General features: G+C 39.1%; 3 protein-coding genes across 8 annotated transcripts in view; 2 read left to right on the plus strand and 1 right to left on the minus strand.

Annotated features, from left to right (window-relative positions):
• Window positions 1-2703, plus strand: part of FUCA2 (alpha-L-fucosidase 2) — a 17141-nt gene extending 14438 nt beyond the window's left edge. The window contains 2 exon segments of the mRNA XM_014451962.1: window positions 769-877; window positions 1645-2703. Of these exon segments, the coding sequence (XP_014307448.1) occupies window positions 769-877; window positions 1645-1785 (250 nt within the window). The 3' untranslated portion in view covers window positions 1786-2703.
• Window positions 2704-5273: 2570 nt separating this feature from the next.
• PEX3 (peroxisomal biogenesis factor 3) lies at window positions 5274-35869 on the minus strand. Of its 2 annotated transcripts, XM_006084403.3 has the most exons (12): window positions 35604-35869; window positions 29898-30029; window positions 22468-22549; window positions 18910-18953; window positions 17334-17458; window positions 16985-17051; window positions 16825-16879; window positions 16100-16268; window positions 14338-14408; window positions 12318-12440; window positions 7068-7164; window positions 5876-6098 (listed from the first exon to the last, which is right to left on the minus strand). In XM_006084403.3, exons 1-12 carry the CDS (start codon window positions 35674-35676, stop codon window positions 6015-6017), a joined length of 1122 nt encoding a protein of 373 aa, XP_006084465.1. In that variant the 5' UTR covers window positions 35677-35869; the 3' UTR covers window positions 5876-6014. The 2 variants fall into 2 exon arrangements, with proteins under 2 accessions (XP_014307345.1, XP_006084465.1); XM_014451859.2 differs by lacking the exon at window positions 29898-30029 and having other exon boundaries at window positions 5274-6098; window positions 35604-35825.
• A 64-nt stretch (window positions 35870-35933) lies between these two features.
• ADAT2 (adenosine deaminase, tRNA specific 2) lies at window positions 35934-53356 on the plus strand. Of its 5 annotated transcripts, none has more exons than XR_002828127.1 (7): window positions 35934-36167; window positions 44931-45035; window positions 47667-47817; window positions 49224-49330; window positions 50755-50797; window positions 51424-51496; window positions 51610-51672. XR_002828127.1 is itself a non-coding variant. In XM_006084404.3 (6 exons), exons 1-6 carry the CDS (start codon window positions 35994-35996, stop codon window positions 51651-51653), a joined length of 654 nt encoding a protein of 217 aa, XP_006084466.2. In that variant the 5' UTR covers window positions 35935-35993; the 3' UTR covers window positions 51654-53356. The 5 variants fall into 5 exon arrangements, 1 of the variants encoding a protein (XP_006084466.2); XR_002828126.1 differs by lacking the exon at window positions 50755-50797 and adding an exon at window positions 49509-49630 and having other exon boundaries at window positions 51610-51668; XR_002828125.1 differs by lacking the exons at window positions 51424-51496; window positions 51610-51672 and adding an exon at window positions 49509-49630 and having other exon boundaries at window positions 50755-50781.
• Window positions 53357-72089: the final 18733 nt, after the last annotated feature.

The following is a 72089-nucleotide window of genomic DNA, read 5'->3' on the forward strand; positions in this document are numbered from 1 at the left end:
AGCTGATCAAGTATAATTCAAAAGATTAGACTAACTGTTCTTTGATTTCACTTGAATTGTGACTTAAAAAATTGTTAGCACATTGAAGAAAATAAACTAAGGCAATGCAGACAGAAGCAACCTGTTGTAGAATTTTAGAACTTTGGGTCTGTGAGAAGCCATAATGAGAACTCAGTACTGAGCCTTCATTTCACAGAGCCCAGTTTAAATCTGGTTGTGGAATTTTTTTCTGTACTTATATTTGACTATGAGAGTGTCTGATCTGGGACTTCACAATCATTAAGTTATTCCATCGAGTTTTCTTTATTATAATATGTAAAGATAAGCCTGGCCAGTGTGGCTCGGTGTTTGAGTGGCAAACCATGAACCAGGAGGTCATGGTTCGATTGCCGGTCAGGGCACATGCCTGGGTTGCAGGCTCAATCCCCAATAGGGGGTATGCAGGAGGCAGCTGATCAATGATTCTCTCTCATCATTGATGTTTCCATCTCTCTCCCTCTCCCTTCCTCTCTCTAAAATCAATAAAAACATATCTTTAAAAAAATAAATAAAGATAAAAAGTCAAGGCATTCGACAAGGCCTATAAAGCCCCATGTCTGGCTCCTACCAATGTCACCTACCTGAGGTGGCCCTGCTCTCCCCCTCCTCACTGTGAGAGCTCTTTCCCTCTTGGTAAATATTTACCAAATGGAAGTATCTCTATAAATAACTCAGACCTGACCTATAAATAATGAGAAATATTACTATGCTTCCTCCCCTTTTAACCAGGTACACATCAAAAGCTAAAGAAAATTTGGTCTATGCCATGTTTCTCAAATGGCCCACATCAGGACAGCTGTTTCTTGGCCAACCCAAAGCTACTCTGGGGTCAACAGAGGTAAGAGGGAATTTTATCTTTATTGTTCCTTTAAATTGTTAACTAGAATATCCTGATAAAAACATAACTTTTAACTTTAAGGAGATCCTTATATGTGTTCTTCTTATTTACCCATAAGAGTAATTTTAAAATGAGCTTCATTAATGGCAATATTTGGCCAGAACCTTTGAAAATTTTTTTTCATTTCCCAGAAAACTAAACTTATAAAGCAGATAAGTCATCTCCTTTCACATCAATGTAAAATATTCTTCCTCACAGTTGTTTTATGTTGTTCGAGTTCACTGTATGCATCCGAAATGATTCTTCATAAAACTGGAATTTGTATTCTTCCCCTGACATCCCACCCAGAACACATTAGAATAAAAGGAAGAAGTCTTAGCCCTACTATGTTAAGTTCATAAAATACTTTCGAGAAAGTTAAAGGTTAATCTAATAGTTATAACCACTAAGTCTGGTATTGAATTCATTTTGATATATTTTATAGCTTATTTTAAAGAAATCAACAATTTTCTTGGAGGTGAATTGTCCACATGCTTCTCCTTGCATCATATTTTCATACTTCATTTCTAACGCTTATGGTTGATCAGGCCAAAAAGAAGATGGAGTTGAAATCTAATGTTTAATTATAGCTTGTGAACTACTAAATAAAAGTAAAAAATGAATCTTCTGTCTACAATGCTTTTAAGGAATATCAACCACCCCTTCTCAATAAAGTGGGCGAGTCACAGATATACCTGGAGACATTTGTGTGTGTGTTTTAATTTCAGGTTAAGCTACTGGGACATGGACAGCCACTTAAATGGATCTCTTTGGAGAAAAATGGCATTATGGTGGAACTGCCACATCTCACCTTTCATCAGATGCCTTGTAAATGGGGCTGGGCTCTAGCACTAACCAACGTGATCTAATGTGCAGCGGAGTGGTTCATGCTGCAGTTACATCTAAGACTAGAAAATATCAGGTTTCTATAATTATAGCACATGGAGAAAGCAAATGTAAAATGGGTCAAGAAAAGTCAAGTACTTATTTAGGCAATACAGTCCCTTTCCCCTCTTACTCCTTAAATTACCCATGTAACTGTTGTAACTCTCCAGTGACCTTGTGTTCAGAACAGGCCTCGCCAAGATGCGCCACTTTGGAATGTATTCTTTTGAGCTGAAGGCAATTGAGACTCTGAGGCTCATGAGAAACTTTTATTTCTCCCTTAAGGAATTTAAATTTGGGGCCTTGCCCATAGTAAGAGTTATCACCAGAGATACATTTTTGGTGTTTTTTTTTTAAAAATATATTTCTCACCATTTTAATGTTTCAAGTAAACTGACAGATCTACAAAGTAAACAAAGAATATCTTAAAAATCTTTGACAGGATATTTAATTTTGTTAGAATTAATATAGAAATTAATATTAAAAACAAAGGAGAAAACACATAATTCCAAGAATAGTGTTGTTACAAGCCTTCTTGGGTCAGTTAACAATCTTTACCATCTCCACTTAATTCTGCAATCACAAACCTTGCACATGTTCTCCCACTTTATTTAAGACATTTTTGACAAATGTCAGTCATCGCTGTACACATCGTGGAAAGAAATAACTTCTTATGACCTTTCTATAATAGGGCAGGACAAACTTCAAAGTACTGAGCATCTGATTTTCTCTTCATCCTGCAAAGACCTCCCTCCCTCTGAAGCCTCCATGGGACTTCCCTTACTCCTCAACCTTAGCTCAGAATGTCATAAATGCCTCATTTTAACTTCCTGTTTCTGAACCATCATGTGTGTGGAGTTCTCATATGCACGCATGTGATTAAATTTGATTATCTTCTCTTATCTGTTTCATGTTGATTTGATTAAACCAGCTGGAAGAACCTAGAAGGGTGGAGGAAATTTTCTCTCCCCCCCATATTTGCTGTTAAAGTCTCTCCACAGTGAATTTAATTTCATGTGCAATTCAGAGTTGGAAATTTTTGTTTTAGAGTAGCTAGCAGTTGGTGTTAAGGACTGAATTGTGTCTGCTTCCAAATGTTGAAGCCTTAATCACCGGTGCGACTATATTTGGAGGTGTGGCATTTAAGGAGATAATTAAGTTTAAATAAAATCAGGGGTGGGGGCCCTAATCCAATATGACTGGTGTCCTTATAAAAGGAAGAGTCACCAGGGTTGCACAAGCAGAGAGGAAAGACCATGTAAGGATACAGTGAGAAGGCGGGCCCTCTGTAGGCCAAGGGGAGGCCTCAAGAGAAACCAAACCAGATGACACCTAGAATTGTCCGCCTTCAGAACTGTGAGAAAATAAATTATTGTTGTTTAAGCTGCCCAGTGGGTGGCATTTTGTTATGGCAATCCTAGAAGACTAATACAACTGGAAGGTATATAATAAATTTGGCCTAATATATATATATCCAATGCTTATAGTAATTGTATTTTTATTTTAAAAATTATTTTTTCCTTGTGGTAATAAAACTAATAAATGTTCACTGTAGATATTTTAAAACACAGAAATGCTCAAAGGTAAAGTCACTGTTCAGATCACTACTATTAACAGTTTAGTACATACTCTTCCAGGAATCAAACCTGTGACCATTCAGGCATAGGATGACATTCCAACTAACTGAGCCACACCAGCCAGGGCTATTTATTTATTTTTTATGATCCCTGCTTTAGTGACTTTTTGGATTAACCAAACAACTAAGGGTCCCAGACAAGAGGGTTCCTACTGTACTGAGAGAAGACAAGTTTGTAATGTCTAAGGTCAATTAACTTCAAATATATGTGGTTTTTACCTTGTCATCTCTTCAATTGCCATAACTACAGATGCAGATGATGGTAGGTGATAATTTTCAGCTGATCACTTTGTATCTTTAGAAGGCCACATCTGTTCAGCCTCAAATTTTCTTTGGACGAAATCCTGGGTTAATACTGCTGGAAGAGACACCCTATTATACACACATTCACTAGTTTCCCAAAATGCAGTTGTTATATCTCCCTATTAGAAATAACATCATATTCTGTCACATTTTGAAAAGAAGCATTTGCCCTCCTCCCACATTTAAATCTTTTTTTTTTAAAAACATTTTAGACATAGACTCTCTAGCTGTTGGCGTCAGGCCTAGCCAGAACTTAGAAGACTTCATAATTCATTTTCTGCCTTCCACTATTGAGCTACATTTATGTTGGAGGAACATGAAATGATGTTACTGAAAATATTCTTATATTACTGAAAATACTAGAACTAGTATATCTAATATACTAATGATACATGATTTATTTCTGTCCTAATTTCCTACATAAATATAGCACTATAGATTTACTAAAGAAAATGAATTATTTATTTTCAGAAGGAAATGCTACTTATTTTTTTTCTAAACAAATTAAAAGACATCAATTATATTACCAGTTAAAGCGAAACTTGAAAACTAGTGTCTCCCCAACATAACAGCAAAAATGCTATGGATATTGTACCAACCCTGCATCCCTGGAATAAATCCCAATTGATCATGGTGTATGATCTTTTCAACGTATTGCTGGGTCCAGTTTGCTAATATTTTGTTGAGGACTTCAGCATCTATGTTCATCAGGGATATTGGCCTATAATTTTCTTTCTTTGTAGTCATCATCTGGTTTTGGTAAAATTCACCTGTGAAGCCACCTGGTCCAGGGCTTTAGTTTGTAGGGAGGTGTTTTTTTTCCCATATAATTTTATTGATTTCAGAGAGGAAAGGCGAGGGAAAGATAGAAACATCAATGATGAGAATCATTGATCAGTTGTCTCCTGCATGCCCCCTACTAGAGATTGAGCCCGAAGTCTGGGCATGTGCCCTGACGAAGAATGTAACTGTGACCTCCTGGTTCATTGATTGACGCTTAACCACTGAACCACACTGGCTGGGCTCAATACAATTTTTTTTTAAATGGGCAAGGACTTGTATAGATATTACGCCAAAGATGATTTACATATGGCCAACAAGAATATGAAGATCACTAATCACTGAAATGCAAATCAAAATCACAAGATGTCACCTCACACCCATTAGAATGGCTACTGTCAAAAAGCAAAACAAAACAACTAGTATTAGCAAGGATGTAGAGAAACTAGAACCCATGTGCACTGTTGGATTGTAAAATGGTGTAACCACTATGAAAATCAGTATGGAAGGTCCTCTAAAACTTAATAACAGAACTACTACATGAGCCAGAAATCCCACTTCTGGGTAAATATCCAAAATAATTGAGAGTAGGGTCTTGAAGAGATATTTGCACATTCATGCTTATAGGAGCATCATTCATAATAGCCAAGAGGCGGAAGCAACCCAAATGTCCATCAACAGATGAATGGATAAACAAAATATAGTTTGCTATGGAATAAATAAATTAATGGCTATAAAGTATTAACAAAACCATATTTTACTAAAATATTTTATTGCAATATCCACTGTGCTGAAAATCAATACAAAGTAAGTTATTAAAGTTATTTACATACAAATGAATGACAGTATGTAGTTAAAATAATATGTGAGTAAACGGCATCAACACAATTTAGCCTCTAAATCACTATGTAATTTTCTAAGGATTGTTAACAACAGTGAAGAAAAAGGAATGCTGGTCATGGTTGTTAAATTCACTGATTTCCATAAAAAGCAAAGTCCTCTATCAAATATATTTAAGACACATAATTTATTCCTTTGAGGAGTAACTGGAGGAAAGTCTGATCTACTACTGTATGCTGCAGTTCAGTGAACTTTGATTCGTTAAATAGCATATTTTCCGAACTTCACACCTACTTCCCAAAGAGATTTTACCTCAGTATCAATGTCAAAGTATACTGAGTTTCATATTATACAAAACAAGTATCTACATTTAGTTTTCAGTCCACTTGGAACTAATATCCATGGTATAACAAATTCTGATCTGTGTGCTGTGTACATTCAGATATGCCCACAAAAACTAGTTAGTCTGTTGATGACTTTAAAAAATAAATTAAGATGACAAATAAATCTGTTTTATTATGAATGAAGACTTTCAGAATATTTTTTATTAGGCATTTTGGTAACAAATCATTACCCTATATTTATATAGTTGACTTATTCAGTGTATATTTAAAAGTAAATTAATTCCACTGAAGGTTTTTTGAAAGGAAAAAGTCATTTCTCCAGTTGTTGAGAGGTACTAAAAGCTTCGTAGACATTAGCTGCAAAGTCTTTCACTTGCTCCATCATCAACAGATCCTACAAAGATGACAACAAAATGTTACAGTTTGAAAATGTGTAGATAATCTGAATTCACTTCTGCAATCAAGAAAGGAATTTAGTGCTAAGTTTAGTGGTGTTAAAGCGAAAAAGAAAAACCACTTAATGAAAGAAGTATTTTTTTCTTATAATAAATTCTAGAAGATATTTATTCGTTAGGTTCTTATATGAGGGATGCCATCTTTACCCTTACGCCTAGGGACTCTTCTCACTGCACATTATTGAGGTAGTTTGGAATTGAGGTATACTGCAAGTAATTCTTTACTTATAATACAGTTTCCAAGTTTGCAAATGACTCAGATAAAAAACACAACACAGATTTAAAGTTATCCATTTAATAATATCAGTCTTAACCAATGCATTCTAAAATGCTTTCCTAAGAAAGAAGATGGAGAAATAGGTAGTCTAGGGAAAAATTAAACAGCCCACTGTCTATGTAGCTTTAGTGAGCAAATTATTGGTGTATTATTAATAGTTATATTAATTATTAAAATGCTTTACTTCTCCATAAAAGTTTTTTTATTCTCAAAATTTGAGGACTTGTATACTGATCTGCCTTAAGGCTCAATATGCTAACACAGCTTAATGCAAAACATTAACACTGTAAATTCAACCGACAGCTAGATTTTATCACAAACATCCAAGAAACAAAAACAAAACCCAAATACAACCTATATATCTGACAATGGACTTTTATGAGCATTTATAAAGAACTTCTACACCTCATTAATAAAGAGAAAACTACATCAATAAAAGAATGGGAAATAGCTTGAGTAGATCATTAAAAAAGTATAAACAAATGGCCAACAAGCAATGAAAGATGCTCAATTGACCACAGAAGATAACACTTCATATTTTTCCAGATTGTTAAAATTTAAAGACTGACAAAAACAAATGTTAATGCAATCTAGTTTTAATACCCCAAATACCCCAAAGTTTTCTTCTTACCTGAACAAAATGACTAGGTGTTTCACTGCAAACTGAATGGATCTGTCCATTTACTATCGGAATTATCTTAGCTAAAGGCAGGCTGACACTGGAAAGACTGAAACATCATCACAGTAATTAGTATTGTCTAAACTTTATCTTATATGTATTTAACATTTTAATTATAAATTCATAAGCAGCTATTGAAAAATACTTACAGAAATGTGTTAAGAAAATAAAAATCACACATAATCCTACCACCTAGAAATAACAACTGTAACTCACATCATGGTTAATTTCCTTCAGTAATTTTTACACATATCTGGTTTTTTTTTGTTTTTAACATACAATTATAACTTCCCAAGTAACACTGTTTTGAATTTTTATTCATATATGCATGTTTTCATCTTATTAAATGTTCTTCCAAATTTTTTGTCTGTTTTTAATGATTATACAGTAATCAAACTAGCTGTGATAATTTATATTATCAATTCCCTAGAATTAGGCATTTAAGTTTCTGCCTAATTTTTCTTAATATAAATAACTCTTTGTATTAACATGGAATTACTGGATCAAAGGGTAGGAATGTTTTCAAGGTTTCAAATGTGTATTGCAAATGCCCTCTGCTTCTCCAGCAGTGTGTGAGAATACTGGTCTTTCATGCCTTCTTTCTGTGTCAAGCATTATCTTTTCTTTAATCTTTGTATTCTGATAGCTGAAAATGGTATCTCACAGTTGTGGTCTGTATTTTCCTCAATAACTAGCAATGTTGAATGTTTCTTCCCTCTATTCCAGTGAATTGTGCCATGATCTATCTGAATGTGTAAACAGGAAGCCTGAGCATTATCCTTGGCACTTCCTTCTCCTGTGTATATCCAGTCTCTCCACAATCTTAAATATTTCTTAAATGGGTCTACTTCTCCCCACTGCCAAACTTAGTCCAAGTTAAGCATTATCTCCTGTCCAAAATACAGCAATTATCTTCTAACTTGTGTTCAGTAAGCATTTGTGAGATGAATAAATTATTGTGTGATTATATATGATATAATTACTGTTAAATGATAAAATGAATTTTTGTGTGTTGGTTACAGACTTAGGTTTATTATATTAAATATCATACTTTATACATTTAAACCTAAGGCTAGACTAGAAATTTTCTTTTAAATATAATGAAAATGCCGAAGCAATGGTGTCTAATGAGTATGCTATTGCTGAGATTTGAGGCAATGCTTAAAAAGAAAAAAGCAGGGAGGTTTTATGAACTCCTGAAGAAATTAGGCATTCTCTTTTCATAGTACCTATGTAGCCATTTTTCAAAATCTGTCATGATTTGTTTACTTGTTTCTTTTTTTATTTGTGAATTTGTCTTCAATAGGAATCGAAGACACCACTATCATACAAAATATTAGTACAAGGTCCATGATGTTAGGTACCATGTGTGCTCAATACATACTCGTTGAATTGATTAATAAAAGTCTTCATTCATCCATTGCTATGTCCCACCCCAACTTCCCCTTTCCCAATTCCTTTTCCACAAAGCAATCAAAATATTCCCATCATGTCACTCTTTTCTCACTTCTCTAGTAGCTCCCCAGCATTTCAAGCCAACACCCATAATCTGCATGTGCTGACTTCTCCAACTTCATCTCACACCATTCTTTCCCTAGTTCCATCTGTTCAGGTGCCACATCAGCCTTCTTCCAGGTCCTCAAATTGAACCTTGGTCCTCCTGTTTCAAAGTCTTTGCCTTGTGGCTTCTGCCCTGAATGTCAATTGCCTCTTTCCAGTTCAACACTATATTAAAGAGTTATAGTTCTTAGTTCAAATAATTTCCTCTCCCCCTCCCGGCAGCACTAAGGATGTCTGACAGCAGTCAGTAGGACATCCTCTGAGGGCTCCTGGACTGCAAGAGGGCGCAGGCCGGGCTGAGGGACTCCCCTCCCCCCCACCCCACAATGCACAAATGTCGTGTACTGGGCCTCTAGTTAAATTATAAACTTGTTTGATTTATAAGTTTTAAATTCTACATTTGTAAAACCTATCATTTTATTTATCTAAAGTTCTTTCAATCTTAGAATTATTTTTTCTCCATTTTGATATCAGACAAATATTCACCTATTTTCTATCAGTTCATTTATGTTTTTATTGTTTAAACCTCATATATATATATATATATATATATATATATATATATATATATATATGGTACAGAAGGGCTCTTTATTGTTTTACAACTAGTCATTATAAAATGTCAAGTTGTCTTACTATCATTTACTAAATAATACATCTGCATCTCTTACTCATCTTCATCATATAATAATATCCTATATATTTTAGAGTCCTATTCCACTGATTTATCTATTATTTTTAAAAGAATAATATATTATTCTAATAACTGCACCTTATATGTTCTATAGGGAAAGTACATTCATTTCTCTACTTTTTCAATAATTTCTTGAGTATTCTTATCCCTTTACTCCTCTGATCACTTTTATATCAAATTTTCAGGTTCAAAAACAAAGCAACCACCTTTTTAATCCCTAATGGGATTTTGATACTTTGACTATATTAATAAATAAATTTGGGGAGGCCAACTTTATAATTTTTAGTTGATTCTCTTGGATTTCTAAGTATAAAATCAGGTCACCTTCATAATTTTTTCCGCTCCCTTTCCAAAACTGATATATCATTTTACGAAGAATTGAACTTAGGAAATCAAGAGTCAACTAATAGTTTGTGATATAGTAATAAACATTCAGTAAAAGTTGTCTATTTTCAAGTTAATTTATAAAAAGTTAACGGAGTCTCTATATTTGGTTCTCAAAATTGGTCTTTTCCTAGCCTTACAACATTGGTTAGAATACTAGAATGATACTGTTAAATTTTTTTTTTGTTTAACTTATTGTGATGGCTAGAACTTCCATGATGTTAAACAATACATATGACAGTAAGCAAAATGGGAATGTTTCTACCATTGAATCATGAAGTATAAATTTGGTTATTGACATGAAAGAGAAAAACTCAGGAAATTTCTACTGAATGCCTACTGTATATAATGAAATATGAAAGGGCATCAGTCTGACTTTGAGAGGAGGCTTAAAATATAACTAAGGAATAAGATTCCAGTTCATGGTGAAACATGTATGTTGTATGTGAAACTACAGATTAGTAATACAGGGGTTCAAAAAAAAGAAGACTATCAATAACTGTTGTGGTTGTAGCAAAATATTAAAATTCTTCAATGTATAAGATCAAGTATTTGTTCTTGTTAAAACACTATTCTAATTCTTTATCAGCACACCTTGCTAGGTAGAGATTATAGTGAAATTTTATGAATCAGAGCACCTTGATTTAGGGAACATACAGGGGGTCCAATTTATTTTTGTATAATTTTAAACTGCCAAAAAAAGACCTTAGTGTGATATTTAAATTATTTTAGAAGATAAATTTTATGGCTTAATGAAGTTTAATCCTCAATGTTAATTGCAAGTTATTCTTTTTTTGTACAATAAAGAAAGGTCACAGAGCATTGGGCAAATAATCAATTTCTTGCCTTATATATTTAAGGATTAATTAGGATATTGCACATACATAAATACATACATACACACAGCATATCATTTACTGTTTCCCTTATTTTTAATGAATGAGTTTATAGTCAGTTACATATATATATATATATATATATATATATATATATATATATATATATATAAAACTCTAATATGCAAATAGACCAAACAAACAACCGAACAACTGGTCGCTATGACGTGCACTGAACACCAGAGGGCATGTGTGGAACATGGCGGGCGTTGGCCGTGGCAGGATGATGAGCAGAGGTGCCAGACCAAGGCAGGGCACTGGTTGCTGTCATCGGGGTGAGCCTCTGGTGGTTACTAAAAATTCTTTGCTCCCGTGTGCTGCGGTCCTGCCCGGCGCCCGCACCTGCTGCCAGCGCCGGCCCTGCTCACACCCGCTGCTGGCGCCAGAGCCACCTCTCAAACCTGCTGCTGGCGCTGGGCACTGGCCCCGATCGCTTGGCACTGTAAGCAGGTGGGAGCGGCAGCTGCTGGCCCCAATTGCCCCTCAGGGCTTCTCCACCTCCCCATGCTCCTGAGGGGTGATCGGGGCCGGCAGCTGCCTCTTGCACTTGTAGCTGGTGCCCGAGCCGCTGCTTGCACATGCTGCAGGCACTCAGCGCTGGTCCCAGTCGCTCAGCGCCGTCAGTGAGTACAAGCGGCGGCTGCCAGCCTCTATCACCCCTGAGGGCTTTTCCACCTCCCCCAGTTCCTGAGGGATGATCAGGGCAGCAGCCACCACTGCACCCACTGACAGTGCCAGCCTGCTCGCACTGCTGCTGGCGCTGGCCCCAATCGCTCTGTGACATAAGTGGGTGCGAGCGGGGCTGGCGCCATCAGTGCATGGGAGCGGTGGGAGCAGGGCTGCTGGCAGAGAGGGGACCAGGGGCTGTGGCAGGAGGTGCTGGGAGGGGGCGTGGAGGATGGGCCGAGACCTGCCCCTGTGCCCACTGCAGCCTCTCGGCCCACAGTTCCTTTCAAGGTGCATGAATTCATGCACTGGGCCCCTAGTTGATTTAATACCTATTTTCTGAGTTTAATATAAAGGACAGAGGTTCTTAAAGAGTGTAAGGTTTAATAAGAGATCCAAACTGCTATGCTAAGATGATAAAGATATAATAAAATCATAAAATACCTTTGGCAGCATAAATCCATGACTTAATAATAGTTATAATTAAAATTACTAACAATGGAACTAACTAAATATTCTCAATTCTACAAAATGAATATACTGACGTAGTTATAGAACTAGGAGATAATTCATCAAAAGGAAACCTATTACAGGAATGCCTGGTTATTACAATGCCCAAAAGTATTGAATTATATAGGCCAATTATGGCTTGCAGAACTGGAATAAAATTAGAGAATGCATTAAAACATTTTCAGTTTTGTATTCTAAAGAGTTAAAAACACATACCAATAATTGGAATTTGGCCGATAGAAGGGTAGTTTCACAACTTAAGTACATATCTATATTGGGAAAATTTTTACAAGGAATTAAAGTTTTAATACTGAGTCTAGAAATAGTTCTAACTCATGAAGGTGTAATTGGGTTAATGAAGTTTAACTTGTTGAAAAATGAGCATTCAAATTTACCCTCTAAGATTTTTTTGTTACAGAAAATAAACAGAACCAAAGCTCTACTTTATTAGAGTATTCATTAGACTGGTAACATTTTTACATGTTATCTTACCTATTCATGGAGTTCCCATGCTGCAGGTCCTGTTCCGTAGGTCGAAAGAACTCAGCCATATTGTCTAGCAGTCTACTAAAACCTCGGTTTAAACAGGTATTCAAAACTGTACTAAAATCTGGACTACACAAAATAAGAAGGATAAGTTACTTTTTAGAGTCTCAATGGAAAAGGAAATAAATTCATGAACTGTGGCTACCACTGAGAGCCACCATTTCTAGTCACAATCTAGGTTTTACAGCCTAAAACACTATAAAAATATATCAAGGAGTCAATCCTTAAAAATTAGTATAAAAAGAGAGCTTATTATTTAACACAACACAATGAGACTATTCATCCACTTCTTTAAATTTTCTTACATTGGTCAGCATTTTGTACAATTTATTTTTAAAATTTCAGTAATAGTGTTTCTTCTCTTGAAGAAACTCTTAAAGAGAAATCCTCTTATAGCCATAGATTATTGGTTTGCTTTACATATTCCATCATGAAATACCAGTAATTTAGAACATTTTATTATCCTGTACAGATGAGGAACTGGATACTTGAGGGATAAAGAAATTTGTCCAGTGGTTTGAAATTAGTAAATGAGGGAGCTAGAATTTGAACCCAAGCCTTTTTAAATTTAAAGTTCAAGATCTTTCTGTTATGACATATTAACACTTTACAAAAAATCGTATATAATAAAAGCCAATATGCTAAGTGTCCAGTTGGCCGGTTGGCCGTTCAACCAATCAAAGCGTAATATGCTAATTTTATGCTAAGGCCGCTCAACTGCTTGCTATGATGTGCACTGACCACAAGGGGGCAGACAGTCGACCAGTCACTATGATGTGCACTGACCACCAGGGGGCAGATGCTCCGACTGGTAGGTTAGCTTGCTGCTGGGGTCTGGCTGATCGGGACTGAGCGAGATGGGCCGGACACACCCTGGAGCCGCCCGTGGTCCCTCCCCAGCTGGCCAACCTCCCAAGTCCCTCCCCAGCCCTGATTGTGCACCAGTGGGGTCCCTTGGCCTGGCCCGTGCCCTCTCACAGTCTGGGACCCTTGGGGGATGTCGGAGAGCTGGTTTTGGCCCAATGGTGGAACAACCGGCCGCTATGACACGCACTGACCACCAAGGGGCAGACGCTCAATGCAGGAGCTGCTCCCTGGTGGTTAGTGGGCTCCGACAGGGGGAGTGTTGCTCAGACAGAAGCTGGGCTCATGGCTGGCAAGCACAGCAGCGGTGGCGGGAGCCTCTCCCACCTCTGCGGCAGCGCTAAGTAATACCCAATTTAGGGAAGATGTGAAAAAAAAATTTTTTTAAAATATATTTTATTGATTTTTTACAGAGAGGAAGGGAGAGGGATAGAGAGTTAGAAACATCGATGAGAGAGAAACATCGATCAGCTGCCTCCTGCACACTCCCCACTGGGGATGTGCCCGCAACCAAGGTATATGCCCTTGACCGGAATCGAACCTGGGACCCTTGAGTCTGCAGGCCGACACTCTATCCGCTGAGCCAAACCGGTTAGGGCAAGATGTGAAATTTTTATCACTCAAAATTTTAGAAACATTATATTCTATTCTAAGATAGAGAGAGAGAGAGAGAGAGAGAGAGAGGAAGAGAGGGAGAAAGGAGGGGGGGAGAGAGAGAGAGAGAGAGAGAAAGAGAGAGAGAGAGAGAGAGAGAGAGAGAAAAGACACTAGTATACACTGGGTATATCAGAATCATCCCTGAAAGCTTTATTCAAAATATAAACACTATCTTCCAGTCCCTCAACTAGTATATAGACTCTTTAGGCTAGGGAAGAAAGTGAGCCAGGCATGAGTATGCTGAAAAAAATCTCTGCTTCCCTCCCCACCCTAATAAGAGAACCACTAGTTTCAGTAGGAAATCCTACCTAAAGGCAGGGCAACAGATTCAAAATTTAATTTTGACAAGAGATTATGTTGAATATGTTTTTCAAGAAGGACTAAAAATGGTAAGAGTACAATCAAAACAGAAACACATGTTCTCTGTTACATACAGTATACATACCTTTCCAACATGTCTCTAGTTTCATTGAGTAATTTAATAGTGGTAACATCTCTAGGAGAAAGCCCACAGGCCTATGAAAATAAAATGCCATACATCAGGTTTCAAATATTAGCACAGGGTTATGATGAAACTAGTCATATTAATAAACTCCAGAATTGATGAAATTCTAAAGTCTATGTTCTACCAACAAGCAAAAAATGTTAAACTATAAAAGAACTGTAAAGACTCATGTGTTTTTAAAGATAAATCAAAGAAAATCATAATACTTTGTAAGATCTTTGTTTATCTGGGCCCTCTTAGACACATTTCTAGCATATATTTGCAAAGAACAAAACAGTCCTTGTGGTTGCAGAGGCCTGCGATTTTTTTTCCCCTTTATTGGAAAGACATTTTATCAGGATATATATGTGTCTTTTGGACCAATCTACGCTAGTCTGGGGCTCTGTGTGTCCTTTCAATCTGAAGTTTCAGGTTTTAACTCAATTCAGGTAATATTTGGCTCACTATTCCTCTCTACATCTGTTCTTTTGAATCATTTTTTTTTAGTTCCACAGCTGAATTTTAAAATTCCAGAATGCTTTTTAAATACTCTTATCACGTCTCCTTAAGATTCTGGCTTGTAAGTTTTCTCCTATTTCTTTTATTAATTCTGTCCCATCTGTTCTGTTGGTTCATTTTAGCCTCCATCCATCCTGCAGGGATGCCTTAAACGGGTTGCAATTTATTTTTGGCCTCCTCATGAATACAAAATATCTCAACACCCAACAGGTCTATCTTTGGGGTCTTTAGGGAACCTGCAGGCAATGAAATATATGGCATTCTTTGTTCTAATGCTAAGGTATGGCATAGGGACCTTTCTGGTCTAAGCCTTCTCTAGTTGTCAAGTGAGAGATGCATGGGTGCAATCCACTTACATATGAAAAAGCCAATAACTATTTTAAAATGAGATACAGAACCTGCACTCTTTGGCATTTTTATTATTCTTAATCAATGAATAACGTAAATCACAACTGCCTGAAACACACAGGTGCAGCAACACCATGGTGGATAACTGCTAGATTAGGCCTCCTTTGTTTCTCAACTAGATGACAACTTCCTTCAGTCCACTTAGATATTGCCATCATTGATTTATTTTTAAAAACAAATGTGATAGTGGTAACTGGCCTGATTAAAATTTACCTTTTTTTTAAAAAAATATATTTTTATTGATTTCAGAGAGGAAGGGGGAGGCAGAGAGAGACAGAAACATCAATGATGAGAGAGAATCATTGATCGGCTGCCTCCTGCAGGCCCCCTACTGGGAACGAGCCAGAAATCCAGGCATGTGCCCTGACTGGGAATTGAACTATGACCTCCTGGTCTATAGGTTGATGCTCAACCACACCGGCTGGGCTAGCTCTATCTTCTGCTACTTGATCTCATAGAAATACAATATTCTCTAGCCACATGAACTGAATTTGTCTCCTGAGCTTCTCACATGTAATGAGCATGTCCTACTCATTTTATGTCCTAATCATACATCATAGTACTTGTCACATAACTAATACTCAATAAAAATTTGCTGAATATCTAAAATTATAAATGTTTCTAACTAGAAATCATATGAAATTTGTTTTCTAAATGAGTTTTATTTAAATTATTGAAATATATATTTTTCAAATATTTACCTTTTAAGAGGCTCAGAAATCTACATTTTAAGAGACAGTAAAAAATTTAAATATATAGAGTAAGAGCTTTTGTTAAATGGTCATGAATTAAGCACCTGAACTGCTAATGGAGTTTCTTCATCTGGCATCATATAATGGCATAATAAAGATTTATATCCATTGTTATTAGTCCAAGAGGAAGAATTATGCTCCTCAACGAGATTTCTGATTTCTTTCAGATTTTGCTCCAAGTCCAAAAGGGACAAAGAATGTTTAAGAGAAACACTAGAAACAGAGAAAAGGAAATTGGAATTAATTGAAACTATACCATACATCCTACACACACTTTTTCCCTATCAGGTTACTATCTGAGATCCTGTTTCATCCAGTCAAACCTGAAACTGCTGACTGTGAAATCCCTTGAGTAGATTAAGAAATCAGCCATCAGTTAAGGGGCATTATTACAGAGCCAAGAAAAATCTTGCTGCAGATTTCACAAGAAAATTCCCACTGTAATTATAGACATTACCAGTATAAGTGGGAGATAAAAGCCTCAGAGGCAAATTTTAAAGTAGGTTTTTACCCCACAATCCAAATATTTCTGGTTTGGAAATCAATAAAAAATAATGAAACATTAAGAGTTTATCCTCAGTATCAAAAGGTCGATACTAACGAAGAAAATGGATTCCACAATGCAATATCCAAGGGCTATGTCTCTTACTAGCTTACAAAGAATTTCATGAACAACCTTTGTCAAGTTACTAGCTTCGCTAGAACAATTCTAAATTTTCTTTTATTCATTAGAATCAGAAGTCAGAAAAGCCAAAGCAAAATGCCTCACCTTCCTAGAGTCTTATGCACAGCTTGTTTAATGACAGTGATCAGCTCTGTCAGGCCTATTAAAAGAAAACAAACATAAAGCCTTGTTTATTTTTCAAATTCCTCAATAATACAAATGAATGAATTACAATTAGTTTACAGGTCACAAATAAGAATCTTACCATCTCCAAGGAGGTGTTGAATACTTGATAAATATTGCTGTTGGACATCTGGGGGAGCAAGGACTGTCTGTACAAAATAGGTTAAATTACACAATATTATTAGTAAATAATATTTTCAATGTAACTTGAGCTGAGATTTTCAGGACCTGGATGAATGGGCAATATAAAATTCTTTAACATAACAAAGAGTCTAGTTTCAAAATATAAAAAATAATAATGCTAAAAGTTTAAAATCATATGAAATATAAAGATATTTAATTTAGAGAAATTATCAAAAGTAGTAATATTCGGTTAAAATTAGAACCTCTTGAAACAAAGGGCACTATCTATTTAACTTTATTCCACTTACAGTGCCATTTTTGCCAACTGCTGCATTATCCAGGTAAATATATCCACCAATAATGTTTAATTGGACTCGCAAAAGAACCACCAGCATACATGTACTATATACAGCTACAATACTTCTTGTAAAACCTTCATAGAGGAAAAAAACAACCATTGGTACTATTATTAAAACATAAATAAATGTGTAAAGACATGAATCATTGCTATGGTTATTTTTTCATAAGATGACTTAAAAATACATTTGTAACTGTTTCAAATACAAAAATATATCAATTCAAAATATTTCAAAGTCTATCTTATAACTTTTTAATGTACATTAGGTATGATCTCTTAATTAAAACAATAACCAATATATTGAATGAAGGATTATATATTATTAACTTTAAAAAGTTAAATAAGAGCCGAAACCGGTTTGGCTCAGTGGATAGAGCGTCAGCCTGCGGACTGAAAGGTCCCGGGTTCGATTCCAGTCAAGGGCATGTACCTGGGTTGCGGGCACATCCCCAATAGGAGATGTGCAGGAGACAGCTGGTCGATGTTTCTCTCTCATCGATGTTTCTAACTCTCTATCTCTCTCCCTTCCTCTCTGTAAAAAATCAATAAAATATATTTAAAAAAAAAAAAAGTTAAATAAGAAAGGACTGGGAAGCACTAAGAGTTGCAGCCTCAGAACTCTGGTTTTCCCAGGGAGCTAATTCAGAGTAAAAGAATTTTACTAAGCTTGGAAGAACTCCAGTTTTCAAAGGCAGGCAAAGGAGGATGAGCCCATTAAAGGATTAGGGGAAGGCACAGAAACACAGGGAGACATCTGGAGATGAGGTGTCACAGTAGCATAGCACAGTGTTCAAAACAGAGGAGAGTGCAAAGGTGTTGACTGCTGCCATGAGGTCTACAGTAGAAAAATGTCCAGTGGATTTAGCAACATAAAAGTTACTACTAATGTTGCAAGATCTGCATGGGTGGAGACATGGGAGTAGAATCCAGGCTGTAGTGTGTCAAAGAGTGAGTGGGAGTGAGGAGAAGGGAATGTAGAAATATTTGGTATTATATAGGGGTGTGAGACTGCATAATAGATCAAAGGAAAAAGAGGGTACTACAAAGATTTAATTTATTTTCAAACAGGAAGGCTTAAGCATGATTCAGTTGATAAAGATTAGTTGAATGGATGGGAAAATGTAGGAATGATAGTATGAAGTTATAAGACATGGATATATATATGTGTTAGGACAGTTCTTTGCTTCAAACTTTTATCACTAATGAAAGTTTGCACACAATACAAAGTAAAGTTACTATCTGGGTTGGAATAAAAACTTTAAAGTATAATATTGCAGATATCAGTACCTAGTATAAGCATATGTAGTCTAGGACAGGTGTACATATTATCATAACAATAACAATAATACCACCTACACTATTAATACTCAGTACTTTCTATGACCAGACACTGAACTACTTGTTTTATGAGAATTATCTAATCCTGACAACTCTATGAGATAAAGAAGTCATCCACATAGAGTACAAAATTTTCCCTTTAGAAATATTTTAAGGATGTGCTGCTGTCATAGAGTATGTAAGCTTACTTATTATCTTCAGATCTTCCCATATTTCTAACTTGTTTGAAGGCCTAAAGAAAAAAATCAGAATATATGAAAATAATATTCAGATCATCTAACAGAAAACTTTGCATTTTGTAGCTGTATATTTAATTATAGTTTATACAGGGTAACTGCAAAAACAAAACCCACAAAATATAGTAAAAAACAACTATAATTTCAGTAACCAGTGATAATAACTATTTGCACTAGCATATTGGTATATATCCTTCTAGTCTTTTTTCCTCTTTCAGAGCATATGCATATCCTATATAATAAAAGGCTAATATGCAAGTCAACCAAACGGCAGAACAACCAGTTGCTATGACGTGCCCTGACCACCAGGGGGCAGACACTCAATACAAAAGCTCATGGCTGGCGAGCACAGCAGCAGTGGTGGGAGCCTCTCCTGACTCCGTGGCAGCACTAAGGATGTCCTACTGATGGCTTAGGCCCACTCCCCAGGGCTCCCGGACTGTGAGAGGGTGCAAGCCGGGCTGAGGGACCCCCCTCAAGTGCACAAATTTCATGCACTGGGCCTCTAGTATGTATTATAAAATCATGTAGGAAAAACAGAAACAATGTTTATTTTTTCCCACATTTACCATTTTACATATAATGAAGTAGATTCTATAATCATTCAAAGGTAAATAATGAAGTATTTTTTTGTTTTAAAGTATCATTACAGACACATGAATTTAAATATATATTTGATGTATTTCAACTCACTTTACTTATTCTTATTAATGTTCAAATTGTCCATCTTTGACCAAGTGGGGGTGAACTATTCAGGTTAGTTCCTGAATCCTTTTGACATGACCCCATTTAGTTTTTGATAGCTTCCTTGCTTACTGACATAAAAAACTGTGTTTATCTTGTTCATTTCTTGCTGCAGATCTGAAATCAGCTATTTCTCCAAGAGTCCTAGTTCCTGGTTGCAGGAAAAGGTAGTCTGAGATGGCAACCTTCGATTAAAGATATTCATCACTACTGGGTAGCAATTCTAAGCTTCTTCAGCAGACTAAGATAGTACATATATGTGTATTTATATACTTATATGAACATACGTTCAAAGAGATAAAATACATCATGAATTCATACTTTGAATTATTTAGTGTCACTAAAATGTCTTAAGAATTAAACTAATCCTTTCAAAGTGTTCTATTTCTCTTATGATAGAAGATGTTAACGATTCTTTGTCACCAAAACATCATTGTCATTATCGATCTTCAATAAGAATGCCAAGTACTAAAAACATGACAGAAGCCTATTTGCTAAACTTACAAAATCTTTTCTTTATTTCTCATCAGCTATTATCATAATTAGTTTAAAGAGAAAAGTAACTTGATTGACAGACTTATAAGAGACCTTAGTTGACTGAAAACTAATACAAAAACAATCATTAGGTTGGAGGCCTATTTAATTATACTTTGTAAGGGTTCAAGTCCCTCTTTATGCAAATGTCTTTCAAATGGACATTTTTTTTTCTTCAAACTGCAAACAGTAATTTCAAATCAAAAGGAAGGTAAGGAAAAATAACACTGAGATATAAGAAGGAAACAGCGAATTAGAACTGTTGCCCATTTTAAACTCTTAGGAACTTAAGAAATTCTCCTCTCTGCAATGGATTAAGAAAAGAGGAATGACACCTTTTCTTTAAAGCTGTCCAAGATTAGCCTTCAAAACTAATCCCTGTTTTCTCTAGCCCAACACATCTTCACCCCACATTTTGTTTTTGCATTTTTTTAAACCACAGATCAAACATACTATGTCTTGAATTATAATTTATTTCATCTACTTCCTTCCTAGGATGGCAATGTCTTAAAGGGAAAGAGACCCTTTGTTAATTATCACAGGGAACCTAGGGCCTTGCAGGAAAGAGTCACCAAGAAGGAAGAATGCCACTGTTTTTATGTTGCTATTATAAAAGTGCTACTCACTTATTTCATTTGTCATGTCTCCCTAATAAACCTAAAACTTAAGATAATTAAAATACATTTTTATTCCCTACTTATATACATATTTATTTATCCCCTATTTATGGACATATATGTGATAATTAAAGATTTACTTGGGAGTAATCTGCTCATGTTTCTTCTTTATATAATTATATGAACTAAGATAAACTGAACTTACATCTGTAAGTAATGGTGAAATTATGTCAACCTCTAATAAAGATGAAATTTAGAAGGAAAACCCCTTATCATAGAATTACATTTTAATCAGATAAAAAAATTTCCAAGTACACAAATCTATTGTTACTTTGGGAGGTATTCTCTGAATACAGAAAATGTTTCAAAGACATTTTCCAGCTTGCTATTGAAGCTATCTGAGCAGTAAATTCCTATGTGCAAAATGAATGAAAATATCTGCCTCACAAGGATATTGTGAAAATTAAATGGAACAAGTGTGAAAATTAATTCAATGTGAAAATTAAATGGGAGCATGTATGTAAGGTGTCTGCACTGGGCCTGGCACAGAGAGAGTTCAGAAATAGCACTTTCACCCTGACTGGTTTGGCTCAGTGGATGGAGTGTCCGCCTGCGGACTGAGGGGTCCCGGGTTCAATTCCGGTCAAGGGCATGTGCCTTGGTTGCGGGCACATCCCCAGTGGGAGGTGTGCAGGAGGCAGCTGATCGATGTTTCTGGCTCTCTATCTCTCTCCCTTCCTCTCTGTAAAAAATCAATAAAATATATTTTAAAAAAAAGAAAAGAAATAGCACTTTCTTCCCCTGGGTATTGAAGGATGATTACTAGGAAAGTGAATATTTCAGTAAGGCCACAATGATTAAAATTTATTTATTGAGACCATTTCCCTTCATCTTGTCCATTAAAATAAGAAGCCATTTCTTTCTAGAGCTCTTCTCAAATGTACACAGCACCACCAAATTAGAATACCCAACACATACTGCACTCCATATACAAGGTCCTATGTGTGAAAGTGCTGTGTAGCCAGTAAACTGTCAAGGTAAGGTAAATTATCATTACTGTTGCTCATGTTGTATTTGTACTTCACTTTGTAAATAATATAAAATGTAAGTTCAGGGGGGTGGGGGGAACAATGGGGTGATAAGGACACATATGTAATACCTTAATCAATAAAGAAAAAAATAAAATAAAATATAAGTTCATATGCCTTATTTACCTAAAATGCATGTTCACATGATTTACCTCTTAAATTGTAAACTCTCTAAGAAGCCCACTATTCAACATAACTTAGTATTTGGTTCAGAAACACATTCCATAAGGACTCAATAATTACATTTCTGAGTAATGTCAGTGATATAAGATCTATTTATATAAAAACCAGAATGTATATAAATATTTGTTCACCCAAATATTTTGTGCATCAAGGTAGAGTATAAATAAATGGACAAAATAAAATATGAATTCAAAGATATAGTTAGTAAGTATTTCTTTCCAAATAAGCCTATATATTGTAAGCTTTAATTAGAAAGAAAAAAACAAGGAAACAAAGCATTTCAGTGAATTGTACACACTTTAAGTGCAGTATATAAGTAAAAAAATACTGTACCTTGCATTTACCTGTTTTTTAGCAGAGCTGTGAGGCTCTCAGAATTGAGTTGCTGCATTAAGGCCTCTCTCAGTGTTGGAAGCATGGACAGCACTGTAACACAAACAGAAAATAAAAGGTCACAAGTGCTATGACTGCCTTCCCTGAGAAATGCACATTGTTTTAGGCCATATGACAGGAGTAGCAACAAACAAGGGCTGGGAGGAAGGCCAGGATTAGAGTTTTCAAATAATTATTATTAATGTTAATAAAAATGGATTATATACTAATAAATCATTTATCTGCTTAAGTGAACAAAATTTTATACATACTATGATTATAGCAATGTAAACAAGTATACATAGGAAAAAGTATGGGAAGAATTATTCCCAGATGCCAACAGTGATGGCATCTGGGCTATGGATTATGGGTGATTCTTTTTTTTTCTATTTTCTGTACTCTCCAAATTTTCTTTACAAAAAAAGTCTATTTCTGATATAATAAAATGATTTAAAATAACATTTTTATCTTTAGCTATACTTTTTGCTTCACATTTTACTTCTAATTTTAGAAAAACACTTATATATTAAACACTACAAAGTAATAAGCATTTATTATAGGCTCGGCAAAAGTCACCAGGAATGAAGAGTTGCTAAGCCGTAGTTCTAGTTTTGCCAATGGTTACTGCCTGTAACTCCCAAGAGTAACATGAAGATAAAATAAAATACAGTACTCTATGGAAGAAAGATTACATGTAATTTATAGGAGTTGTTTCATTTATGGCTCTATGCATGGTATAAGAAATATTGGGAAAATGTACACATAAATTTAAAATGAGTTTATAACACTAAATAAGTAATAATAATTTTTAAAAAGTCGATTATAAATCTCACATTCTAAAAGGGAAAACTTTAGTGTATGTTTTTTACTTCCTGTAGGCAAGGCTTATTAATTACAAAATCCACATTATTTTTTTCTATAGAACATTCAGCTTTTAACCGGCTCTAGATATATATTTCAGTACTGTACTATGCAGCTTTAGCATACTTCCTCAAGCTGTATGATTAAATCACTCGAGGTATTTATTTGTTTTTGTTAATCCTTACCTAGGATATTTTTTCCTTTGACTTTTTAGAGTGGAAGAGAGGGATGGAGAGAAAGAAAAACATCACTGTGAGAGAGAGACATTGTTGGTTGCCTCCTGCACACACCCCAACAGGGGCCTGCAACCCATGTACTGGCCCTTGACTGGGAATTGAACCTGTGACCCTTCGGTGCACCGGACAACACTCCAACCACTGGGCAATATCTGCCAGGGCTCACCTGAGGTATTTAGAATATTAACTCAAGTAGTAGCTCAGAGCCAACTGAGTAAAAGGTGGCTTACCTCTTAGTGTACTTGTCTATCTATATTTGGCCAAACATGATATGTTAACTTTCCCAGAACAAGCAAGGCTAGAGTCCTACATTCAGCAAATGGAGTTAGTAGGGAACTAGTTTAAAGATTGTTTAGTAAAACATGATTTGAGGAGAATCTCTTCAATAATTCTCCTGAGAGGTAGGAGCTTTTTACTTTCCACTTTAGCCTATTGAACCAAAGACAAGTCTACTCTTCTCTTCTGTATGAACACTGTATGAACACTGAACAAATATAATACTGTATCTGGTTCAATACAGCATTCATGTCTTTTTTAGCCATTTGGTCTCCATGATAAACATATCCAGTACAACCACAAATCAGAAGACAACCCTTCGCCAGCCATGTATGTGTATGACCCTAAGCAAGTAACTTAACCTCTCTGTGCCTCAGTATCCTCATCTGTAAACCAAGAATGACACTAGCTGTACCTCACAGGATCGTTGTAAGGATTGAGACATATAAAGCATTTAAAACACTGCTTCTCTGCACATGGAAATGCTCAATAAGTGTTTATGCTTATTATTACCCTTACTTAGTGTCTTCTGACACATTCTAGTTTGTATCTTCTTAACATGTGTGTGAGAGGCAGAAATGGACCCGTACGTACTCTGACTACTGCAGAGCATGCTGTAACTACTTTTGATCTGAACCACAGACTTTCTTACTAAAGTCTCAGATTAAATTAGTATCCCTAAATAAGTAACAGCATACTATTTGTTCAGAACAAGCCTATGCTCATTTAGAATTCCCAACCGTTACTCATACACCCTGCTTCCAAGCAAGCTTAGATAATTCTATATCTGTACCACTGACTTTTAATGCAGACAATTCACTTATTCCAATCTAGCACTTATATGAGACAAGACTATTTTGCATCCTAAAACTTCATTTACAGTGTCAGCTATGCACCCAAGCACTGTGTCATTTGTAAATTTGATAAGCATTCCTTCCAAATCTTTAGTAAAATCATGAAGAAGATAAAGCCAATAGTCAGGGCACAGAAGCACAGTCATTAGATGCTATCTTTCAAGTTGGAGATAATTTCTTGGGCAGAAAAACTAGCTACACTTACCTAAAAGTACTAAATTTGTTATAGTATATCCATTACATCTTATTCAAAATGATAGAAATTTAATCACATGATTTGTAACCCCATTATCAATGCATACCAGAAAGCTAATTTGGAAAGTTTTTCAGAACCTATATTTTGGCTTATATTGATTACCATATTTTATTCTGAATTGCCTGTGGTCAGCTATTTATTCATCTGAGGGCTGAGATGGTCATGGAAATGTGCCACCACATCTTCTTCTGGGAGGAGATTGTTAGCTGATAGCCACAGCTGCCACCCCTCTACATGGACCATTACCATGCCTGCACTGCTCCCAGCCAATGAGAATGCTCAGTGGGGATACCGAAGCAGGCCCATTCCAGTGGGACTCCTCTAACAGGGAACTTTGAGTCTGGTGCCTTACACCATTCAGCCATCCTGACACACATCTACCAGGGGACTTTGGCTTGAGAACTCCACACTAGCCTGCTGAAACCTTTGAGAACTGCACTGTACATAGAGACTCTTCTTACCTAATCTTCCTTCCTTCTCCCTTTCCATTCACTGGTCAGACCTGCATTGTGGTCTAAAGGATTTCCTTGTCTACTTCTGCTCCCTCCCCTTTATTCTTCATAGGTGCTTCCTCCAATTAATTTCTCCCACATCTAATCCCATCTTATTATCTGCTCTCCAGAGGACAGACTGACACAAGGATCCATGCCAAACGGAGATATATTTTGAGACTCCAGGACCTACCTTTTTCAATTTTCTGAAGCAAAACTGGATTGTTCTTAGTCTTTAAAAATTCATTAAAATCTCCTTGGTAGCACCACTATATTGAATGCTAAATATCAATTTAAATGATTATGCCATTTTAAAAAAAGTTCTTTACTGAGTATTGTGTACAAAGCACTTTATCTGTATTATCTCATCACATCACAAAACATTCATGAACTGGGTTTTATGATGATAATTTTATAAAGGAGAGAACTAAGATTTAGATCTTCCCCCACACACACAGATAATACAAGGCAAAACTGGGAACCGAACCAGATCTGACTTACCCTTGAGCCTTTGCTCTTACTCATTGTACCTTATCCAGTATTTATGATTACTATTTGCTTTATAGAATTAAGTATTATCATTTTAAATATAAAAATCATACTCCAGCTATTTTAGATGTGTCTCTTTACCTCCTAATATCAGCCTCTTTATCTGTCAAATGGAGCTGAACTAAAAATAAAAGTCTTTTCAACTCTGAAAAAAATTTTACTTTTAAAATTTCACAAAGAGAATTTACCTTTATAAATTTGTTCTAAATTGTTCTTGAAAAAATGTTAGTGAAAGGATTAAGCTTTAAATATTTTTTAAGCCCCGCCTTCCCCCCAAAATAATCCCACCAGGTTCGACATGGATTTGAGAACTAACTTTTTCAGGAGTTATGCCATTCGAATGATTTTGGTATGGCATTCTCCCAGGTTTCTAGCTCTGGAGGTTAAATTATTACCATTAATTAACACTGCTTGAGTATATACTATAGTGCTAAACTTACAGGTGTGTAGTTGCTTACTGTAAATTTAACAAACTTCTGACTGTTTACTATGACAGATAAGGCCCAATGGGATCAAGCCTACCTGCAGCCTTACTTCCTATCACTCTTTTACTGCTCATTGCTCTAGCTCAGTGGTCGGCAAACTCATTAGTCAACAGAGCCAAATATCAACAGTACAACGATTGAAATTTCTTTTGAGAGCCAAATTTTTTAAACTTAAACTATATAGGTAGGTACATTGTTCTTAACTTAATTAGGGTACTCCTAAGCTGGCCTTTGCTAAAAACGTCCTCAATCTGATTGAGGTACATTCGCTGAGGTTGACCCCTTCCAACTCTCCCATCCAGACTGGTCTTGTATACTTGTTTTGTCTATCTCCTTTCCGAAAACCGACTTCTGTGCATGGGCCACGAAGTTTCAATCGCACTGTACGTACACACCCGCACGTGGCATTTTGTGGAAGAGCCACACTCAAGGGGCCAAAGAGCCGCATGTGGTTCGCGAACCACGGTTTGCTGACCACTGCTCTAGCTACATAGCCTCTGTGCTGTTTCTTGAATGTGCCACGCTGGTTCCCACTTCAGGCATTTTGGCTTTTGCATGGCTTCATCCATTGTATCATTTGATTTCTCCTTAAAGAGGCCTGACTCTCCAGACTGCCTTATCTTAAAGAGCAACCCCACCCTTCCCACAGCTTTATTCTCCTTATAGAAGCTGTCACTGCTCAAAGTTACTTATTTGATGATTATCCTGTTTTTCTCTCACTAGCACATAAACTCTGAAGGTCAGGGACCTTTTTTTTTTTTAAATCATTCACTTTCTGTTTTCAAAAAACACTGTTGGGTACCCAAATTATTTGCTGAATGAATGAATAAAATGAATGAACATTTATATTGTATATTGATTTTAAAAATCCACATGTATTTTAGTTAAATCATTAATTAAATACTTGCTAGATTTTATCATTCTTCCTTTGCCTTTTCTGTCCTGGAGGTATAAAAATTAATATAAATCAGGAGAAACCAAGATGGCGGTATAGGTAAACACCTGAAATTGCTGCCTCACACAACCACGTCAAAAATACAACTAAAACACAAAACGGACATCATCCAGAACCACAGGAAGGCTGGCTGAGTGGAAATTCTACAACTAGAAGGAAAGAGAAAAGCACACTGAGACTCAGAGGGAGGTGCGGAAGTGCAGAGGTACGGAGGCGCACGAGGAAAGGGCTGGCAACAGAGGACGCAGTTGTCTTTTTCAATCGGGATGGAGACACAAGCTCCTGACGGCCTTGAACTCCAGTTCTGGGTGAGTCTCTGGGGACCCAGACTCATACGGGGAGAAACTGGACTGTCTGGCATCGGGCAGAACTCAAGGGCGGCTTTCTCTCAGAGGTGCTTGCAGCGATTACCTCAGGACACTGAGACTCAGGGCCTCTTAGGGCAGGGCTGAGGATCAGCCATAGCTGTTTGCTCTGCCCTGTTGATTCCCTGAGACCCCGCCCCACCCAAGCCGTGACCAGAGGCTTTTGCATATGAAAGGCCTGGCCCTTTGCAATCTGAAAATTACCTAACAAACTGAAGCTGGGTCAGAGAGACCCAGAACATCCAAAAGAAGGCTCAAGGCCCCACAGCAGCTTGCACTGCTTCACAGCTGGGCCTCATCCGGGCACCTCCAAACCCCAAACAAAGAAGAGGAATCTGCAGATCTCTCTGTAGCTCCTGCTGGGTAGCCTCAGGCAGAGGCTAAATTAGCACCTCCTTAGAAATCCAAGTGCCAGTGTACCCAGTGGTCAGAGTGGGACCATCCAGAGTAGGACTCCTCAGATCCATAAGGGACACACTCAGGGGGCAGACTCAGTGAGCACCAAAGCCCCCACTGAAGCAAGTCTTGCCCATAAGGGTGTCTCCAGCACAGAAGTTCTCCCACTGTAGACACAGCTGATTCTCACAGTCAATTGGCCTGGAGGTCAATTCCTCCCAGTGATACCAACTACAATCAAGGCTTAACTACAACAGGACTGTGCACACAGCCCACAAAGGGGTGCACCAAGAGTGTCCACCTCAGGTAATTGGGGAGGCTGAGCCACTGGGCCCTATAGGACACCTAGCACACAAAGCCACTCTATCAACACAGGGAAGCATAAAAAATGTGGAGACAAAGAAACACGTCACAAATGACAGAAATGGAGGAAAGCAAACTACTGGATATAGAGTTCAAAACCAAACTGATAAGGTTTTTCAAGAATTTTCTAGAAACTGCCGATAAATTTAGTAAGATCCTCAAGAAATCTAGTGAGACTCTCGAGGATATGAACAAAGACCAACTAGAAATTAAGCATACACTGACTGAAATAAAGAATATTATACAGAGTTCCAACAGCAGACTACAGGATCGCAAGAGTCAAGTCAAAGATTTGAAATACGAAGAAGCAAAAATCACCCAACCAGAAAAGCAAAAAGCAAAAAGAATCCAAAAATATGAAGATAGTGTAAGGAGCCTCTGGGACAACTTCAAGCATACCAACATCCGAATTATAGGGGTGCCAGAAGAAGAGAGAGGGCAAGATATTGAAAACCTATTTGAAGAAATAATGACAGAAAACTTCCCCTACCTGGTGAAAGAAATAGACTTACAAGTCCAGGAAGTGCAGAGAACCCCAAACAAAAGGAATCCAAAGAAGACCACACCAAGACACATCATAATTAAAATGCCAAGAGCAAAAGACAAAGAGAGAATCTTAAAAGCAGCAAGAGAAAAACAGTTAGTTACCTACAAGGGAGTACCCATACGATTGTCAGCTGATTTCTCAACAGAAACTATGCAGGCCAGAAGGGAGTGGAAAGAAATATTCAAAGTGATGAATAGCAAGAACCTACAACCAAGATTAGTCTACCCAGCAAAGCTATCATTCAGAATTGAAGGTCAGATAAAGAGCTTCACAGATAAGAAAAAGCTAAAGGAGTTCATCACCACCAAACCAGTATTATATGAAATGCTGAAAGATATTCTTTAAGAAGAGGAAGAAGAAGAAGAAAAAGGTAAAGATAAAAATTATGAACAACAAATACATATCTACCAACAAGTGAATCTAAAAATCAAGTGAATAAAAAATCTGATGAACAGAATAAACTGGTGAATATAATAGAATCAGGGGCATAGAAAGGGAGTGGACTGATAATTCTCGGGGGGTAAAGGGGTGTGGGGGGTGTAGGAAGAGACTGGACAAAAATCGTACACCTATGGATGAGGACAGTGGGGGGGGTGGTAAGGGCAGAGGGTGGGGTGGGAACCGGGTGGAGGGGAGCCATGGGGGATAAAAGAGGAACAACTGTAATAATCTGAACAATAAAGATTTAATAAAAAAACGTATAAATAAAAAAATTACTATAAATCATTAAATAACTTTGTACATGTGTAAATTTTTCTCTGGCCTTACCTGTCATATTGCAAGTCCTCTGGTTACTTTCAAAATGATACTGTCGTCGTGCTTGAGCAATATATTCTGCAGCCTCCTTTTCTTGTATTTCTCTGATTTTCTTCTGTCCATATTTCCCCAGGATATATATTCCTAAAATTTTATATTTAAAACAAGGTAGTATATTAATCCAATAACTAGTGTATTAAATATTCCAAACAGTATTTTAACCTGCTTTATTAAAATACTAGTGGCCCGGTGCAAGAAATTTGTGCAGGGGGTGGGCAGAGTACAGTGTCCCTCAGCCCAGCCTGCACCCTCTCCAATCTGGGGCCCCTCGGGGATTCCACAGAGACCGGGCCTATACCGGCAGTCGGACATCCCTCTCGCAACCCGGGACCACTGGCTCCTAACCGCTCACCTGCCTGCCTGCCTGATTGCCCCTAACCACTCTGCTTGCCGGCCTTCTCACCCCCAACTGCACCCCCTTACCGGCCTGATCACCCCCAACTGCCCCCCCTCTCCGCCAGCCTGCTTGCCCCCAACTGCCCTCCCCTCCTGGCCTGATTGCCCCTAACTGCCTCTGCCTCAGCCCCACCACCATGGCTTTGTCCAGAAGGATGTGGGGAAGGTCTCCCAGTCTAATTAGCATATTACTCTTTTATTAGTATAGATAATGCTTATATCAGCAAAATGCTAAAAATTATAACTTTTAAACATATAAATTAATGAATTATATAAGAATTGTAACTTTAAGAGAAGGAAAAGGAGATTATCATTTTAACAGCCAAAGGTAGACAGGTACATAAGGACTAGGTATGAAAAACAAAGGAATTAAGTCTACAAAGTCTTTAATAGTAAACTGGAGCTATTCTAAATGACCAGCAATAGGGAATTGCTTAAATAAATTACGGTCTATCCATACAATGGAATCTGATGTAGCTATTAAAAACCACATTATGAAATAGTTAATGACTCAAGGAGATAATCATATTATATTTTAGATGATAAAATAAGAAGTCTTTCTTTTTAATGTAAGCAAAGCAACTGCATAGAAAAACAGATGGGCTTTAATTTCTAACATATAATAAATAATTATCATTGTTGAATAGTGGGATAACAGATGATTTTTTTCTTCTGCTCGCTCCTCTGTATTTTTCATCTTTTCTTCAATCAATATATAATACTTTAAAAAATATAAGATAAAATGTAGCACCAAAAAGGACATTGGGATTTCACTGAATTCATAAAACAAGCTTATCATACTGTTTTACCTATGCCTTGCTAACAGATGTTTTTATGTATGACAGAATTTGCTTCATTATAAACTGGCAAATAAGGTTGTAGGGGAGTAACTAATCCTCACCTATCTCCAACTGTCTGGGGCCCCTAATATCTACCAAAAAGAACCTAATAATTGTGCATGACCTATATAATTGAATTTGGTCTGTTTGTCACAGATGGGGAGGAAGCATTCTTCTAGAAACTCTAGAGCAGCGGTTCTCAACCTGTGGGTCGAAACCCCTTTGGCGTTGAACGACCCTTTCAGAGGGGTCGCCTAAGACCATCCTGCATATCAGATATTTACATTACGATTCATAACAGTAGCAACAGTACAGTTATGAAGTAGCAACAAAAATTTTATGGTTGGGTCACAACATGAGGAACTGTATTTAAAGGGCCAGAAGGTTGAGAACAATTGCTCTAGAGCAAACACACATCCACAATTATTTTCACTAACATAAGCATTATAGATGAACGGATAACATGTTATGTATTCTTAAAAATAAGTTCAATAAAAGGGTATGTAGTACAAATACTTAGGCAGAAATAAAGTATGATTGCTGTTATGTTTGTGTACAAATAAAGGCATTATAATCATGCTTAAGGAACAAATAAATTTCATATAATTGTCTTCATAGCTACCTTTCTTTTTACTCTATCCTAAACTGATGATGGTGTCACAAAACCAACAAAATGAAGAAACTGACTGATGTTTCACAAAGTAACCCTTTGACAGGCAACTGTTATATAACAGTTACTTCTCAATGGATTGCTTATATTTTGTTTATACAACAGAGTGCTAAAAGTTATGTGTAAAATTATTACTTCTCAAACAATGATAGTGTAAAGTGAAACACTACAATAATGCCCTGTGTGTAGCTTTGTATAGCTAACATTTTTCTGGAATAATAGTAAATTTGATTAATATGTGTTTTCCAGAGGGAAGGTCCACTGTTTTCATTAGATTCTCAATGTGTCTGATAAAAATTCTTTAGGAACTACTGCATTTGTTTAATAAATGTAGTATATTCTAACTAAAGCTAAAAGGAGAAAATGAACTGTTATGGTTGAACTGTGCCCTCCTAAAGTCCCATGTTGAAGCTCCAGTACTTCCAGAATGTTACTGTATTTGCAGATAGGGTCTTTACAGAGGTAATCAAGTTAAAGGGAGGTCATTAAGGTGGCCCCTAATCCAATGACTGGTGTTCTGATAAGAAGAGAAAATTCAGATACAAGCATGTGTAGAGAGTAATCCAATTTGATTGATGTTCTTATAAGAAGAGAAAATTTATACACAAGCATGTGTAGAGAGAAGATGATGTAAAGACACAGGGATATGGATGAAAAGGGGGCTCTCTAATAAATATGACTGAAAGTAACCTCACAGGGTGACTACCAGATCATAAATCCCTAACTGGGCAGGTCACACCTACCGCCTATAAAAAGGTTTATCTTTGCCTGAAGCAAGCCCTGTCCATTGTTCTTATGCATCTAGGTAAACACAACCTTGAAATGCCAGAATAATCCTCTTTTGTAGATAGCTCAAAGGAGTAACCACCCTGGAGGGAGCACATAATCTTGTTAACTATTCTGTATCTTGCTTTTCTCACTTTCACATAATCTTCCATACATTCCCTCTTTTGTTCCAAATTTATAAAAGAAACTGCAAAACCGTCATTCTCTGGAACATCTGAGATCTTGCTTCCTGGCATGATGTCAGTTTGGCTGAAATAAACTTTTACAAACTTCTCCACAGATTTGAACGTTTCTTATGTCAACGGGGAGGAGATGGCCATCTCTAAGCCAAGGAGAGGGCTCTGAAACAGATTCTTCTCTTACAGCCAAAAGGAACAAATCCTGCCAACACACTGATCTTAGACTTCTGGCCCCCAGAACCATGAGACAATAAATTTCTGTTGCTTAAGCCACTCAGTTTGTGGTACTTTGTTATGGCAGTCCTAGTAAACTAGTAAACTAATACTGGATTTAGGGTAAAGTTCCACAATCCATTATTTTTCTTGAGTTAGCACTTAAGTTCCTACACAAATTCTAATTTACTCAGGTTCTCATTCTCAAATTTTATAAATTCTGATTTTGTCAGATTTGTCTCTCTAGGAAAATAAGAATGAAGAAAGAAAATTAATTAGTTAAATTATGGAGCTCAGGAGCATCAGATCGTGACTGGGTGCCAGAATTGTGGCCTGGGGATCGAGCCCACAACCCAGGCCTGTGACCTGACCGGGAATCCAACCCTGATGTCCTGGTTCATAGGTCGATGCTCATTCTCATTCTCTGATGAGTTTATAGTGGCGTATTCTAGAGGCTATATGACCTGTGGCATTGCAAATGACGAAGTACAAAATGAAACATGAGAATCCAGCTTTCTTCAATTAAGCCAGACAGTAAAGACATTTGCAAAAATTTAAAACAATACCACTCTTCTTGCTAAGTTAGAAAAATAATTATGTTAATATGTTACAAGTTTACTATTTTTTAAATTGTTATTTAAAAAAATTTCTTAGTTCTAATTTCTAATAGGGCAACTAGGCAAAACAGTATAGTGTGGAAAGAGAATGTGCTTTGGGATCTAACACACTTGGATTTGAATTCTAGCTTCCTTCTTAGCAACTCTGAGACCGTGGGCACGTTTCTTAAATTCTTAGGGCTCTAGTTCCCACATTCTTGAATGGGGATAACAATAACTATCCTGTTGTCATCCCCACTGAATACAAGAGCTTAGCACAAAATGGTAACTAGTACTATTAGAAATCTCTGTAAATCCTCTATTTCCAATCACATTACTTTGATAAGTACTACAGGCACTTGATAAGTATTTCTTGAATTAGATGAATTGAAATGTAACATGTTATAGGACCTTTCCCCTTGAAGCAGAAAAAAAAAATGAGGCCATAAGGTCATCTACTTTTTGTCTTTTAGATTAACTTTTTTGTTATAAAACACTAGGATTATTTTCTTTGTCTCTCTGAACCTTGTCTTTCTCATTCCTCTTAATCTGTAACTACAAAGTTCTCAATAGATTTTTGACAGAATTTATAACTACCTCTTAAGTACAATCTTTTGCTTTCCCTATGATTGCTCCTAATGTACCATTAGATTTTTCCATAAATTTGAAAGGTATACTAGTCTTTCTGAGATTGCTAAAGAGAGATTCTTTCATTTCCTTTTGTGGTGGCAAAAATACTTTTTTATACTTCTTCCATCAGATCTCTTTAGCTTCTACAAATAAAATGGATTCAACAGTCTTAGCATAACCTAAATACACAGATGTCAGTGGCTGAATATATCAGAAAACACATTTTATCTGTAAAAAATTTTTTCAGAAAATTTGCATCTCTTCCTTATCAAATTATGACAGATCTCAGAGACTAGGAAAAGCCTCTCTCCTTGCCTCATCAAACTTTCAAGAATCAACAGGTCTAAATCACTGATGCTAAGAGTACTGTTAATTTCAAATTGTTTGGGGGGAGGGAAATAATAGAATATAACCTAGTAATAGTAAAAGAAAAGCAGCCCAACTGCTTGGGAAATTTCTCTCCTTGTTTTTTTTACACGTTTCTGTAACCAAAGCATGTAGTTAGTGACAATATTTCTCAAAAAGACTCAAATTCTAAAAATTTCTTTACATTCCTACATTTTCTCCTCCTGTATCTCGCCGGGCGTTTTATTCGCTCCTTTACATTCCTGTCACTATGCAATGATTGCATATGACAAAACAGGCTCTCGGGATGGTTATCTGTTCCTAAATCTCCTTTCAGCCCCTGCAACTCGGTCCTGCCTGGGCGTCGATCCCAGCCCCGAGGAGCCGGGGAAGACGGCACACCCGGAGAGCTCCGTCCGACTTCCCAGCTCCCTGCACAGCTCGTGTTCCAAAACAGCAGAAGCAGAGCTGAGTACTGCCTGGTGCCTTTGTCGTCTAGTGTCTATCGTCCTGTCCTTCTGCATTAGGGTGCTATTTACAAACGTTCAAATCGCCTTCACACAACACTCGACGTACAGAGCCGAGGTAGATCCTAGAATATTATGAAACTTGTATGAAGGGGGAAAGCCGAGCAAAGCGCCAAAGAGCAACCCAGACTCTCAGGAAAAACAACAGAAGAGCATTAAACAACAACAAACAACAACATGTGTCTATACGAGAAAGGTGCCTTAAACAGAAACTTATGGTGGTGAGTTCTCCCAGGTCCGTGAGAACAAAGGACCGGCGACCAGCAGAGTAAGGGCAGTGTCAGGGCGACGGGCACGCGCGCCACAACTGGGGAGACGGGGAGCACTGGAGGTGTGTCGCCCGCTCCCCAAAGAGGGTTGAACGACTCCCCTCTACCTATGCCGGCCCGCGGCCGCCGGCCTCTCCATTTTAGAAGACAGCCACCCCTCTCCCATCCCCTCCGCCCCACGCCCCGTTCCAAGAACGCTGTCACCCACCTCCGAGGACCGTGCCCAGGAAGATACATTTCTTTTTGTGACGTTTGAGAAAATTCCACGTCGATCTCAGCATCTTCAGGCCCTGGAGGTGCGGGCTGCCTAGGGGGAGGGGCGGGGGGGCACCAGGAAGCCGTTTCTCTGTCACCGGCCCTGGACCACCGACCCGGCAAGAACGCCGTGGCCCCGCTGGGCGCTCTCCAGAAATCGCAAAGGCGACTTTCCGCGGACTGTCACCCGAGCGGGAAGGGGGCGTGGACTGCAGCAGACCGGCGGCGCTTTCTGTGCGGCCGCCGCGCCGCCGCCTCCACTGATTGGGCCGGGCCACCCAGGTCCGCCCAGAAATCGCTCCCGAGTGCCTCGCCGATCGAATCCCCCCGGAAACCGCAGCCTATGCGCGCCGGGTTCCGGGCGGGGGCTCCCTCGGCGCCCCGGCTTCCGGCGCTGAGCTCGCTGCCGCCCCAGCGCGGTATGGAGGCGAAGGAGGCATCCACGCCAGCTACCGGCGGCGGGTGCTCGGTGTCAGCGGAGGAGATCGAAAAGTGGATGGAGGAGGCCATGCAAATGGTGAGGAGCCCGGGAGGTCGCTGCCGCGGGTGGGAACTTCTCCGGCTCTCTGCCCAGCCTGATCGTTGGAGCAAACGCCCCATGTACTTTCTTGTTACCATAATCTCTTGGCGCCACGCTCTCTGGGTAAACAGCTGGCTTGAGGCCATTCCCACAGTGGCTCTGGGGAAGGAAAAGAGGAAATACAGAAATTGTTTCTTTTTGGCTGGCATGAAGTATGCGCCAAATGTCCCCATTCAGCTGCTGTTAGCACATACGTGCAGCGCTCCCTTCTTTACTGTGAACACACTAGTAAATCCGCCAAATCACATTATTTGTATTTATGACCCCTTGACCCCGTAGAAGGAAGGAAACTGAGGATGTTTCTGGTAGAGTAGATAAACCAAGCCCCTGTATAGCCAGCCATATGCTACCATCCATCCATCCATCCATGCATGCACCCATGCATCCTGCTGCCTTCCCTTGCTCTGGACTGTTGATTGAGGAGGGCTCTAATCATATTTGTGTATAATCCAAGCTTTCCCCACACTTACGTGTGTCAGCCAGCTTTTTAACAAGGATAAAAGTGCATTCGGCATATATACAGGTGTCCCCCAAAAATGTATACACACTTTGAATAATTATAAAGGCAGTGTTTCAGCCCTAACTGGTTTGGCTCAGTGGATAGAGTGTCGGCCTGCGGACTCAAGGGTCCCAGGTTCGATTCCGGTCAAGGGCATGTACCTTGGTTACGGGCACATACCCAGTAGGGAGTGTGCAGGAGGCAGCTGATTGATGTTTCTCTCTCATCGGTGTTTCTAACTCTCTATCCCTCTCCCTTCCTCTCTGTAAAAAATTAATAAAATATATTTAAAAAAATAAAGGCAGTGTTTCAAGACGTAATAGAATCTACAGGCATTGTGTGTATACATTTTTGGGGGACACCCTATCAATAATAATAAAAGCGTAATATGCTAATTAGACCAGACATCCTTCCAGACTACCTTCTGGACAAAGCCGGGGCTGCGGGAAGCCTGGGTCCTGGGTGCCAGAGGGAAGCCGGTGCCAGCAGCCGGGGCAAGGAAGGCCTCTTGCATGAATTTCGTGCATTGGGCCTCTAGTTAATTCATAATTATATCTTCATTCACTCCACAGATGTTTCTTGAGTACACTGTGCTTGGCAGTGGGGATTCAATCCTGAAACTGTTTTCGGCACCTTCTCTGTTCTCTTGTCACATTATTTTCTCTGCATTCATGCACTATTACAGCCAAACACTTTTCTCTAAGCCATGAGGCATTACAGCATCTATGTATTTGTTACATAATGTTCTTCTAAACTTGTTTCTTATGCTTTTTTGAAAGTGAATCATAGTAAAAAAAAAAATCTATTTTATATTACAGCCCAGTAAACAGAATACAAATTATTTTATACTATACATACGAGCTTAGAGATTAGACTAGCCTATGTGCAAACCCTAGAATGGCCACTGACAGCAAACTAAGATTCTTAACCTTCCAGCCCCGTGCCTTCTATAAAATGGGCAGATAGTATCTATCTGTTAGGGTTGTATAGGGAAGTTCTTCACTTGTTTGTAATAGTGGAGATTTGAAACAGTGTAAATGTCAAACAGTTAAATGAATACAGAGGAACACTGTGCAACCTTAAAAAAATCATGTGCTGAAAAATATTACCTAACATGTGGAAATGTGTATATTTCTAAATGGAAAAGATGGACTGCTGAACCTGTATATACAGTATAAATCTATTTGACTTTTTAAAAAACTACAAACATGTATATGCAGGCATAGAAAAAACTTGAAAATCTTCTGTTACAGAATAATGACTAAGTGGTTTTATTTTTTAATGTGGATATTTTACCCCTAAATTTTCCCCCTTGAACATATCTCACTTTATAATTAGGAAAAAAGAAAGATGGAGTGTGTGAGTGTGTTTATCAATATCTATCTATCTATCTAGTTCTATCTATTGAGAGAAAGCAAGTGTTCTAGAATAAATCAATTATATATTACTAGAGGCCCAGTGCATGAATTCGTGCACAGGTGGGGTCCAGCTGGCCTATTGGGCCGGGGGAGGGGACACGGGAGGTTGGCAGGCCAGCCCGCCCCCTGGTCAAGCTCCCGGTAGAGGGGACAATTTGCATATTAGTCTTTTATTATATAGGATTGTAGTATTCATTTTCTGGGTGTCTGGTATTGGTATAATATTGTGCTAGGTCTGAGGAAAATTCAAAAAGAAATCAAGCACAGATACTTATCCATTTCAACAATTGTGCTGTAATTGTTTCCCATGTTTTAGGCCTTGTGCCAGGTACTAAGGCTGCAAAGGTGAGCAAGTCAAGTTTGCTAGTGTGAGGATCGGGTGCTTGCCTCCCAGGAACGTACTTTTTAATGGATGAACGTAAAACATGCACCAATGCAAAAGTTAATAAGTAACATGTCCAGGGTCCAAAATTAGAGACAGGTATAAAGTGCTATCAGATAACAGGCAACACAGTCCTGAGCAAGTGAGTGAGATCAGTTTGGGATGCTTACTGCATTTTAAAAAGAACAAAAGCAATGTGGGCTGGTGAAAAGGAAGGGAGTGGTTGATCAAAGCAGGGTTACTGTCAAGTGCCAAGAAATAGAGGACTTTGTCTTGGGTGAGGAGATGAGCCAGCTATCTGTCTAGAAAAGGGCTTCCTAACCTGAAACTATATAACAACATTATGTGCACGTGCCTGTTCCATGCCATGTGAGAGAGTTCATAACTTTCATCAGATGCTCAAAGGGGGTTTGACTGCAGTTTGCACAGACTCTTGATGAGTCCCCAGATATAATTCCTATGAAAGAAAGAAAGAAAAAAGCTGGAGAAAAAAAACAAGTGAGCCAGAAAACTCTTAGGTAGAAGGTAACAAAATCCAAAGATTACACCACAGCAGTTCCTGCTAATGCAGCGGTTCTCAACCTGTGGGTCGCGACCCCTTTGGGGGTCGAACAACCCTTTCACAGGGGTCGCCTGAATACATCCTGCATATCAGATATTTACATTACGATTCATAACAGTAGTGAAATTACAGTTATGAAGTAGCAACAAAAATAATTTTATGGTTGGGGGTCACCACAACATGAGGAACTGTACTGAAGGGTCTCGGCATTAGGAAGGTTGAGAACCACTGTGCTAATGACACTCGGAAGCTCTTTTTTCCTCTCCCACCTTTAAATTCCTCAACCTGCCACTGGCAGCCTCCCAACTTCCACCTATCCTCCCTGCCAGCCTAACTTTTCTTTATTCTTCTAGGTTTTTGGTTCTTAACCTTTTCACCTTCTACCCAAACTGCCTCCATATCACTGACCCTTCTTTCTCGGCCTGTTTTTTCCTCAGGTCTTTCATAACACCACACACTCCCAGTTTTCCTCCTGCTTCACTAGGCATCTCTTAGTCTGCATTCCAAGATACTTCTCATTTGCTCCACCTTTTTTTAATTTAACTTTTCATTTTGAAATAGTAATAGTTTCACAGGAAGTTGCAAAAAAGTGTCCAGGGAAGGCCCATATACTCTTTACCCAGTTTCCTGCATTTTATATAACACTAGTACAATATCAAAACCAGGAAGATGACATCAATGCAGTCTGAGTTTATTCAGGTTGCCTCAGCTTTATAGGCACGTGTGTGTGTGTGTGTGTGTGTGTGTGGTTCTGTGTAATATTGTCACATGTCTAGTTTTGTTTAATTACCACCAGAACTGCTCCATAACCACAGGTTCCCTGATGCTGCCCTTTTATGGCCACCATCTACTCTCAACCCTAAACCCAGGCAGCCACTTATCTGTTCCCCATACCTATAATTTTGTCATTCAGGAATGTTACATACAAGAATATGTAACCTTTTGAGATTTTTTTTCCATTCAACATAATTTCCTTGAGATTCATCCAAGTTGTCGAGTCAGTCAATAGTTCATTCCTTTTTATTGCCGTGTAGTTTTTCCATGGTATGGATGTACCGGAGTTTGTCTCAGCATTCCCCCACTGAAGGATGTTTGGGTCATTTCCAGTTTTTGGCTGTTATGAATAAAACTTCTACGAACATTCGTGTCTATATATGAAATTATGTATCGTATGAGCCTAAGATTTCATTTTCCTGGCTAACTATATGTGCAAGAGTGCAATTGCTGGGTTATGTGTTAAGGGCATATTTAGTTTTTTAAGAAACTGCCCAACTGTTTTTCAGAGTGGCTGTACCATTTTACATTCCTACCAGCAGTGTATGAGTGATCCTGTTTCTCCATAGCCTTCCCAACATTTGGTGTTTTTAACTTTTCATTTGAGCCACTCTGATAGGTATGTAATACCATCTCATTGTGGTTTTAATTTGCATTTTCCTAATGGCTAATGTTGTCGACATTTTTTCATGTACTTATTTGCCATTTGTATGCCTTCTTTGGCCAAATGTCTGTTAATATATTTTGCCCATTTTTTAAGGGGCTTGTTTGGAGTTTCTTGTTTAATTTTTGAGAGTCTACATACGAGATCTTTGTTCAGTATGCGGTTTGCAAATATCTCCTTCCAGTTTTAGTTTGTCTTTTATTCCTCTTAAGGGGGTATTAGTTTCCTATGGCTTTGTAACAAATTGCCACAAACTTGGTGGCATAAAACCGTAAGTTTATTCTCTTGTTTTTCTGCAGGCCAGGAGTCAGCAGTTTCTCTGGGCCACCAATGTTTCAATAGGGCTGAGCGCCCTCTGGAGGCTCTAGAGGACATATTTCCTGGGCTTTTCCAGATTCTAGAGAGCAAGCATGTCAAACTCAAAGGCTAACATTGGCCAAATAAACAAGGTTTAAGTTTAGGTGGGCCGCAAAAAAACAAAAGCTTCAATTTTCATAGAAAGGTAGGTTTATTTCGATAGAGACATGCTGAATACAAAGGGCTGAAATAAATGAGTAATCATTAACATAAAGTAATAGAACATTTTAATAAAAATTAATATTTTTTTCTTGAACATTAACTTACCAGACACTGAATAACTGCACAAGTTAATTAGCGCAACACAAATAAACCTATTTTTCTTTTTCTCCAAAAGCGAAATATTTCCTGTTGCGCACACCAAACAAGTCATTACAAGACTAATGCTGTGGCAATCGGCTGCTAAAATATTCGCTGCTAGTATTAGAGAGAAATGGTGTGCCTGCGCATAAGGCGCTTAAGGGAAATGAATGCAACATGATGATAGTAACCAGTCATTAGAGAATGTTGTAGTTCGTTATTAATAATTATGTATAACAGGATGTTGTAAAAATTAAGTTATGAAATTTTTATTAAAACCTTTCTTACACTGTTATATTGGCTGGGCCACAGAAATATTTGTTGTGGGCCGCATGTGGCCCACGGGCCTCGAGTTTGACATGCTTGTTCTAGAGCAGTGATTTTTAGCCTTTTTCATATCATGGCACACAAACTAATTACTAAAATTCTGGAGCACACAAAAATTGGTAAAATTTTGCTTTGTTCACACTAGACAGCTATTGTATTGGCTGTTGTCATTTTTCTACTTGACAGTCTGAGGGAAAAGAGGTCAATGCCCCTTACTAGTCAGGTATTGCATGTTTTAAAAATTCTTGCGGCACACCAGTTGAAAATCACTTCTAGAGGGACATTCCTTGCTTGGCTCATGGCCACTTCCTCCCTCTTCAAAGCCAGCTGTTGCATCTTCAAATCTTTCTCTCTGCTTCCATCGTCACATTATTTTCTGCTTTCTGGGTCAAATCTCTCTGTGCCGCTCTCTTACAAGGACACTTGTGATTGCATCAGGATAATTTCCTTTTCTCAAGATCCTCAACAAATAAATGATTCATATTTTTTGAACATATAAATGATTCATCTCTCATGTGTACTGGGGTTATGTGTAATTCTAAGCTATTTGAAATTACAATATTGGCCCTGGCTGGGTAGCTCAGTTGATTAGAGCATCATCCTGATATGACAAGGTTGGGGGTTTGATCCCCAGTCAGGGCATATACAAGAATCAACCAACGAATGCATAAATAAGTGGGACAACAAATTGATGTTTCTCTCTCTCTAAAAAATTAAAAGTTGCATGCCGGAAGCTGTCCACCCTTGCTGCCTGACACAGTCGCTGCAGGGAAGAAACATCTGCACAGCTTATGTTTCAAGGGACCTGGCATATATGGCATATGTTTGCTCCCCCTCTTAGTGCTATGTGTTTTAAACAGGACCACCTCCCCGAGAAAGGTTGTTTCCCCAGGTGAGGATTTTTCCTGGAGTTAGGGATTAACAGGACTAAGACTGATGGCAATAAATTTGGGACTTGTTGGGCCCACATCCCCAGGGGTCTGCCCACCAGGGAAAGCACCAAAGCCTATACCCCTGGAGACCCACCAACACAGGGCAGTCCCAGGGAAGGCAAGCAGCGGGGCTGGGAGGACATAACCTTTACTGGGTAGGATAATCTCTTTCAGTCACTTCCTTGTAGCTTATCAGTAGAGCAGTGACCTTGGAATAGCCCTTGTAATGGAACACAGAGATTAACCTAGACAAGATTAAAATCAACAGAACTAGATAGAGACAGGATTTTTGGCAAAGGTCAGATAAGAAACTATGGAAATGAAACAAGGAACTGTAGAAGGTTACCCAAAACAAACATACTATGATGTGATTGTAGAGGCATGCTTATAGGATCAAATGGTATAAATACAGATGTAAGAGGACAAAAAAAAAGAACCTCGCTATGCTGATCAACTGAACGCTGTCTCCATGTCATTCCTTCTTCGCCGACTCCGTCCATACCTTTGGGAACCCCTGGACCTGCTGGGGCTGGACCCCAACAGTTGCACCTTTGTGTGATGATTGCCTTAACTGCACTGACACTTAGCATCACCATCCTCCCTGCTGTCAGTCCTTCTCCTGGCTTTAAACTTTCAAACTTGGCATGCTTTCACTGTTTTTACAGGGATAAGATTAGCCAGGGGGTAGTTCGTGACACAGTTCTGAAGGATGTAGTCTTACTGCTTTATATACTGCCATTTACGTCTCACCATGCCCCAGCCCTACCCCACCACTCCAGAGGGGAAAGGAGAGGTTCAGTTCACACACTACTATGTACCTCTCCTTTTTCCTCTTTTGGCCAAATGAAAAGTGTCAGTTGAGCATGCTTGAAGTAGCTAAGGAGCCCATGTTAACATTATGAAAAGAAGTTATTGCTATTATAAATAAAGTATAGCTGGAAGTAAGAGGCTAGTGCAGGAGACAGAACACTGTTTTCAGCAGTGCCTTCAACTTTTCAGTACATGTGCCTATGGTGTGTGTGTGTGTATGCCCTCCCTACACTTACATGGGAATCTAGTCTTCTAAAGTGTCTTCTGGCCTGCCAAAATTAGAAATGCCGTGCCTTTCCTGGAACAGCTGTCCTTGGATTCTTTTAACTGTACTGAGATGGAAATCTAAAGGGTTGCACTCTTCCTTTATTCTCCCTCAGTGGCATTATCAGGACATTCCCAGATAAGACCTGCCTGCTTCCGTTCTCTGCCCCCAAAATGTATTCTTTACTGTCCTGGGCCCTGGAGCTACAGTGGTTCACTCAGCAGAAGGGCTAGAAGTAAAATGGCAGCTGGTGATAGAGGGGAGACTTTGCAAATAGAATAATTAGTTTGCCATTCCCAGGATGGTGGTGGAGGAGTTGTTCCTCAGCTTATTTTTCATTTGGGGTGTACTTTACATGCAGTGAAATGCATAGGTCTTAAAGGCATTGTTCATTCAGTTTTGAGAGATGTAAGCATCTGTGTAACCCAATTTCCTTATGTCCCTTTCCAACCGATCAATCTACACATCCCTTTCCAGGAGGCAACCACCGCTCCAATTTCTCTCATTGTAGTTTAGTTTTGTCTAGTCGAGTACTTCTCATGGGGGCCATCCTCTGCTTTGTGTTGAACTTCTTTTATCCAGCATGTCTGAGACTCATGTGTGTTGATGTGTGTATCAGCACTTCATTCCTTTTTATTGCTGGGTTGTATGCCACTGTGTGCGTAGACCACAGGTGGTTCATCCATTCCTTTGTTGATGGACACCTGTGCTATTTCCAGATTTGGGCTATTGCGAATCAATCTATTATGACCATTCTTTTGCTGTTGTTTTTTTTTGGTAGATATACAATCCCTTTTCTTAAAGAAACACTCAGGAGTAGAATTTGTCCATAGGCGATACCTTTGTTTACTTTTAAAGGAAACTTCCAAAATTTCTCCAAGGTGGTTGAGCCATTTTCCCCTAGAGTGCTCCTCAGCTTTCCTTGTCTCCCTTAGAGCAGAAATCACCTGTATGTTACTGGAACGCTAGAGGATATTTTCTGTCCTTTTTGGAGAACAAAATTAAGCAAGTAGAATTTCAACAAGGAAAGATTTTTAAGAAAGGATTTATATCATTTATTCTTCTACCTCTTTGCAAATATATATATATATATACTCTCTCTGAAAAGGTGCATAGACCCTGGAAATTTAAGAACAAGAGTCAATAAGTCTTTATACGTTTTACGTATTTATACGTTCTACCAGTGTAGTAGAGCGCGGGACATAAAAACTACCCGCAAACAATGTGTTAAGAACAAGAGTCAATAAGTCTTTTGATCACCTCTGCTTCCAATGAGGAAAAATACATCAGGGGCTCAGGACCTATGAAGGGATTTGTTCCTGATCTCCCTCCATATGGACACCTATTTCTTTCCTGTAGTCCTTTCAAGTATTGAACATTACATCTTAGATTTTCCACTTTGTTTTTCAGGCCAAAGAAGCCCTAGAAAATATTGAAGTTCCTGTTGGCTGCCTTATGGTCTACAACAATGAAGTTGTGGGGAAAGGAAGGAATGAAGTTAACCAAACCAAAAATGTACGTGAGTATAATTGCATATACAGGGCAGTGACAGTAAAAGTGGATGCAGTTATCACAGCTGGTGAGACGATGGGTCTCTGTAGAGTCCAATAAGGTATCAGTGGAAGGGTAGTTTCCCTAAACATCTCTTTTTTTGAATGCCTTTTTTTTTTCTGATTCTAAAAGTGACACATGTTGACTTTAACACTTGAGTGAAAAACTAAGAGGCAATTTTATTACATTGGTATGTCAGTGTAGAAGAAATGAGTCTTCTCCATTTTAAGCAAAGCTAATATAGGAAAATTTCACTTTATAAAACATCTCTCTTTAACTCATATCGCATTCTTTAGTAGCTCTAAAAGGATGTGTAAAGAAGCTATTTCTATTTCATATAATTCAGTGGGATGAAGTCTCCACTACATGGAGTATGTACACTTTACTAGGTTGTGAGACTTTTCATTCATTGTGGCTAGGGTGGGAAGTTCATGAATTAAGGCAGCCCTTCTTGAATGTGGTATCACAACAGTGTGTCCCAGTAACTATAGATGAAGTGTCAGATTTTATGATTATAAGAAGTACCCGGTGGACTCAAGGAGAGCAGAAGCCCACTCTCACAGACTTTGACCTTGTTGTGTGACCTTGCCAGCCAGGGAATAAGCTGGTGTTGGTGCTAGTGCTATGTGGACTTTCAGGTTCATCCATCTTATCTATCAAAGACAAAACGGAGACTTAGCAAAACACATGCAAAGTGGGAACACAGATTCCCAAAGCAGTTATGTGGGTGTCAAAATACCCATGAGATAAGTAATAAACATAATACAGCAATTAGATACTATATTTGGGAGTAGAATTTTGTATTTTAGATAATTATCATATCTCCCCATTTGTATTTTGTGATTTATTTGGCACAGTATCTTTAACATAAGAACTTTGAATGTCCTAACAATATCCATCTTACGGTCCATGACATGTGTTTCTTCTTTACTTTGAAATTAACCTGGATTTTTTTGGTATTCTGTGTCCTATACTAGATACCCTATAATCCCAGTATAGAAAGACTCCTGACCCTAAATGAGGAGACCTGAGTCCTACTTTGGCTTTAATGCCACCTCCACTCCCCTGTTACCACCGTCATCACCTGTTCCATTGTGCGGCTTTAATACGTTCTGTCTTAGCTTCTGGTTCTTCTGCCATAAAAGAGGAAGTTGCTTAATATGATCCATTCCAACAATTACTTATTGAGAACTATGGGGAGATTTGATTTAGTCATTCTGAATCTGATTTATAAAAAGCACTCAAGTTAGGGAAACTTTTTCAAGCTCCCCGATGGGTTCTGGTATGCCTCCAGGTTTGGGAACCTCTTTTCTAAAATCCCTTCTGACTCTGAGTTTATAATCCTGGCTTTCATGGTACTTGGGCCATTGTGCCAGCATTTTTCACACCCTGTCCTTGGTCACAGGTAGATGAGCAACTTTCTGTTTACCCTATCAGACTTTAGTCTTGTTGAGGACAGAGAGTTTTTATTCCACACAGAATTTAGCACAGTGGCTTGGACATAGATAACACTCAATATAAGTTTGTTGATAAATGTGATGATCATGAGTATATATATATATATATATAAATAAAAGCTTAAGTGACCAGTCCACCGAACAACCGGTCGACCTGTCACTATGACACACACTGACCACCAGGGGGCAGACACTCAATGCAGGAGCTGCCCCCTGGTGGTCAGTGTGCTCCCACAGCCAACCTCCCATAGTCTGTCCCCCTGGCCGTCCGGGTGATCAGTGTACTCCCACAGCAATCTCCTGCGGCCAGCCAACCTCCTGCAGTCCCTCCTCCCAGCCGGCCGGCCCTGATTGGGACTAGGCGAGACGGCCTCGATCACTGGTCAGGCCTAGGAACCCCACCCATGCACGAATTCATACACCAGGCCTCTAGTTATAAATAATTATTGCATAGCAGAGTATATTATAGCATTATACAGCATGTGCTTCCCATAATTCAGATTGCTTTGAGAGGTATAGAGACCATTGTACCCCATTTTACCTATCGGTAAACCAAGACTTAGAGAAGATATGTAACTTGCTCAAGGCCACATAATTAGTAATGTCACAGTAAGGATTCATATTTAGACGTGGTTGATTCCAAGTGCTGTGTGATTTCTCCTGTATTCTACTGCTTACATGAGGTATCTGAGAGCTATACCAAAAATCTGCCAGTATATAAAATCTTATCCCAAAGAAAATGCGAGACATTCAGTAAAAACTAAATGTAGATTTGCTTAGAGTGAAGTCAGTGACAACCTTGAAAACATTTGAAACTGGAGCACATTCTTATGAAAGTTTCAAGCTTTCCCTAAAATATTCAGAAATACTAGGATCATTTTTTTTTTAGACACATCTTTTAGAAATGTCTTTATTGGTGATGTTATTTTTTTTTAATTAATTTATTTTTGGGGGGTGATGTTACGGTACTTGACCTGGGGACTATGTTGTCAACTGCTAAGGGTGCCCTGAAACCTCCATTCTTTAAGACGTTGGCAGAAACAGGAGGCCCAATTTTTTCGGTATTTATTTTTGAATATTTGCAGAATACAGTTACGTGTAGCAAACATTGTCAAGGCAAGCTCCTCTCTCTTTTCAGGCTACTCGACATGCAGAAATGGTGGCCATCGACCAGGCCCTAGCCTGGTGCCGGGGGAGCGGCCGGAGCCCCTCGGCGGTGTTCGAGCGCACGGTGCTGTACGTCACGGTGGAGCCATGCATCATGTGCGCAGCTGCCCTCCGCCTCATGAGTATCCTTGGGCTAATGTCTGTACCCTTCCTGTGAACTTGAAAGTGGCCGGACAGGTAACCTGTCCCTACAGAGACTTACGAAACAAATTCTAGGAGGTGAAGGCCAAAAAGCTTTAGAAAGTTTTTTAAATAGTAAAATAACCTTTTTAAAAAATGTCTATAAGCATGTAACTAGTATATAAGCTAGAGATAGAAAAGCTTAGCACTAATTTGAACTGTAATAGAAGAATAAATCATAATTTAAGTTAAAATAGGATAAAACTACATAAGGAAAGGTCTGAAAAAAAAATGCACCTAAGGCTTTCCTTTGGGTAATAGATTTTGATGATTTAAAAATTTTCTTTCTCCGTTTATATATTTGTGGGTTTTTTTAATTAAAAAATATTTTTATTGATTTCAGAGAGGAAGGGAGAGAAAGAGAGATGGACACATCAATGATGAGAGAGAAACATTGATTGGCTGCCTCCTGCATGCCCTCTAATGGGGATGGAGCCAGCAACCCAGGCATGTGCCCTTGACTGGAATCCAACCTGGACCCTTCAGTCCGCAGGCCAATACTCTATCCACCTTGCCAAACCACCTAGGGCCATTTATAGGTTTTTATTCATTTACTTTTGCTATAAATACCTATTATGATATATGGCAAATTTTGTCAGAAGTCAATACAAATTAAAGAACAAACCAATACATTATGATATCATTGTAAATAAATGGAAAATTGATGGTTACAGCTCTTTGTATTTCATAGAGTAAGTGACACATATTGAGTGCTGCAAGTTAGTCTCTAAAGATTTAAAAAATGTATGTAATAATTTAAAACTCAGTTTCACACTTGCATGTTTTTATCTACATATTTTACTGTGTATGGGTGAAACATTTGATCACTTAAAAAAAAATACAGAGGGTTTTGAGTCTGATAAAATGTGCAATCTTGATAAAGAGGCCAGTTATGGTCAACAGGATTCTGTCCCCATCCTGCTGTACAGAGTGGTTCAGCTTTAGCCCGTTTTGTACGGGGCCACAGGACATACTTTATTTGGGGAAATCACAGGTAACCATATGTTATCTTTACAAGGTGAAAATCTCTGGATTAAATTCCTGCCTCTTTGTTGGCTCTGATTCTCTAATGATTCCAAAACAACTGATTTAGGAAAAACCAGAGAGAACACCAAACTGAACATTTGCCAGTGACATATTTAGTTTTCATTCTCTTTGCAATTGTGAGATATTAATTTCTAAATCCTTTAAACCTCTTTTGTGTAACTGCATTGTATGATGTTTAAGCTTAAGCCCAAGCTAAGTTGTTTTTAAGAGTAGCATGAGCGTTCCTCTCCAGAATGTCCTGTGTAAATCCTAGTTTTGTCTTGAACTGCACATTCTCTGTAGGACCTTAATTCTCTCACATAAATCCCGCTGGTTGTGTATGGCTGTCAGAATGAACGTTTTGGTGGTTGTGGCTCTGTTCTAGATATTGCCTCTGCTGATTTACCAAATACTGGGAGACCGTTTCAGGTAACATGAACTGTTACGCTTTTTCTTTCTTTCTGATGACTTTGATCTCATCATGGGCTTGTGGATGGTGAGCATGTGGTGGGTATACCAGAAACCATGATAGAACTAGACAGGCTCTCAGGACTGCTGGTCGAGTTCAGTGTGAGTGACAGGCAGTCATTTCCGGGTGCGTGCCCAGCTCAGAATCAACCGAACCTCTGCTGGAGGAGAGTGCCCAGCCTTCCGAGGGATCTTCTGACAACTTTCGCCCAGGCTGGGAGGCATGCCCGAGGACACTGCCGCTGTTGGCGTTTTCACTCCGTGAGTGTTCCCAGCTCCCTGCTCTACCAAGTTTGTGTGAAGCTTGGCCTCTGACAGTGACAGTAGATGCTGTTTACCATAAACACAGTGTTTTTGCACAAATTCAATAATTTTGCTCGATTGCCGCATACTATTTTTGGTGCGTAGCAATCAATACCTGTATTTTTATATTTTCCCTGCCCTTGATGTCTGAGCGGGTAGTTCCAGTGGAGTCCTGGGGGCACAGGCCAGCGAGGGTGAGGTTGAAGAGGAAATGAGAGCCCCCAAAGTGAAGGCCATGATTCTGAAAAATTCTCAGGGAGCAGCGGGGGAGCAGCTTGCCTGGGCGCAGGGTAGAAGGAAGGTCATTGGGCTGTTTTCCCCAGCTTTATTGAGCTATTGTTGACATCTAGCGTTGTGTAAGTTGAAGCTGTAAAACATGATGATTTGATACATGTATATATTGTGACAAGTTTACCAAAATAAGGTGAGTTAACACATCCTTCACCTCACATAGTTACCATGTTGTAATTATTGCTCTGGTGAGAACATTTAAACTCTACTCTCATAGCAACTGTAGTATATCTAGGGTATTATCCAAAGTCAGACAGAAAAAGATAAATACTGCAGGATTTCACTTATATGTGGAATCTAAATGTATTGAACTCGTAGGAGGTTATTTGTTTTGATGGGGAAGGTTTATGCAGCCTCTGTAGGCACAGGAGAAAGGGACTCATTTTGAGCAGCAGACCGAGCCTGCCAGCCCCCTGTGCTGCTGCTCGCTGGGTCCCTCCTGTCCTGTATGCTGCCTCCAGGCGGGCCTCCCTGAAGTTTCTGCTCTTATCCTTTCATGCATCTCAGAAGGGTGCAATGTATCAAGTTCAAACTCCTGCGACAAGCTTTCAAAGCCCTATATATTTTTACTTTGTTTTATCTCTAATTTCTTTCCTTATACTCCCTTAATAATCGCCCCTGCCCCATCAGCTGGTTTCCTCACATACAACCCAAGCTTGTTCTTATTCTTTCCCTAATATGCTCTGTTTAGTCTCTTTAAATGTTCTCTATCATTAAGGCAAGTTCAAGTTTCAGATCCTTACGTTACCACAATTTCGCTTTCTTCCATGTTGTTCTTTTCTCCCAATTAGGTACCAAGATAGCACAAAGTGAACACTTAAAAAATCCTCTATAGTAAGTAAGGATTGACAATTTTTTTCCCCTGTAAGGAGCCTGATAGTAAATATTTTAATCTTTGTGCACCATTTATGTCTCTCTCGCATATTCTTATTTCTTTAACACTTTAAAAATATAAAACCCCTTTTTAGCTAACCATTTTTAGCTGTGGACAGCCAACCATAGCTCTATAGTATCAAACACTTAATGGGCCACAGTAAATAAGAGCAGATAAAAATAATTAATGCTTAATGAGCCCTTATGATGTGCTAAGTACTTGACAGGCATGATTTTATTTAATTTTATTGAATCCTCACAAATCCTTCTGGGTTAAATTGCTATAATTAAATACATTTTACATATGAGGAAACTGAGGCATAGAGACTTTAAGAATCTTACCCAAGATCACATAGTTCATAACTTCAATAGTAGTTAATTGAGAAATAATAATTATTTGATTGAGAGTGATATTTGACAGGCCAGATAGCTATTCATTTGGAAACATGCTTCCCGTGTTACTAATATCCACAAAGTGTATTAACATGATCTTTTTATGTAATTATGTATATATTGCCTTTTTTTTATGGAACACAACACACATTATCATAGGCCTCTGCTCATTCTGAACTTTCTCTTTTCATCAGTGCATTCCGGGGTATCGGGCTGAGGAAGCAGTGGAAATGTTAAAGAACTTCTACAAACAAGAAAATCCAAACGGTCAGTGTTCCCTACTGTATATAAAGTACCTCACTTCAAACAAATCAGGACAAAGAGAGTCTGACACGGCCTGCCTCTTCACCTTCTCTTTTTCTTTTCTGTCCTTCTCACAGCACCAAAATCAAAGGTTCGGAAAAAGGAGTGTCAGAGATCCTGAGTTTGTTCTAACAAAGGACTAATGCCCCTGGATGAAATTCTTGCCTGAATGCTGGTGACATCATTGAATCAGATGTTATATATCGTCCTTAACCTGTGGGAAAAATGGTCTCTCATCATTTCCTCTGTTAAAGGAACAAATGAACACTTTGACAAAGTCTGACAATTGCAATAAACTATTAATTAGTTTTTCCACAAGCTGGAAAGTAAAAGCTTGAGGTTTTAGAAATTAATAAGCAGGACAATGCACTTCTTGCCAAAAGCATCACCAGTTCAGGACAGTGCTGTCAGAGCAGGTACCTGCAGGTGCAATTACCTGGCGTGTCTGCACCGGGCTGTGCCACTGCGGACCCCTGCCCCACGCCTGGCATTGCAGAATTGCATTCTTCATTCTTTGCAGCCACCATGTTCTCCCAGAGTGTTGGGGGCCCGTGACGTTCTTGGAAATTGTCTACGTTGCATACCTGTAGACCATGATTATATGGTCTTTTGAACAGATTTTTGCCTTTATAAAGCATTTAGAGAAAATGCATATTCTAAAACAAGTGCTTAAGTGTCATTTTAAATTGCAACATATTGCTAAAATAAAACCGTATTTGTGCCTTTTTTGAAGATGGATAATGTTAAAAATAGAAGATAAAAGCATAAAGGGGACAATCCCTTCTTTGTTATTGAGCAACTGTATTGGGAATCAGTGAACAAAACAAAGCATCCTGCCCTCATGGAGCTTATGTTCTAGCAGGGGAGACAGATACTAAGCAGAATAGATTATACAGCATGTGAGAGGGTGGTCCAGATTAGGCAAAAAGAATGGGCATGCCATTGGTGGTGGGAATGCTGGATGCACAATCATTTTTAAAAAATATATATTTTATTGATTTTTTACAGAGAGGAAGGGAGAGGGATAGAGAGTCAGAAACATCGATGAGAGAGAAGCATCGATAAGCTGCCTCCTGCACACCCCCTACTGGGGTTGTGCCTGCAACCAAGGTACATTCCCTTGACCGGAATCGAACCCGGGACTCTTCAGTCCCCAGGCCGACGCTCTATCCAGTGAGCCAAACCAGCTAGGGCTGGTGCACAATTAAATAGAATGGTTACTTTGATCTGAAATCGTATACAGTTCTTTCTTTTTATAAAAATTCAGATTTAGAATTTAAAGTCTGAAATTGTACAGTGTGAACACAGCACTGGAAAGGGTATCCACAGCAGGCACTCCCAGATATTCGCGCTGACTGGCGTGGGGTGCTGCAGAGCTGGGCTGCAGTGCTCAGAGCTGGGCTGCAGTGCTCCTCATCTGCCCAGAAGGGGGCCTCCACGTTCTACCGGAAGCCCGGCTCCAGGCCCTGGACAGCAGCTCCTCAGTTGCATTTCTTCAGTGGGTTCATTTCCTTGATACAAAGCATCTGTATTGTTGGTTCTGCCATTTGAGCGATGTCTCTGACTTGTTTGTTTTGAATTACATTACAGGCTGGAAAGTAATTGTGAAAGTCTTTTTATGTTGCTGAGAGAAGCAGCTAATCACAGTGACATGCTTCAGAGGATTTATAATTGCTCTATTTTGTACGTGTGCGTTTTTAACTGCATTTGAGTTTTATGGAGAAGAATAAGCATGATTTTAAATCTATGTTACATGTAACTTCTCTTCAATTTCCCCTTCTTTTAAGATTATCCTCTCGTTAAATTTTAGTGCTTTGACTAGTTTATTCCTATTTGTAGTCGGTCATAATTCATTTCTGGCTCCTTGTGCTTTTCGGCAAGCAGACGTCATTGCACTTATTGTCTTCATATCATTTTCTGGAGGATTATTTGCAGACAAAAAAACTTGGAATCTTTCCTCCAGAGAATACCACCCAGTATTTCTGGTTAAGCATCGTATGCCAAGTAGGTTCTTAGTAAACAAGTGTTAAATAGAATTATTAATTGGAATTTTGGGGGAAATGAGCAATAAAGAGAATATCTAGGGTAAAAAGCCAAAACCAAAAATGGTATGTGGCTATTTTAGCTCAGAGATAGTCACTACTAAAAGGATCTAGAAAGTAGTAAAACTATAAACAGGAAAGAATAGAAAAGACTTACCAATATATATATGTTCTGGTTTTGTTGTGTTTTGGAGAGTGGGTATTTTCTAATTCTTAAGCATGGCTGAAAATTTTAATTTTGGTTATGACCTTTTTAATTACCCAGTGACTGACTTAGAAAAGTCTCCTAAATTTTTGGTCTTAGACACAGTTCCCTGCCTAATTATTATTATTTGGGGGGGGGGGGGGTCAGTATAAATGGTGTATTGCAGATTGGAGGTTGGCACCTCCTGTGCTGGTATAGGACCATTATGGGGTCATAGACATTAAGGCTGAGGAATTCTGACGGCAATTTCGAGGTGGTGGGGAGGAGTTGTGGATATCTGATGAGGCGATCCTGCTTTCTGAGTACTACATTCTCCAGCTACTTAGACATGGCTTAAAATATTAAGATGCTCCAGTTAAAAAGATTGACTCCAAATGATCGATACTGATAGTGACTATCTAAGAGACTAGCTGAGAGACTTGCTTTGTGTATGAGATAATTCTGGAAGTTGTGGGATGCAAAAAGGTTTTAGAATTTCTACCCTATTTAGAGAGATTACTGGCAAGTGATTGCATATATGTTGCTAGAGTATCCAATGTTTACTGGTTTTTGCAATGGACTCTGCTGAGAATGGGTGGTATATAATGCTCTGGCAGGCTTCAATCACTGATAAGAGATCATGTTAAAATATCTTTGCACTTTCATGTTACTTGGCGCAAGCATCACTTCCTGTGTTGTATTTGGAATATCATGGAGACATATTAGACAGCCAATGTAGGCAAGAACTGTTCATTTTTCCTTAAATTCTCTGTTTGGAAATAATTTCAAATGATAGCAAAGTTGCAAAAATACCTATGTATCCCTTATTCTTCAAACCTATTGTTAACATTTTACACCTTTAGCTTTATTATTTGCTCGCTTTCTTCTTTCTCTATTGATATATAATGGTTTTTCTGAACCATTTGGTACAAAATTACATGCATCATACATCCCGGTCCTTTACCCTGAAATGTTTCAGTATTTCCTAAGCATAGGATATTCTCTTATATAATCACATTGATAGATTACTTTTATCTACTATGCCACCCCCTACTCTCCCCTGCAATGTTAGATCATTCTGGGGTCCAATATCATGTGTCTCATGTGTCTTTAGTTTCTTTTAGTTGAACATTTCCATGGCCTCTCTGTTTTTTAGGACATTTAAAAAAATCATACAGTCCATCTGCCCCAACTTTTCCTTTTTTCCTTCATAATAGGGTTTAGTCATGATTAGATTCAGGTTATGCCTTCTAGGTGAGGTTATGTTCTCAGAGTGTCATATCTGGAGGTACCCAAAAGCCATCTTCCTTCACCTGGTGAAGATTTTATCTGATGCTACACTATATAATTACTAGAGGCCCGATGCATGAAATTTGTGCAAGGGTAGGCCTTAGGAGCCCCAGCTGCCTTGCAGCCTCCCCCTCCCCCCCCCCCATCGATCGCCACACAGAGGGTAGCCTGGGCCTCCCTCTTTAAGGAGATTGCGGAGCCCCCTGATTGATCGCCCCGCTGGCCAGTGGCCTGGGCTTCCCTCTGTGGGGCGATTGTGGGGCAATGGCACCCCCCCGCCCCCACCAATCGCATCTCACCTGCCTTGGCTGGCCTGGCGCCAGTGTGTGTCATAGCATGGTTGTGGTTTTCTGGACGGTCGTTCTGCTGTTCAGTCGATTTGCATATTACACTTTTATTTTTATAGATTGTGTGTTTTTTATTTTTTTCATTTTCAATGAATAAACAGTTTGGATTGGGAAACAGTTACATTGTTTTTTAAGTGTATTTGACATTGGCAGAAAGGAAGGGAAGAAAATTAATGACATAAATTTCAAAGCAACTGTTAAACTATTCGATTGTATGCTTTATTTTTTATTATGTTTGCCAAAATTTACAAAATTCCCTAATAAGACAGTTTTAAAGAGGGATGTCTTAATAAAAAATTGAAAGAAGTATCAGAAATTAGTTCTTTCTCTCTTGACCGCCTCAGCAAAACTAATAATTATATCAACTTAATTATATCTGATAAAAATAGAGTTTGGGAAAATAGGCCTAAGATGTTTCTGGAATCACAGATGGCCCGTAGTGATCCAATAGGATGTGTAATTCTAGGTAGTCATTTGGCCATAAAATAGTTTTCTTGGGTTTCCATAGAGACATCTAGACTTAAAATGTTTCAAGCACTGCTACGTTTAAAATGAGCATCAGTAAAAATAGCAAAAGCCAAGGCTCTTAAAAAAAAAAAATTAAAAATGTTTTAAAGTAGTGAGATTCCCGGTTAAAAATCCACGTTGAAGCCAAAGCTTGTCCTTCCCCGTCATTCTGCAGCAACTGGAGAAGAGGCACCGAGAACTGGTTTCCCTGCCTTTTGGCAGAGGAATGAGACTACATTGACTTCATCCATGAAGACAGCTGCCAACTATTTTCTAACCCATAACTGTTAACTGTATGTGGTGAGGGAAGGGGTGATGGGTGATGTTATTTTTATGGGTATAAGTTCTGGTGAAAGTTTGACATCTTTAGGATCTTACGTTTTTTCAAATGGAGTTAATAAAAACAGGCTCAGGGGATTACTTCTTACCTGATTTTTAAGTGAACGTTGCAGTTGAAGAAACATGAACTTGGGAGTCCAGGGCAGGAGTTGGCAAGAATGGCCCATGGGCCAAACCCAGCCTGCTGCCTATTTTGGTACCACTCACAAGTTAAAAATGGCTTACCTTTTTAAAAGGCTGAAAAAAATCAAAATAATTTAGTGACTGGTGAGCATTAAATGAAATTTAAATTTCGGAGCCCATAAATTCAGGTTTTTTGGAACGCAGCCATGCCCGTTTGTTTCTCTGTTGTCTAGGGCTGCCTCTGACAACAATGGCAGAATTGAGTGGTTGTGACAGAGACCTGTCTATGGCTCCCAAAGCCTAACTACTTCCTGTCTGGCCCTTTAAGAGAAGGTTTGCTGCCCCCTGGCCTAGAGATTCTAAAATGTTGAGGTTGGATTTCCAAGGTGCTTGTTCAAGTTATGTGATTTTGGAAATGAATAATGTGGCTCATTGTGCAACTGTGGTGAATTGCTTCAGTACCATGATTTTTTAACATTGGTTTATAAATGTGAAAGAGAGATCCAAGACACTGACATATTTATTCCGCCTTAAAATATTTTGTTTCCTTATATACACTTTAAGAGAGTGGCAAGGAGAAAAGAATTTATCATTTTATTAGTGTTTCAAATAAACAATACATTTTATTCATAATCATCATAATAAAATGTTATCAAGTATTTATCATCTTTAGGAACCGTTACTATAATCTCAAAAGTCTATTGGATTCTTAAAAACCAGAATCTTAACAGAATCTATCTCCATACCATCCCCAATTTTCTCTGCAACACGTTTGGTAACCCTTTGATGCTAGAATCACATAGATGCTAGAATCACATACACGAGTTTGAAAGAAAGACAAAAAATAAACAAGTATTAGGTGTTTTATTATTATTAGCATTGAGTTTAGGGCCAGGCCTTATGTGTAATAGACAAATACTAGGGAGACTTCCTGGAGGGAGACCAGCTGTGCCTTGAAAGGCCTGTAGGATTTGGGAAGGTAAGCAAGAGGGTGAGGGTTAGCATCTGCAATATTAGAGTAGGAGAGCGACAACGATGGAAGACACAGGTGATGAATGAGTGGGCCAAGTGACTGTAATGAAGATCCCCAACTTCTTTCTGAGAAGAAGTAATTTTTCATTCTCTTTCTGATGTGTGATTTCGTACTTGTTCCTGGAGTATATGTGGTTTGGGGAGAGGATTGCCAGGGACAGAGGTTGTGACACTCCAGTCACTGAGGTAAGCAGACTGGAAGTAGAGATTTAGGGATGGAGCATGTTAATAATAGAAGCCAATACTTACCTAGACCTTACTAGGTGCTCATATGTTACCTCATTAATCCTCTTTACAGTCCTTTGATTCAGTACTATTATCTCCATTTTACATCAGGGAAACTGAGGCACAGGAGATTAAATACCTTGCCCAGGGTCTCAGAGTACTAAGTGACCATGTCAGAATGGGCTAGGTCATTGCAAGGTAACACTCTTTATGGGTTAGTGGCTGAGAACAAAGGTTTAATTCTCTCATGCTGCACTTCTTGTCCATCTCAGTCAGGCCAGGGGGTAGCCATAACTCCCCCATCAGGATCATCACCAGTCACTGTGGCAGGGCAAAAAGAAGTGGTGAATGATGCTCTATGTCTAGAGCAGAGCTTCCCAAACTTGAATGCGCATCTGAATCACCTGGGGAGCTCCTTAGATGCACATTAGATTCAAGAGGCCTGGGAGGGGCCTGAGATCCTGCATTTTTAGCAAACTTGAGCGATTTCTGTACTGCCCCACCATGGACCACTCTTGAGTCAGGAGGGCTTACTAATTTTTGCCCAGAAGTGACACATCACTTCTGCTCACCAAAGAATTAAAGTAAGTCACATAGTCACGCACACGTTCAAGGTGGCGGGGAATGTAATCTACCATCTACCCCGGCAGAAGGACAATTGGAGTATTTGGGAACAGCCCCAGTGAAGAGCAAAAAAATCTGAAGCTAGGATTTGAATCAGGCAGGCTGTCTCTCCATACAGTCAGAAGTATTGGTACCTTCTCCACTGAGAAAGGGCAGCAGGTGGCACCTGCCCTGCTGGGCAGGCCGCCAGGCGGGGTAGCCCTCGAGACTGACTGCAGTCCATTTGTGTGACTTCGGTGCCAGGTGTTCCAAGCTGTTTGGTGTCAAAGGCAGCAGTTCTCAACAACGTGTTGCAACTCTGAAATGTTTCAATTCATTTTTTTCTTAATAACGTGCTGACATCATTGAATTCTTCCTTTTTGTTCAAAGCATACCTTCGAGTAGATTCAAGTCTTTCCCTATGGCACTGTGTCTCCTCTAATCCTGCCACACATTCTTGTTTTGGAGAAGGGGTGAGGTTGGAGCCAGCATTCAGGGAGCCGTGCATGATCCCGGGAACGCCCGTTCTTCATGTGTGTTTGCTGCAAAGGGCTGGAGGTGCTGGTCTGGAAGAGCCCTGGGCGTGTGGTTGGCACAACGAACTCCATTTCCAGAGGGTGGTGACTGAGCAGCAGCCTCTCTGGGCCTGCAGCCCATGTGCTCGCTGGTCATAAACATGGAGGATTGTGGGAGAGAGTGGTGCACTGCAAGCCCACGTTAGAGTCGGACGTAGGGTTCCTTAGAGCTCAGTGCTGAGTGAACCCTCTCTATCTCCTTTAATTGGCCTTCAGCGTCCAAGTGTGTATACATTTTTTGGGACACCCTATATTTTAAGCAAGGCCCCTGTCTGCCTTATGAAAACTTGGTCTGCAATGATACTTGGAATGAAATAAGATTGTTCTTCCTCCATTAAAAACAATCCCTCACCCTATCCGGTTTGGCTCAGTGGATAGAGCGTCGGCCTGCGGACTGAAAGGTCCCAGGTTCGATTCTGGCTAAGGGCATGTACCTTGGTTTTAGGCACAGATCGATGTTTCTAACTCTCTATCCCTCTCCCTTCCTCTCTGAAAAATCAATAAAATATGTTTTTTTAAAAAAATCCCTCCCAGAAGGGAGCTAGAGGTACATTTCAGTTTTACCTCACAATCAGAGATAAGAGTTCTGAATAACCGACTACCTGGTCCATTCAGTCAGCAATTTAGCCAACCATGAGGGAGAAAATGGGCCCTGAGAATTTTTCGTTTGGAAAACCAAGTTTGCCAGGTTGAAAAATGCCCTCACCCCTGCCCCCCTGCTCTGTCATTAACCACGGGAAGAACTGGAGAAACCTGATCGTTCCTGAGACTCGTTTGTCCTGTAATTCACGGAGTTCAGTGAACATACGCAGATGAACACAAAGTTAATAATTAAGGGAAAACAACCAAACAGAGTATTGCTATTTTCATTCGTTTCTTTGACTGAAACCTGCGGTATGACTTTTACCTTCGTGGAAGTGAATTCTACTGCTTGATCATTCTTTGGAAAGAGACCCACCACTCCACTGGTGATCCTGATTTCCCGGGAAAGTGCTCGCAGCTTTTGATGCAGCTGTACTGGCATCGACAGCCACTTCTTTCAGTGACATATCTGTATTGGAGGCCTGAGCTAAGGACGTCAGCTTGATCTTTCCATTGGCCACATCACCAACCCAATCAGATGCTAAGCAATTTCAGGAAAGATTACATTTCTTCTGGACCTGAGAGCAAAACCATTTTCTTAGTGACTGGCGCCCCTGGCAGGGTGCCCAGGGGAACCCGGCAGCGCCCTCCTTTGTGGGCCTGCTCCGCAGGTAAGCTCCCCTCTCAGCACCGGGTTCTTTCATCCTGAGCACATTTCATCACCTCAGAAAGCTCCAGCCTTCTCTTACTCTTCCCTTCAGAGTCCTGCAATCGCCCTGAAATGTTTCCCAACTACTGCAGCAGCCCACAGAAATTGTTTTCCTTAAACACTTACTTAGTGTCACCTAGTTTAACACTCTGTGGGGCTCTAATTATAGTAATTAGATTGTAAGCTCCCCCAAAGCCAGGACTTAGCCCAGTGCTAGGCCCAAGGGCGGTGTCAGGAAATGCCTGCTGAGTGATGGCTTTCAGCTGTGGACAGTCTCCAGCGGGTAGACAAGCGGTGACTTAGCGCCACCGGAGAAGGCTGTCTCAGCTGACTGAGCAGGGCCTCTGTCCCCGCCTGTGCTTGTGAAAGCCGTTGCTGCCAGACAGCTCTGGGCAGCCAAGGTCGGGCGACTTAGACACCCAAGGTCGTCCTCCAGCTCATCGCTTCTCATTTAGAAAGGTACATTTTGAACTTAGGCATGCAATTTCCCATGTTCAGGTTTGAGAAGTCAGAAAGAACAAGCAGCAGAGAGGCAGAGAGATAAAAATTTTATATCTGCTTTGCTAGACCCTGTAACTTTCCTGTGCAGGCAGAACACATAAAAGGGAGGACACGTCGCATGTTGAAGAGCAGATAGTGTGCTGTGTGGAGACTGATTTATATAACTCTTTTTGCTAGACTAATCCAGAGCTGGATTAATATTTTAATCATATTCCCTGGAGAGGAAAAGGCAGCTGGTGAAATTGTTGGAGGTGACATGCCAATCTACATAGAAACCAAGTGTGGTTTGGAGACCACCATGGAAATAATAACTTCAGTCATTAAGTAGAGAATGAAAGAAACCAGATAAGTTTTCCAGGATCAAGAAGTTATTTTTATTATAAACTAACCTTAGGGAGACCATAGGCTTGATTATTATTTTAACATTTAAATTCAAATACTGATGGTTTTATCTTTTCACTGTTGATTACCCTTGGCAAGAACAGAGTTAGCCATGAGTGCAATAGAACATCCTTCATTTTTTTTATTTTTAAGTTGCCATTTTAATTGTGTACATAAACTTAGTTTGTAGGCAAAGCCTGGCAAGGAGCACACATGATTAGGTCTTGATGTGGGATTTCTCTTTCCCTTGAACTTGACTTTCCAGGATCTGAATTCTGATGGTTGGTAAAAATTTACTGGCATTTGAAGGAAGTGGTCTTTCCCCCTTTTTGTTTCCTTGCAGACCTGCATAACACCAAATCTTTACAACGGTCTGTAGCTGGCACTAGCAATAAACGTCTGGAATATAATGTGTTGTGCTCTGGGAAATGCTATCTTTTGCTTGGGTGGATAATTGCTGAGAATTTGTTAATGCTTCTGGATTTTGTGGGATTAAGGCTGATACTTTGATATTCCCATGTGTTCTGTTGACCCTTAGGTATTTGAGAAAAGAGGGAAAAGAGGGCCTTAGGGTTGAAATAATCAAATTTTGAAGGTGCTAAGGTTCTACTCCAATTATACTGGCTGATGGCCCAGGGTGCAGCTGCTGACAAAGGATCCCAGATTGCACCCGAAGGCCCAAATACCATCTCTTCTGCCTGGAACTGAGTCAGTAAAAGGAAATAGTGTAGGGCAGAATTTTGGCCTGAAATTTCTCCGTGGGAGCAACAGACTGAATTGATAATGGGAGAAAGTTTGTATTGTTAACTTTTATGAGGTGGCAGTAATTTCAGGAATTATATAGTGCTGGCAAATTATTTGGGCCATATTTTAACCTGGTGCTCATTGTTCACACTGCTGGGTTGGGTAGCATAGCTGAGCCAGATCCAAGATGAGAAAGAGAATTGGGGCCCACTGTGGCACTGGGCTAATGCAATTAATGTCATGACACGCGAGTTACTGCAGCTTCTGGGAACCACAACAGAGAGCCATTTACAAAGGCCCTGAGGGGATGAAATCTCTGACACCAGGAAGAAATGAGCAGGAGAGGGTGAGAGGACGTATAGGAGGTGGCTCCAGGAAAAGGGAGTAAGGTTTGTTAGTTTTTGTTAATCCTCACTGGAGGATATTTTTTCCATTGAATTTTAGAGAGAGTGGAAGAGAGGGGAAGAGACAGAGAGAGAGAAACATGGATGTGAGAGAGACACATCACTTGGTTGCCTCCCACCTGACCGGGGCATCGAGCCTGCGAGCGAGGTACAGGTACGTGCCTTTGACCGGGAATTGAACCCACGACATCTCATTCCTGGGCCAACACTCTATCCACTGAGCCAAACTGGCCAGGGCATTTGTTTGTTTGTTTATTTATTTCTCTCCTGATCTTTCCTGAGCAAGACAGCAACCCTAGGGTAGACCATGGCTTTAATAGTTAATTTCACTGGATAAATAAGAGAAATATCTGAAAAAGGAAGAATGCTGGTGTCTAAGGTGGGGAGAGTCACTTTTCTATTCATGCCTTTGGTTAGGTGAAGGGCATTTGATATGCTTTGTTCTAATGTACAGAAATACAGTGCAAAGTTAGAAGCCACTTTCAACTCTCTATCATAAGAAGCTAGATAAGATGGCTTGGGAGCAGCTGAGAAACGTCTCTCTTGGCATGTGTCCACACCCTGTTTCTCCTTCTCTCTTATGGGTGTGGCTTTTCCCTACACTGGAGTGTAAAACCTAAGATTCAGCTTTTAATCTAGATTTAGGGTGGGTCCAGGTAGTTCAATACTAATAGGCTGTTTTGAATCAAGGCCAATTAGGCCCACCTTGCATAGATAGTGGTGTTCTCTACAATCTAGCTAAGTGAGAAATGCAGTTGTCAGAAAACAGACTCATTCACTAGACTAACGAGCAACAGCTAATATTTATTGACTGTTTATTGTGCACCAGGCACAGTTCTACAGGCTTTGCAGATAGTATATGATTCTTGTAGCATCCTTAGGAGATTACTGTCCTTTTCCCCATTTAAGTAAGTTTATAGAGGTTTATAGAGTTTAGCTTGCTCAGGATCACAGGGCTAGTAAGGGGCACAATCAGAATTTAAACTCTAGAGTTCACATTTTACAACCAGCAAACTAAACTATTTCAAGATCACCCAAATAGGGAAAGAACAAAAAGGATGGCGAGTGTTGTTCCCTGCCACGCCCTCCACTGGGTGTATTCATGAGGCTAGCCTTTGGCTTTTGTCAGTACTTTTCGAATTTGAATGTCTTATCCTACTCTGTGTCTGCGCGCACGTGTTTTTGTTTTTTAATTTTAGCAAAGTAAATCTTCTAGAAAGAAGAGAGGTGTTTTACTTATAAGAACAGATCCCAGGATACTTACAAGCTTAAAAAAGCAATTGGATCATCATCTTGGTTCTTTACAAAAATTGGAAACAAAATTTGCCTGATTTTATAAAAAAATTTTTTTCAATGAGATAGGTCTTGTTCAGGATCCACAGATGAACTGACTTGCCGATACCTTTGTGTATTCTGTAATTGTTTCTCTGAAAGAACAGCACATATTATTATTGTGGTTGTTATTATTATCATTAGGTACTGTGCTTAAGTGATTTACATGTATTTTCTCAATTACATTGATATGTATGTGATAGGTACTACCATCATGTATCAGTTATCTATTGTCACGGCAATGATAGATAACAAAAACCCCAAAACCCTCAGTGGCATGCAAAAATCACTATTTATTGCTTGTACACTTAAGATGATTCGTTCAACAGATCTCCAATCATAGCTAGACTGGCTCACAACACATAGGTATGGCTCACTGAAGACTAACCTAACCTGGCCTTGGTTGGGATGAATGAGGAGATTCAGCGCTCCATTTGTCTCTCATCCTCCAAACGACTGGGCTGGGCAGATTCTCTTGGCAATTGCGATTGCAAGCTCTGTACAAGCTTAATTGCGTAAGTTCATTTCAACCTTCTGCTTTCAACATGTGTGTTAATATGTCATTGGTCAAAGCAAGTCGCATAGCTAGGTCTAAGAGGGTGGAATTATGCACTCCATCGCTTGGGAGAGCCCTGGAAAGCAGCATAGCAAAAGGCCTTAGATAAAGGGAATGGTAAATGATTGGACCCATTTTTGCAATCTAGCACATGTTCTCATTTTATAGATGGAGAAACTGGGACTTAGTAAGTGGCTTGCCTAGGATCACATACATATTAAGTGACAGAGCTGGAATATGGACCTGGGTTGGTCTTTTCTCAAAGCTGGAGCTCTTAATGATGTGCTATAAATGCAAGATTTAGAAACTAGCTCTGCCTCCAACTCCTGTCCAGATCTGGGCAATCTTCTAACTCCCTTTTTATGCATCTTCACCAATGAGGACAAAATGCAGCTGTTGGTATTATGTAATGAAAATGCTGCAAGGAGTAATTAATGTTAGCAAATTCCCTGAACAAGTGCTAGGTATTATGATCAAAGAACTATACAGGCTTTTTAATCACTGCTTGACCTCATTTTACATTTTGTAGTTTTTCAAATGTCTCTCACCTGCAATGGTTTAGAAATGTACTGAGTATAAAATCTTTTCATATTCTCACTTCCCCTCCCCCACAAATCATCATAGCAGTGCCCTAATCTTCCTACATTAATCGTAACTATAAATGAGAATAAAACCCTATACAAATTGCTTTTTAAAAAATATGACAGTAACATCTTTAAGACTGTCAATAAAATTGTACATTTTAGCAATTGATAAATGTGAACTGTAAGCTGGTAAAATCCAGTCTTTATATCAACTCCCCTTTCAACAGATGTGTCCTAGTCTAGTTTTGCATTGTAACTAACTACTATTGCTATTCCTTGTATTAAGTCAGTGTCATGGTACATGATTTGAAGAAAGTTCAGAAGTTTTATATACTTCTGTTGACCCTAGAAGCAAAACAGCAGAAGGACACATTCAGACATACTACTTGCCAAAAAGCACTCCTAAAGAAGACATTTCTGGTGTACCCTTTGACTCTTGGCCCTCTGGTCCTGTCCTGGACCTTTGACAATAGAACAGAGACAAGTTTATGCTTCTTTGGGAAGGATATTTTTTTACAGAGCTCTGAGGACCTTTGAAGGTCCACCAGCATTTGTGTGAATGCTCTGTGGGTCCATAACAATGTTGGAAACCACTTTAGAAATATGGAATTAAGGAGACTATGAAGAGGAAAGGGGAACATTTGGAGAGAGGTGATGCTGTGAAGATGAAGGGCCATTGGCTCTGAAATAAGGGGGAAGAACAAGGCTGATAAGTTTCAATCAATATACAAATGATTGGGGAGACTGAGAAATTAAATTCAGATTCTTTGTGAACATAAACATTTGGGGAACATGACTATATGCTGTATTTCCTCATCCTAGCACCTAGCACATACTTGGTGCGCACCTGTTCTTCCACAAGACCATGAACTCTCTGAGGGCAGGGACTATGTATGTCCTGAGTGGTGTTATCATCACAGGAGAGCCCAAAGCACTGTATGTAGCATGCACTACGTAAATATCTGTTAGTCAAATGTCCCAGAACCAGCTAATACTTCTGTCGATTTCCTCAAGCAAAAACTCAGAAATTGCCTTTATCTTGTGCAACAAAAGAATAACCTATGAGTTGGATGTAATGTGGGAATTAAATAAAATATAATACCCATATTTAATTGTGTCCTGAAGGAAACGTTTCTCATGTGGTAGAGAGGGAAGGAAGGAACATCAGTGTAATAAGTCAAGGGACCTATCTTCTTGTTGCAGATCTGGTTTTGATCTTGGTCACATGACCCAACAGCAGCTTACCCTGTATATAATACGAACAACAAATGATGTGTTACATTTGAAAATACTTCAGAACACTAGGTACTAATAATCACTAAGACACAGTTAAACTGAAAAGAACTCCAGATACAGGAGCCAGGCAGCTGCCCTGTCTTTTGTCTTTTTCATCTTGTGTGTGCACGGCTCCAATGTCTATTATAGTGCATGGTCAACAGTTGGCACTTGGGATGTGTTTATGGAATTAATCAAGGATCCTAAACCACAACATAGAATAAAAAACATGCTCTCAGGTAGTTATTCTTATTTATGGGTGAAGATTTTCATATGATTATTATCATGCAGTTGAATTGTTAAAATTTTATATAAGTTATATAGAGTCTTAAGGCAGAGTTTCTTCCCTCAAGAAACTTCCTATCTCATTGGTTCACAAGACTTAATTAGCTCCTCTCCCCTCATATTAAACGGTAATAAAAGACAATACGAGAGTCCTATTTAAGTGTATTTGGATATAGGGAGCGCCATTTATTTTGGCCAACTTAAGGGGAAAAGAGAAAAAGGGTGGGTCACAGAAATGAAAGAAACGTGGAAGAGCCAAGTCCAGGAAGACCAGAACCTATATCTCCGAAGATCAAGGGGGTGGGACTGGGACACAGGCTCACCAGGACCCTGCAGCCAGGGTGGCTTAGCTCCATCTATTGTCTCTTTGGTCACTCTATTCAACATTCATATTTTAAGGGGAGAGTCCAGTTAGCATGACTAGGGTACATCTTCACTCGCTGGCCAAGAAGGAGCAATTAGGCAAGATTGCATGAAGCCGGTACTGTGTAGTTCCTCAAAGCATAACTTGAGTGCACCTCTGTGATACAGTGGGTCCTGTTGACAGTATTACAAGATTTCAGAGAAGAGCAGTTCTGCTGAGACTTCACAGGTGAAAAGGGGCTCAAGCTGGACCTTTAAGGATGGGTAGGACTGAGATAAATGAAGAAGAGGAAAGATTTCAGGTGGGGCCACATAAGGAGCAAAGGTTTAGAGTTAGGACTGAGCCCAGTGTGTTCACCAAAGTCCCAAGTGTCAGAGAGAGAGAAGATAGGCCCTTGGATTTGTGTCAGTAGAGAAGTGAGGGTAGATGTCAGGTTTAAAGGAGAAATCAAAGATTTGGGCAGGGACACTGTTAGTGTAGAACTAACTGAATAGCAAAATATTCAGGGAGAGTATAGGGGAAAGCTATGTATTTTTGAATGACAATCAGAAAAAAATAAGTTGGAAGATGCTTCTGGGAATAAGATTGAGAAACCAAGCAAAGGGGTAAGTCTTGAAGAAGAAGAAAGTCACCACTTGTTCGGATGCTGGACGAGTAATGGGGGCTGAAGAGGGTGTAGATATCAGCCCAGTGATTTAGATGACATGTTAAATATACTAGATCTTAGCAACATCAGGTAGGAGCCACTGTCGAGTGAAGTGGAACAGTGGTGGGTGAGGACTCAAAGGCGAAGATGTTTTGGAATATTCAGTGTGGCCAGAGTGCTTAGGAATCAGTCAGGGGTCAGTGAAAGATCACAAAACAACATCTCTGCCTTGGTTAAAGTTAACGTGAATTTGAGTTGTGTTTCCAAATGACTGGATGGAAACTCTTTTTGGTTAATATTTAAAAGCTAAGGTTTCCAAAACGTTGGAGCCGATTTTAAAGATAAGAGAATTTATTCAGGAATTTAATGTTTGTTCCTAGACTTAAAGGATTATTGGAAATATTTGGAAGACAGCAGATTGGCATATTTTATTTGGGATGGTTTGCATCTCTCATTTATATATGGAACAGTTGCCACAGAAGTCTCTTGATCTTATATCCTTTTCATAAAATAAATGTATTACTAGAAACATCAGACACGTAGTGTTTGACTAAGCACTGAAATAGCACTGAATAGAATATCTTTAGCCATTTCAACCCTCTTCTGTGCCTGCACATTATTTATGCTGGAGTTATCTCAAAAATGGATTAAAGGAGAAAGCACGAATCTACAAGCAATCCTTAACCTCAAATATTGGTCTATGTCATCACATTTAAGCAGTTCAGAATCTGCTTAGAACAGACCAGGGTTTGGCTTCTCTTTATGCCTTTGAAAGAGCCAACATTTAAAATTTATTAGTGATCCAGATCCTCACTATGACTAAGTCACCTACTGGTGGCCCTTTCTGTCTGCTTAAGACAATACACAAATAATTGCTCTATGTCATACATCTATTTCTGCAAAATTAAAAGTAAACCAAATGCTCTTTGCTACAAAAAAGGCCTATGAATCATGTTTCAAGAAAAAACAATCCCTCATTACTTATTTGTTTTGTAAGTTTAAAATTCCATGTATTGGCCCTAGCTGGTTTTGCTCAGTGGATAAAGCGTCAGCCTGTGGATTGAAGGGTCCAGGGTTCAATTCCGGTCAAGGGGACATGCCCGGGTTGCAGGCTTGATCCCCAGTAGGGGACGTGCAGGAGGCAACCTATCAATGATTCTCTATCATTATTGATGTTTCTATCTCTCTTCCCTTATTCTCTCTAAAGTAAAAAAAAGAAATAAAATAAAATTTTATGTACTGGATTTACTTACAATGAGATGCATCAGAAGTTTAAACATAGTTTGTGGGGTATCTACTTGCTCTTAATTGTAACTGTTCACAAGGAATAGCCTAGTCATTGATATGGCTAATTGTAACCAGCACAATAACAACTACTGCAAATTCTATTGGTTGAGTTTTCATTAATACTTTATAAATATTGTCTATTGAATATAGATAATCATAATAGAGATAGTAGTGTAGACAATCATAGTCATATGAAGTAGGTATTATTATGATGACCCATTGTATACATGAGTAAACTTTAGCTTATGAAGATTAGGTAACTAGCCTGACATCACACAACGGGTGAATAACAAGGCCAGAGTTGAGTCTACATCTGGATGGTCCCAAAGCCCATGCTTGTACCATACATGATCATTTCCTGACTTAATTAATGCTCCTGTATAAGACATTATGCTATGTTCTTAACCAGAAGCCTGTACCCTTGCTGGTTGTTTGTCTTTAATATTTTTTAAATTAAAACCTTTTAAACTTTTCATTCCAAATTAATTTTAAACTTTAAAAAGTTGCACAAACAGTATGAAAATTCCTGCATATCCAGATTCCTCAAATATTAATCTTACATAGCTATAGTACAGTGACCCAAATCAGGAAATTAACCTCGATACAATTCTATTATATAGTCTACAGACCTTATTCAAATGTCACTAGTTTTTCCACCAACGTCCAGGATTGAAACCAAGTGACATGTTGCATTTCATTGTCATATCTCCTTGGTGTCTTTCAGGGTCAGCTCTACGCTTGCATGACCCTCAGATCAAGTGCCTCTTCAAATTTTGCACCCTAAGTGCTTGGCTTGCTTCATCCCAGTCCCTTTAGTGTAGAAGAGTTGCTCAGCCTTTCTTTGACTTTCATAACTTTAACACTTTAAAAAATTACTGGCCAGTCATTTTTGCGGAATTTTCCTCAATTTGGGTTTGTGTGATGTTTCTTCATGAATAAATTTAGGTTGTTCATTTTATTTTCAGTTTTTGTTAATCCTCACCTGAGGATATTTTTCCATTGATTTTAGGGAAAGTGGAAGAAAGAGGGAAAGACAGAGAGAAACATCTATGTGAGAAAAACACATCAATTGGTTGCTTTCTGCACGTGCCCTGACCAGGGCCCGGGCCGGGGAGGAGCCTGCAACCATGGTATATAACCCTGACTGGAATCAACCCGGGACGCTACGGTCCGCAGACCGACGCTCTATCCACTGAGCCAAATCAGGGCTAGGTTGTTCATTTTTGATAAAAATACCATAAAGGTTATCTTTTGATCAGCACATCATTCCAAGAGGCACAGGATGCTGACCTGTCCCATCGCTGGTGATGTTAACTTTGATCATTTGGTTATGGTATCATCTGCTAGATTTCCCCCCTGTAAATGAACTATTTTTCCTTTTTAATTAATAAGCATTTTGTAGGGGATCTACTTTGAGACTATGCAAGTATCCTGTTTCTCATAATACCTTTGACACTAATTTTTAACATTCATTGATAATTCTTTCTGAAACAATTTTACTATAGTAGTTGAAAATGGTGACATTCTTTTTTCATCTTTAATTCTACATTTACTAAAGTTTTACTGCAAGAAAGAGCTTTCTCTTCTTCCCCATTTATTTATGTATTCAATTACTTATTTATCAGTATGGACTCATGGATTCTTATTATATATCCTGTATGTTATAATTAGTTACCACCATTATTTATTTTGTTTGTTCAAATTGTCCCATATTTGCCCAGAAGAGGCCCTTCCATTGGCTCTAGTGTCCTTTTGACATGTTGCCATCATTTTGTTTTAAAGCACTTAATTTCTGGCACCACAAGATGTTCCAGACTCATTGTGTACTTTCCCTGTCCAGCGATGGCAGGAGCCATTTCACCTTCGGATGGACAATGGTGTCCAGAAACCAAGATCTTGGCACCAGGTGCTCTTATTGCTACTGGAGCATCATTGCTTCTAGTTTCTTTCAGAGGAAAGAGCTAGAAATATATGTGAGCATATGCATACTTCTGTATCTATTTGTAATCTATCTTTCTGTAAATGTAATAAAAATCATTGCCTCATAGTGATACCTCCAATTCCAATAGACCACTACAAGGTTTATTCTAAACTTACTCTTTATTTGTGGCTCCTTTCTCAGACAATGATAAAACTGGCTCTGATAGCCATAAGTATAATCACTTATAGTCATTGGTCAATACTAGAATTTACAGAAAATGAATTCCCATATCCCTGTAAGTACATTTGTGTATGGCTTGTCTTATCTGTAGTTTCAGTGTATATAGTGAAAATACTGTTTTTCAAAGTAACTGAGGTTAGTTAGCTCCTTTTTCTCCTTCCCTTTCTGTGTGGTTGCTATTTATTAGCTCTTATATAGTTAGGTTTATATGTGTGTTTGTTTTCTCTGCTGGTTATCAACTTATTGCCCTTTATCTCCAAATTCAAATTCACTCTTCATTGTTCATTGTCTACTTTGCAATAATGGAGCTGGAACCCTTTTTTTGTTTTGTTTTGTTAATCTTCATCCGAGGATATTTTTCCATTGATTTTTAGGGAGAGTGGAAGAGAGAGGGAAAGACAGAGAGAAACATCAATGTGAGAGAAACATTGATTGGTTGCCTCCTGCATGAACCCTGACCAGGGCCCTGGGCCGGGTAGGAGCCTGCAACTGAGGTACATGCCCTTGACCGGAATCGAACCTGGGACCCTTTGATCTGCAGGCTGACACTCTATCCACTGAGCCAAACCCATTAGGGCTAGGGCTAGAACCTTTAAGCATTTCTCCTCTGTAGCAAGCATGATGTTATGATTTGTCAGTGAAGGGCCCTGGAGAGACTACAGGAGAGGGGGACTTCTCTTCTTGATTGTAGAGTGCTGCTGTTTATGCCCTCCCTCTACCATAGGGCTGCCGGTAGTGTGTGGGAAAACCCGGTGCTGCTCGGCCTTAGCTGCTTGTCCAGACCATTCAGGTCCGTTAGTGAGCTCACAGCTTGGCCCCAGGGACCAACTCACTGTGGCCCTCCCAACATGGTATCACATACTCTAGGCCTCTTGCTGCTCTGCTGGGGGGCAGGCTTCCAAGGTCCCAATTCCTTTTGTGTGCCTGTCTGCAGGCTTGTCTACTTGTACCCCAGGGGAGTGCTTTTGGCTTGCTGGCCCTGGCTGGTAGTCCTTCCTGCCAGCCTCCAGCCTGCCTGCACCGCAGAGGATATTTCCTGCTTGTCTGGGGAATATGGGGCAGCTCCGGCCGAGGCAATCCACTGATTTTTAACATTCACTGATGGTCTCTACCTACTACCTCCCCTTCAATGAGGCTGAATGTCATTCCTGGTGAGGGGCCCCTTCCAAGTTTCTTCATTCCTCAGGCTTTCTCTCTTTCTGCCCTAGAGTATTCTTTAGAGTTCTCTTTAACCTTTACAGTTATTTATATTCACTTATATTTTGCTTTTTTTTTTCATGTAACAATATATCCTAGTAAGCACACCATATCAGTTCACAGAAATCTTTATCATTTTTTACAGCTGTATTGTCCTCCATTGTCTGGATGAATTATAGTTTACTCAGCACTTTTAAAAGTATGCGAACAGTCATGCATCACTTAATGAGGATGATACATTCTGAGAAATGCATCTTAGGCAGTTTCATCATTGTGTGAACA

This window comes from Myotis lucifugus, unplaced genomic scaffold (assembly GCF_000147115.1).
Source record: "Myotis lucifugus unplaced genomic scaffold, Myoluc2.0 scaffold_11, whole genome shotgun sequence".
Lineage (NCBI taxonomy): Eukaryota > Metazoa > Chordata > Mammalia > Chiroptera > Vespertilionidae > Myotis > Myotis lucifugus.

What these genes read in the sequence shown, in the direction of transcription:
- ADAT2 (XM_006084404.3), top strand. Translation starts at nt 35,994, where the DNA reads ATGCGCGCCGGGTTCCGGGCGGGGGCTCCCTCGGCGCCCCGGCTTCCG. An exon ending in TGGAGGAGGCCATGCAAATG is followed by an intron (nt 36,168 to 44,930) that starts GTGAGGAGCCCG and finishes TTTGTTTTTCAG; the next exon opens with GCCAAAGAAGCCCTAGAAAA. An exon ending in CAAACAAGAAAATCCAAACG is followed by an intron (nt 51,497 to 51,609) that starts GTCAGTGTTCCC and finishes TCCTTCTCACAG; the next exon opens with CACCAAAATCAAAGGTTCGG.
- PEX3 (XM_006084403.3), bottom strand. Translation starts at nt 35,676, where the DNA reads ATGCTGAGATCGACGTGGAATTTTCTCAAACGTCACAAAAAGAAATGT. An exon ending in GAGGACTTGCAATATGACAG is followed by an intron (nt 22,550 to 29,897) that starts GTAAGGCCAGAG and finishes TTTGTGTTACAG; the next exon opens with TGCTGTCCATGCTTCCAACA. An exon ending in AAACTCCATTAGCAGTTCAG is followed by an intron (nt 14,409 to 16,099) that starts GTGCTTAATTCA and finishes TTATTTTCATAG; the next exon opens with GCCTGTGGGCTTTCTCCTAG.